The sequence below is a fragment of the Pogona vitticeps genome, chromosome 8, assembly GCF_051106095.1.
Source record: "Pogona vitticeps strain Pit_001003342236 chromosome 8, PviZW2.1, whole genome shotgun sequence".
NCBI lineage: Eukaryota > Metazoa > Chordata > Lepidosauria > Squamata > Agamidae > Pogona > Pogona vitticeps.
Window position 1 is genome coordinate 28,135,654 of NC_135790.1, and position 71,726 is coordinate 28,207,379.

The following is a 71,726-nucleotide window of genomic DNA, read 5'->3' on the forward strand; positions in this document are numbered from 1 at the left end:
AACAGGTGGGAACTTGAATTTGGGCTCTAAGCTGTACTGCAGGATTGAGTGCTCTTCCATACAAGAAGGGCCTTGCACATGGAAAATTAGCATATCAGGGAGATGTCTGGTGTAGCATTCTCTCTGATGTTCTCTCTAGGCCCATGGATTTTGTCCATCCATCCGTCTGTCCATCCGTCTGTCCATCTGTCTGTCTGTCTATCTCTCTCTTTCTCTCTCTACCTCTCTCTCTCCAACAACCAGCGAGGTGAAAAACCACCTGCAGTCTAAAGTGGTGCCGCCCAGACATGGGTTCAGTATTTCACTTTACTGTACCTTGAAACTTGAGAATACTTACCCTGGCCATTGGCAAAAATGTGCTGTTCTGTCACAGCCTTGCTGGCACATGATGTGACATTTGCTAGACTGCAGTCTTAAAACATTTGCTTGCCTTATTCACCAAACAGCATCAGGAATTAAATTTCAGAGAGCCATTTCCACATCAGTTTATTAGCTGGCTGCGTCATATCGGCACAGATCGTACAAAAGCGACTGTGAACTGGGTACAGTTAGCCGTTACAGCGCTGGCAACCATGCTGCCCATTCCGTGAGATGGCGGTGGGTAAATGGCTTCCAGACAGTGAACCACAGAGACCTCTTTGAACATTTGGCAATACGGATTCAAAGTTGCCCATGGGAACAATCAATCGGCAAGGACCTGACTATTGGCCCTGAATCCGTTTCTCTCGACAGCGGACTCTGTCACGGAATCACCTCCAATCCTAACATTTTCGGATTCACTGAAGCATTGACCCTTGATCATTCTTTGAACATCCCCGTGGTTTCAAAGGCTTGGCATGGCCTTGTTCTCTACACCTGCCCATTCTTCTCTCTTTGTCCCTCCCTTTCTAACTGGTTCCCAGATCCATTGGTTTCACTTCTGTAGAATGGGATGTAATCTGAGAAGATGCTGGCATGGTGACAGGGTATGTTGGTGGATGTGACTGGAGATGGCATTTTAATTACAATGCATACCATGCAAGACAGGATTTTGTATATCTTATTTATTTATTATCACTTTTTTTGGCTCGGGCTTCTGCTCAGTTCATTCTATTTATTCTTATATACATTAGTGTCATATGATAGCATTCTCTTCCCCACTCTGCCCTGAGATTCTGTTTTCTTACATTCTCCTCCCTTAGGTTTTGACAATGGGCGGTGACTCCACGGGAAGCCTGGACACAGCCTCCATCGCCAGACCACGGTGGTTTGATAGGGACCCAAGAGAGTCACAGAAGGCAATGCCAATGGACACCATTCCCAAGAGTGCTGGCTTTTGGTTTAAGTGGGTAAGGGAGTCTCCTATTGCAAAGCGGACAAGATGATGGCGTCTTTGGTGAGTAATGTCATCATTAAGAGCAACGCATGAGTAAATCAGTGCATCCCACAGCTAACCCTTGTGATTAATGCACTGTAGGTTGCATTGACCAGAAGCACGTGTGATTGCTGGCGGTCGTCTAAGCTCCTGTTTTATTTTGAGCACAGTGCAAAGGTTGCAACGGAAATTAACTCATTCGTGCCCACCTCTCGGAGTCTAAATGATCTTGAAAACAAGACAGGCTTTGCCTGTGATATCCCAGCTGGAAAAAACAATCTTGGCACGACACACTGTGTGCTTTCAACAGAATACAAGTTCCCCTCGTGACTCCCCAATAAGGCCACACGACGAGTCCTCCTCCTGGTTTCTCAAGATCCTTAGCAGTGAAGGATCTTCATGAAGGCCTTTCGGAACTCAATATTGAAGGTGGTGTAGATAATGGGGTTGACGGCACTGTTGACGTAGCCGAGCCACGTAAAGGCATTGTACATGGCCTGCGGGATGTTACAGTCGCAATGCATGTTCAAAATGTGAGTGATGAAGAACGGAAGCCAGCAGATGATAAAGACACCTGCAGAGGGGGATACATTAAAAGAGACAGGTTGGTCACACAGTGGCTGAAATGACTTCTTCACATAGCACATTGCTTACTTATGGAAAGTTTTGCTACAAGTTGGGGTGCTGCCCCAGTCATGGGCAGCAGCACTCAAAGAAAGTTAGACAGACCCGTGGTGGGTACGTCTTTTGTGCTTGGCTTGTTAGTTAACCGTGTCTCTCTGTTTGGTGTTTCGGCACCAGAATTTCTCCTCCCTCCCTTCTCTAAGCTGTTGCATTGAGCAAACCGGGGGGAAGAGGGGTTCCTGAGCCGGTGGTCCACCTCTGTCTAGGCCACAACTGGGAAGCAGAGCTTAGAAAGTTTTTTTGTTTTTGTTTTATTTAAGAAGGAAGGCTTCGTCCCCTGCTACTGCTCACAATCTTTGGCAAGTAGCCCGTTGCTGTTACTTGTTGTGGTTTTGGAAAAGTACAGCGAGTTGAACTCCTCATTTCTTTTCTCTCATTTTCTGCTTTTCTAAAGCAGCAGTGATTTAAAGAGAAAAGAATGGCATCAAGTTTGAAAAAATTCTAGTCTCCATGCTGTTAAACAATTCGAAAGGAACTTTTGAAAGTAAGTAGAAAATGTTTCTTACACCTATAAAGTAACTTTTGAAAAATAACTTAATTGCACCCTGATTACCCACAGAAGCAACTCATTACAGGTTACGATGTAACTGCTTACTTCAGTCTTACAGGTAACTCATTAAAGGTAGCTAGGTAACTCCTTACATTCTTTGCATGTGAAGAAGTGGACTACGGTCCATGAAAGCTTACACCAAATAAAACCTGTTAGTCTTTAAGGTGCCCAGTGACTCCTTGTAGTTTTTCCTTCCTTCCAAAGTCTGTCTGGAAGCTACCCAGGACTCTTACCAAGCACAATGGCAAGCATCTGTGTGGCTTTCTTCTCCTTTTGCTGCGAAAATTTCCTCCTGCTCATGGTCTTGAGGGAGGTCCTCGTCTTGCCATTGGGCATAGTCTGAATCTCAAATATCTTGGCTGTCTTGGAGTTGTCCACGGTGTGCCCGTTCTTCTCCACTGGCAGAGGGCTGTCCTGGGGAGACCTCAGAGCTGAGCTGGCACCCGGGTGGGAAGGGGCTGCCAGGCTCTGCTCGTTGTTACTTGGCACTGACGGCTTTAGGTGTCTGCTCTTCTCTGGTGGGCTGGTGCTGGTGGCCATCTCCATCTCTTCCATGTGATTCGCCACCTCCTGGAGGAAAATGAAACATACCGACACATTCTTTCTTGTTCTCAGAAAAAGGAGCCAACTACGTGCGGAAGGGAAGAATGGAGTCAACAATGTGTTGGAAAGCAAATACATAAGGAAAGGAGCATGAGAGCTTCACCCTCTCTCTATCATCACTTCTCTTGCTCCTGTGAAGAGTGATGAGTCTGAAGATGACTCTTGGTCACTTTGCATGTGAAGACTGGGAACCTCAAAACAACAACAACAACAACAACAACAACAACAACAACAACAACAACAAACACCAGAGGTCCCACTCAGGTGTAGCCCCTTCCTGTGAAGCTGAGGTTCTCCTTTCCACACCATTGGTCTCTACGTGAGGACAACAGTGAGGAAGAGGCTAGGCTTGTCTTGCCTTCTCCTCATGTGTCCACTTTCAGTCACATTCCTAATGCCTGAATAGGTCTCAAGTATATCAAGGATCTAGTTTGGAGGACTGTCCTTTGGAGAAAGGACTTGTTCAAGAAAGGAGGAACGGTCAAGAGAAGTCCTATAAGCTGACTCTAGCAAGAATCAAAGCCAAGGAATTCTCTCACAAAGAAGGAGTAGGTTTGCACTCAAGCAGCCAAAGAGGAAGGGAAGGGAACAGAAAATTGGCACCAGTATACAAATAATATGAGGTGGGACTTCAAAGGTATGTTGACCATATATTTTGTGAAGCCTAATGAATTTCAAGTTGGTTGAATGTATCTCGGGTGACTCATTCCCAGATGCTCCTTCTCCCTGGTTTTGGAACTATAATTCGAGAATCGAGAGACATAAAGTGGACGAGAAAATCTGCCTGTGTTGGCCTTTGATCAAACCTTCCCCCATGCGAGGATTGCCACGTAGCTTGTCAGGTGTTTGTTCAAAGTTTAAATAACAACAGCCTGAAATCCAGTTAGAATGCATCTACTGAGATTCGTGGAAACCTGTTGAGTTCACACTCATTGTGGCTTCAATGGGTTCCTTTTTGCCTAAGTTCACAGCTGGATTTAGACCCTGATTTTTTTTTTTAAAAAAAAACTACATTATCAGCCAAGTCACGGCTCCAGTATTTGATTCGGCAAGCATCTCTGCCTTACAAAAAGATAAACCTGCACGCTAGGATCAGGGACGGTCCCTTTGATCATTCCTTGTAAACTCCTTGGCTCTTTGCTTGTTGGGCAGATAATTCAAGAGAAATCTGCTCCTGAGCTGGTGCCAGTGTGTGCCAGGCTTTGGGGCTGCATATTTTAGGAGAGAAATGGGCAACCTCAAGGGACTTCTCCAGCTTCCTCTCCCTGCCTTGCACTGGCAAAATCAGAATCTGAAGGAACTCACTTTGCTCCTGATGAGAAGTGGGCATGAATTGCTGGCTCAGCAGTTCAATGCTGTTTGTTTTCCAGCCAAACAGTTGATCTGGAGTTCATCATCCCACCCCCTCTAGCCGGTACCCACTCGGAGGGAGTGCCCGGAGGAGGAGAGGCGTTGTGCTGCTGCCGAATGGGCGCCTGTTGGAGGAGGAGAAATGCCAGACTGAGAATCAGCTGTTCAGCTGGGAAATGAACTGCATCGAACCACCGAACCAGCAGTGCCCATCTGTATTCCTAATGTGTAAAGAAGGTCCCTGGTGCTCAGCACCTCCATGATTTGTAACAGAATGGACTAAGCATGTTTGCATAGCCTCATCCAATGTGCATATTTGCCCCGCTACGACTCTTACTGTTGCTCCCAGCTCTTGTAAGGGAATCTGGGGAAGGGGGGAGTCCAGTTGAAAAGGAAGATGCCCCAAAGCCCCACCCATGCCTGGCATCCAGAATGGCAGCGGCACTCACCACTTTCCGCTTATGAAGTGGGAAGCTCCCGTTGGCCTTCAGGAAGAGCGTACAAAGCCTGACATCTTCGGGATGAGTGCATTTGTCCTGAGGACGGGAAATGAGGGTGAGGGTTGGGGAGGGGAAGCAAGGAGGGACACACAGGTAATGTAAGAGGACAGCAACCTGGAGTGAAGGACCGGGCACGAGAACAGAGGGTGCGAGAAGGGCCGTGGTGCTGTCTCTCAGAGTGAACAGCTGGAGGGCCTAGTTGTCATGCCAGGAGAAAGAGGTGGGTGAAGAAAATCCTTAAGGCACCGAAGCTGGAACCTCTTCGTCGTGTTGCTTTTGGCTGACCCAACCAACATCCTGCTCTCCTAACACGAAACACACCTTATCTGTGCAGTCCCTTTTGCCAGGGGCTGCTAAACTCCCCGCTTTTCAAGCTTTTCTTGAGAAGCAAAGGCAGCCATTTGCTTGCTTGGGTAGAAGTCCCACGTGAGCTGCTACAGGCTTTCTGAGGAAACAGGGAATATGAACAGTCAGGGGGCCTTATTTCTTCATCTGATTGCTTGGTAGTGTCAGCAATGACATCCGCTACAAAGGGCTCCTTTTCTGCACACTGTACATGGCAGGGGGAAGGATAAAGCATTTTCTAAAACTAATATTCACTTGTTTCCCCTTTGTTCTCTCCCCCTTACTGCCCTTTTCCTTCACTCAGTTCTTCATCAGGTTTACTTCCTCAATCTGGACTTTCCGGAGTTGTCGATATAAGATGCTCTTCCTACCTGCTTTCATAACCCTCCTACGTACAGTAGTTCCATCCAAACCTCATGGCTGTTTGCAATTCTGACATGAGAAGCCCAAAGCTAGAGAGAACTGAAACTATGCAACAAACTAGGAAGGAACACCCACTTATTCTAAGGCCAGGGTTTTCCATATCCTAAAACGCTAAGCTGCACAGATTTGGGAAGGAAAAGAGGGGATGGGAAAGTCAAAGTATAAAATAGGACCAGGGAGGGCAGATGATGGAGTTTGCGGAGTGGTTTTGAGAGGGGGGGGGTCTTAGGTGCTGCTTACCTTCAGTGGGGCCTGCGTGTCAGAGTCCGGGCCCACGGGGGTGGCGGCGCGTTTGGTGTTGACCCGCTTCCTGCGTTTCCGCAATACTACGTATATCTGTACGTACACCAGCAGGGTGACAATGAAGGGGACGTAGAAGGAGACGATAGAGGAATACACAACAAAGGCAGGATTGGCAATGATACACTCCTTCTCCTCTGGAAGACACAAGAGATTGCAAGAGCATGGCCCTAACCATTAGGAGCTACAGCCAGCATGACTAAGATGCAGAGGCATTGCTTTGAGGACAGCGTTTCAACACCATTTCTAGTCCTGGACACCCCCAAAATTCCAAAAATAAGGATGTGATCTTCTAGCAGTGATGTCTACCAGTCAAGCATTGATTAACTGCCAAGTAACCTATTCCATGGAAGACAGGAGGGCCTGGCGTGCTTTGGTCCATGGGGTCACAAAGAGTCAGACATGACTATACGACTAAACAACAAAACCTATTCAGCCTTACACCAGGAACACCACTAAGAAGAGGGGAAATTTCTTCTCTTTCAACCCTGATCATTTAGGAGCATGGCCTGTTGTGTCTCTCCATCACCAGCCTTCCTGCCTTACAGTCCTCTAAACTTCTTTGAAAGCACTGGGTTGGATCTAGTCATGCTTTGAGTAGACCCAATGGATTGGACCCAGTTTGATCAATCCTATTGTATGGCCAATGATTGCATGAAGAGTTTGAGATTTTCCCCTCACTTGTGCAAGGAAGTACCAGTAGCTCCTTGCAAGAACAAATGTTTGGCTGTATTTTACACGTGCATAAGCCCAGGAACGCAGTGCCACAACCATGGAGGAACATTCTGCTCTGCTGATACTCTGTAGGATCCGTGCCTTTAACAAACGGGGCTAAAAAATAAGTCACAACTTATGCAGATTTCATTGACCTGATCTAAGCATGGATAAGTCTAGATCTATGGGCTGATTTCGTCAGTTGCCTGAATGGAGGAGAACGATGGCTAGAACTGTGAAATCTCAATAATTTTCTAGCCACTCCAAGTAGTGTGTACTTGCTTCTTTTTCTGCCCTGTGTTTGTGAACACACACGTCTTTATCTTTATTGCAGCTTTCGTTCTGTGTGAACACTGGCAGGAGTGCCAGATAAATAGGTCGCTTCCTGCATCGTATGCTGATTTATGGAAATACTTAGTTGATCATAATGATTTGACGCTCTTTGCAATCCTTCAATCTCACCCTCTGGGTTTGTTATTTTATGAACCAGAGGTTCCGTATGTGCTATGTCTGTGTTTTAATAGCAATAAAAAGTATTTAAAAACAGCCGTAGGAGGTTCTGTTTTCATCTCCATTGCAGAGAAATTGTGCTGGATTCTTTTATGATCAACCCCTCCCCCCCGGATTTTAACCCAGGACTGAATGGATCCCCCGCTGCCCAAGGTGTGTTTTAATGGTGACTCTCACCTGTGTTGTTCAGCCCAAAGAGCAAGGGGCAGGAGATGGCAAATGAGAGGACCCAAACGACAGCGATCATGACCGTTACTCTGCGCCTGGAGCTGTAGCGTGTATTATAAAGCATCGGCAATGCCACCGCTGTGTATCTGTGGGAAGAGACACGAAAGCATGGGCCAGGGCCAGCCTTGATGCTCACCTGTACAGGTGAACAGGCAAAGAAGACAAAAGGCATGCCAGGCAAAATTCATATCTAAAGACAGCAAAGGGTGGTGTCTGCTTCGTTGGGGCGTAGGTGGGCTCTGCTCTTTGGGAGGTGGGTAAGGGTCAGCTGGACAGGAACCACAGAGACAGCCTTTACCTGTCAATGCTGATGGCACAAAGGTTGAGGATGCTGGCAGTGCACATCATGACGTCCAGAGTGACGAAGATGTCGCAGTGGATGCGACTGAATCGCCACTCCCCGACCACCTGCGGAAAGAGGGAAAATCAGCACAACAGTACGGAGGGGGCAGGAACTGGAGCTTCAAAGACACCAGGAACCATCATCCAGAACTGGAGAGGCCTTCCTAGCCCCAAATCTTCAAAATAATGCCTAGAACAAAACAAAATTACATTGGGTTTTTTTTCCCACATACAGTACGCGCACATACACCCAATAACAATGGCAAAATGGTTGCTAATACAATACAATACTGCAGGGGCAAAAATCACTTGTTTCAATTAGTCCACACTAGCTTATGTCACTAGAGATGAGTTCATTCTTGCATGCAATACTTGAAAGTGAAAGAAAAAAGTATCTGACAGGTGCTGGCAAATGGGGATGCCAATTGGAATCATTTGGAACGGTGGATCGTGATGCATTCTGCAAAATGATTGTTTAAACTTTTGATGGAGCATATTATGAGACTTGCTGTTTTTCTATAAAGACATCATTTCAGAAATGCAGTAATCTGAAGCTTTAAATGAGAAAGTGCTTTCACAGCAAGAGTGCTTTGCTTTTGCATCTCCCCCCCCCCCCCCCCGGTTCTGAACATCATGTCCCAACTGCCTACGTCACTGAAACGCCACCTCCAGACACACTGCCCCTTTTTAGAAGAATGCATCACAATGACCGCCTGAGAAAAAGTCAGTTCAACTTGTTCTGGCTTGGAAAAGTAGAACCCACCCCACCCCCCCGAAGTAGATTTTAAAAAGCTACTTTGGGAGCAAAAAAGGGCTGGACTGATTCAATTTAGCCTTTGCATTATGCGTTCAGTAAAAAAATATTTCAGATTCACCCATTTTCTAAGCAAAGCAACTATTGCAGTATTTGACCATGTAGTTGCACTCTTAGAGGGATGTAAATCAGTTGTACGCCAACTTTGAGAAATCTCTGAAGAGCAGAACTATGAGATTTGTGGATATCTTATTAATAATAATGATAACTATGACAATGATGTAATTTTCCAAGCTCAGGGAGGTGCCGAGTTCATATTTCATCCACAAAGATGCCTCTGAGGGTCTACGCTGTTCCTAAACGTCCAAGCCGCAGTGATGAATTTATTTTATATTTTGCTTTAAATATTTATAAACCCCTTTTCTGAGGCTCAAAGCAGTAAACATAAAAGAGGTTTTAAGACTGCCAGAAGGGGGGAAAAAGACAGGCAGCTGTCTTTGAGGAGGCAGAATGGCATGATGGCAGAGACAGGAGGAAGGGAAGGAAGACAAGATCAGATGATATCCCTCCTGTGATGTAGAAGGCTCCGTCTGAGATGTCAAGGCTTTGGAGGCCAACGAACAGAATTCTTGAGCTCAGCGGTGGGTGACTTTGAAAGGAGGTCCATGGCAGGGAGAAAAGGACCAGCCCAAATTCCCCTGCCAACCTCCTTCTTATCCTGCCAAACTGATCAGCTTTAGACCCATAAGTGAACGTGGCCAAATGAGGTGACGATGCAGGGCCCATCAATATGCACAGAACCCTTTAATTTCAAAAGCTATTTGTCAGGAGAGAGAAGAAGAGGCAAAATGTGGAGGCTAGCATTCTGTTCTGTGTGGCTCCCCAACTTTGAACCCTTCCTCTCATACCGCTAATGGATAGCTCAGTGGTTTAGGTCTCTGGTTTTAGAGCCAGAGGTTGGGAGTTCAATTCCCTCCACTGGACCTCCTCAACATGGGCTGGACTTGATGTTCCAGTGAGGATGATGATGATCTAAAACAACTGGTATTCATGGGAATGTATAAAATATTAGAGGATAAGTCTCAACTCAAAGTGGTACACCAAAAGGACAACTATTGAATATGCAAGAAATTGGATATTTGTGTTTTGTAATGACACAAACACACCTACCTCCAGGTAGACCACCCAGGGCATCACCAGAGTGGCCACGAGGAGATCCGCCACAGCAAGGCTCACAATCAGGTAGTTGGTGGTTGTCTGAAGGGCCTTCTCCCTCGAAACGGCCATGCACACCAGCACGTTGCCGAACACGATGACGAAGATGAGGAGGGTGAGGAGCATGGCGTAGTAGTTGTAGTGGTGAGAGTTTTGTTCTAGGCTGGACTGGTTGAGGCTTCGGTTGTCGTAGCCGCTGTCATACCAGGACACGTTTGGGAAATCCATGAAGAAAAGCCCTCCAGGTTCAGGATCTGGCTTGCCACAGAGGGAGAAGAATTGGCAGCTGGGATAACTCATGCGAAGCATAGCATTCCAAACATTTTATGCCCAAATGCTGTGTTAGTCCTACCTGGAATAGACCCATAAAAAGGTGGAAGGGTGTTCAGCCACACTTAAGTCCCATTGGTTTCCATAGACCTACTCTAGGCAAGGCCAACTTTGAGTTTAACAACAAGAACTAGTGTCCATAATGAAGCTGTTGTTGAGTTAGAATTCAGGAGCAAATTCTGCATGTTGTGCAAGTGGGACTCAACCAAAACTAAGAATGACTCCTCTGTTACCAGAGAGATTGAGAGAGAGAGAGAGAGAGAGAGAGAGAGAGAGAGAGAGAGAGAGAGAGAGAGAGAGAGAGAGAGGCAAGACAAGTCTTGCCCAAGCTACGTTCTCCTCCTCCACCACCACATTAAATTTAACCAGATAAAACATCAGTTCATGGGCTGAGTGAAGCTGGAAACCAGGGAAGCTTCTTCTGGCAGAGATTACTATACAACTAAATTCTTGCAAGCCTTCTAGCTTTTCCCCCACTTCTAGAAGCATTATCTGCAGATGGAGAAGGGATGGGTACCTTTTTAAAGGCGGTGTTTTTAAGATGAGCAAGTAAACTGAGGAGAACATAAGCCAAGCCAAGCCACTGCTGTCTGTGAGAACCTCCCACTGAGATTTACTTGCTGGCAAATCTCTCAGCCGCAAAAATATCATTTTTTTTTCATCCCTTTATGCCATCCAGCTGCTGCATCTGGAGATGCTCTGCTTGCCCAGATATCACTCAGACAGGGTTTATTTCTCTCCCTGGAATAAAGATTACCCTAAACTTAGACAACCACCTGGCAGATCTCCTTTGATTTGTATTCTTGCATCGAGCATGGGTTGGACTTGATGGCCTTATAGGTCCCTTCCAACTTCATTATTCTATGATTCTAAAACTATAGGGGTTCCACACTGAACCATGTTTGAACCTTAGCAGGCTGGGCCAGGAAGGCATGCTAGCTGAGATTTGGATCCTGGCCCATGGCAGCGGTAACCACAGATGGTCTTGCCTTCTTCCGTTGATGATTGTAGATGGAAAGTGGAGAAGACTAGAGTTCACTGGAAGGAGAGCGCACACTTTCCATGCAGACAGCCTCATGCAGTTCAATCCCAGAACCCATTTGTGAGAAGATAAAAATGTGGTACAAGTTTTCCCTGGAGGACGTGTATTGTGAACTCTGTGTCCATAAGATGGGAATAATGCTAATGGGCCTTGAAGAGTCATCATGAAATGCCTATTAATTCTGCTTTGCAAGTCCATAATGGTATATCAACATTGCTCCATTAAGACACAGCTGTCAATATTCTAAAGGACAATTTGGCTGAAGCAAAAGGTTATTCCTTACTCTCTGGCTCTAAAAATCCATCTCCGTTATGCAAAGAAAACACGGCCAAAATTCTACCCCTATCACTTTCAAACACTTCCATAACTGCATGACGTCTTTGCAATTTCAGCTTGATCATGCCTTTATCTTAATCGTCTTAAGAAGAGATTAAACACTGATTAGAACACTTCAATAAACAAAATGATATTTGCAAAGGTTTATTCTAATGGGTTTATTCGAATGCCTCGGTGCTTATTGTCGAAGCCTTTACACAATAAGAGAACATAATGGGGGAAAAAAAAAACCAAACAAAATTTCGAAAACACGACAGACCATAAAGATAAGCAATTCAGAGATCACAGTTCTGCTGCTTCAAATGTAGGATTTTCAGAAACACAGTAAGATAAAGGAATATTAATCCTGGCTTTGACTTGGTGTGTGGTGGAGGCAGGGAGACGGGGAAAAAGGGAAAGCCTATGCTAAGAATTATTGGGAGAGTGACAGAAAGCATCTCTATCAGCCATCTAATGCCCTTTAGAAAATTTTGGGTGAGCCACACATGCGTTCTGGACTCCATGACTAGGAAGCGATTTTTATAACATGCCAAAAGGCATCAAGGTGGGCAACCTAAATAGCAGGTCCTCTCTGAGGAAAGGCTGTAGGGTGTGATACTATTTAGTTGAAGGAAAAGGTACAGGAGGACACAGTACATGGCATAGAAGATGGGAAGAAGCAATGGCTATTTCTTCCCCGCTCCACACTACTAGATCTCCAGATCATCTAAGGAGTCTGCCTAGAAACCTATCCAGATGGAGCACTTCTTGTTTTTAAAATTACCTGGATGCACACTGATTTTATTGGTATTTTTCCTGTCATCCACACAATGTATGTCTTGTCTCGCTTAGTTTTGAGACTTTCTGTAACCTTCTCGTTACTCCTTTTAGCATAGTTTCTTTTTAGTCTTCCTTTGTTTTTTGGGGGTGGACGGTGTGATGTTTTGCACTGTGGCCCTTCCCACTGATGGTTCATGTCTGCAATCAGAGCCTTCCAGTCAAAAGCTTGCGGTGAGGGCTTCACTTGGCAGATACGTGTGTGTGTGTGTGTGTGTGTGTGTGTGTGTGTGTGTGAGAGAGAGAGAGAGAGAGAGAGAGAGATTGAGTTTCAGATCTAGAATATTGCTCTAGCAAGTAACAGGATTTCTAAAATATCTTGCAATCGACTTCTAAGATTTCCAAAAGAGAAGCCGTTTTCAGAGAAGCACCTGTTTTGAAGGATGTTTGGGTGTGAATGCTGGCAAAGTCCTCAGCCCCTCATGGCCAGGATGGAGTAAAAGGATAAAAAAAAAACTTTGGCTTTTTCTGGAAGAGCCCAGGGGGCCGCGGCTGCAACGCACGAACATTCATGGCCATCGTGGCTACAAGATGTGTAGAGAGAGCCAACAGACATTCGTTGATTAGACTTGATGTATAGCATGTTTCTCTCCCAAGACTGTGACTCAAAGCTCTTTGTAACCATGATTGGAAAGCAGTTACAAAACAGCCCCCCGGCCTTCATTTCAGTGTTCCAGTGTAGTATTTTGCTACAAAATTGACTCAGATCTATTCCTACAAGGGATTCTACAATGTTGTCACCTGAAGAGTTGTAAACAATGGCTCCACATTTTGGCACTGACCACATAAAGTGTTTTTTAAAAAACTAAAATGCAGCTGGACAGCATTTTTGGCCATAGGGTATCTTTCGATCCCAGCCAATGTGAAGTGGTGAACCCTGATGTTGAGAAACAGAGATGACAACATCTGGTAGACAGAAGATTTTTCTAGAATAATCTGATATGTGAATAGGAAGGTATAAAAGACTATGAGTGCCTGCTGTTGTTTGCTTTGGAGTATTTATGGGTGACAGCTTTGGGAATGCTAGACACAAACCTGATTGATTAGCTATTTCATAGAGTCTGTAACCTTTGTATTGACAAGTATCTTCACAGTGAGATGAGGAAAAACACTGCAAATAAAGAGGTAATGATGGATGTTGGTGGAAGGAAGTTGGAGCTGGAGAGGAAAAATGTTAACTCGTGCCTATCTTCTGGTTCAATCACCAAGTTTGGTATTGTTAGCATGGGAACACCTTTTTGTCTTTTGCTCCCAAAGAATGGTTTTAACTAGACTTAGATCTAGGTCATTTCACAGATGACCATGTACCTGGCATTCGGGTGTGTCCTCTGGAATAGTACCAACAGGCCCATCCCCTATCCCCAGTTTCTTCCTCGTCATTATTATTTGGGGTCAACATATATCAATGAGGGTGATGCAAAATAAGTTTGCTATTGATGAAAATTGCCCTTGATCTCAAAGAAAACAATCTCTCAGTCATGGAGGTGTATGATATCATGTAGCTGCTATTGATTTTGAGGTCTATACATTTCAGTTCTTTATTAAGTTTTCTTACAATACTTCATTGAGAACTTTTCTGAGAAGTGCGATCTCGTGTCCAACTTCAGTGCTGTTAATACAGCAAAGGCAAATCATGAAGTGGAAATACATGCATGTGGCAACCTGACCCATAGGTAAAGGTAAAGGTTCTCTAGGTAAAGTGCTTTGTTCCAGCACCATGGACAGCATTTCTGTTTGTCTGTGATCTGTAGGACAGGCTATGTAGAGGGAAGTTGATTTCTTCTGTATACTGTATGTCTATGTCCTTGATATCTAGACTATTGGGGTATCTGAAACCAGAACAACTAAATACCGAGGAGAGAGAGAGGAAGAAGAAGAAGAAGTATTCAATATGTCTTTGCATAAAATTAGAGGCATTTAGAAACATGATCTTCTTACAAATGATGTATTATCTCATCGGATCATCGTTATGGTGAAAAGGTTGAGATGACTAAGAGACTCCTACCCCTGCCTGTCCTTTTTGAATACTAAAATATTCTTTTTCTAAAGGCAGCATTCTAGGAAATATAGTTGGGTATCTTCTACTTCATGGGATGGTAGGCTATCGAAGGAGAAACAAGTCCGCATTTTTGTGAGATCTGCTCGCTAGTGGATAGAACGACACCAAATTTATCAGGACATACCCTCAAAGTGTCTCCATACCAATCTTATTTTCCTAGCCAGCAATCATCCTCTGCTAACTTCTGGATGTTTATCTCCACTGTTCAACAAGGTTATGTTTCATAGACAGGCCTCGCCTCCACCCATGCTTGTTGAATGAGGAACTTGTCAGCAATTCCAAGGGATGCAACTTTAGCAATAAGGCAAAAGAAAGTCCAAGAGAAAAGTACACCTCTTTGTTCCTCCACGAGTGCTAATGATACTATTTTCCAGCCTTTTTTGTAAGGAAGGCCCAATTAAGAAAGATGTGTGTTGCATTCTGTTATGACATGCTGCACTGAGCATGTATGATGGATTGATTGGGAGGGACTCAAATTGTAAAGGTTTCAAGGCATCTCAAAATCCACATCTGACAGCTGGCACTTGACGCTTCCCTGCTGAACAAGTTTCGGCTCAGGGAGAAGAAAGCATAAAACATCTTTGCGACAAACCAAGGAAGAAGGACCATAAATGACAAACTGTGGGAACCAAGAGGGACCCAGAAGCTCAGGCGGAAAGGTTTGTTTGTCAAAACACTTCAGCCAAAGTTGTTCTAAATGACAAATTTGTTTCAAGACAGAGGAAAGATTTGAAGCGAAATGTGGAAATGGCCAAATTGGGCTTTTCCTCCTAGCAGGAGGAAGCTTTCACTTTTAAAATTTCCCCCCAAAATGTATAGTGCATCACTGCTGCTCTACCTAGGCTTAAAAAAAAAAAACAAGAATTATCTAACAATGGCCTTCGCTTGCTGCATCTCCCCCTCCAGAGAGGAGCAGAGGAATCTTTCAAATTCCCAATCTCATTTCCCATTTCCCAATATTGTTCAGTGGCTTAAGATGTCTATCGAGAAACTGAAAGCAAGCCATCTGCTTTGGTTTTATCCCAGTGATAAGACGTGCTGAAACCAAACTAAAATGGAATCCTTCTAACAGGGAGCCAAAGAGGGGCAGGTAGGAATTGTCTGGAGAACAGGTGAGTTCGTATTGTTGCTTGAGTGACGTGGTTGCTGGAAAAGGCAGTGAACCATCCCATCCCCAGAATAGACTAAACAGTGGGGCAATATTTATTTATTTATTTATTTATTTATTTATTTATTTATTTATTTATTTATTTCCAGCTATGATTTCTTTCTTTCTTTCTTTCTTTCTTTCTTTCTTTCTTTGATAACTATTCCATTCTTTATACAGCATTTATTTACACCATTTGCAAAAAACCCCCCACAAAAAACAAAAACGCCAAGGTTGAACTCCGCCACCACCCCTGCAAACGGCCTGCAGGTGAAATTCACACAACGTTGGATAAGCGAATAAATGTAAATAAATTAACACATTGCTCACACGTTGCTGGAATGTACATCCATGACCCATTTCGTTAATAGAATAAAGCAGTTCCTTCAAACTAAGCTGGCTAGAGCCCCACAGAAATCAGAATATGAGTTTCATGATGTTGGTGCAAAAATATTTTTTTATCATGCACTGTGAAGTCAATTATGACTTATGACGACCTTTCCCAGGCTTCTCCAGCTAGGGAATACTCAGAAGTGCATTACCATCCTCTTCCTCTGGGGCCACCCTGGGGCTACTGCACAGCTGGCCCAAGGCCACCCAGGCTGGCTCTTCTCCCAAAGAAACCCAGTGCAGGAATCGAACTCCCAACGTCTGGCTCCGCAGCCAGAGACCTAAAATACTGAGATCTAGAAACCACACTAATTCTTCCGTTGGGACTAACAAACCATCATGATGTTGGGGTTCAGGTGGCTGAAATTAAATTAGGGAGATGGAAGGTCATGCCTCCATTTAGCTGTGGGCTCACTGCATCATGTTTGGTCACATTCTGCTTAACCTACCTCACAGGGTTGTAGGGAAGATACCGTGGCTGGAAGCAAATCATAGGCAAAAGCACAAACTTATCGGAGAAAGACTAAATAAATATGTAAACGCAACCTGCCCTGTCCTCAAAATTCTCTCTGAGGTTTTCCTAAGGCCTGGGTTTAGATGAAAACTCCATATGCTGTTGCATTTTCTCCTTCAAAGAAGATGGCAAGTGAAACTACCTACAAAAGAGGCTTGGAAGGATCCCTTCAAAATCCTCATCAAAAACAGTTTGAAAGATGTTTGGGTTAGGGTTAAGCTGTGCCATTGACTTTTCAAACTATTGCATAAATAATAAATCAAGACAGGCCACCAGCTCCTTCACCAGCACCCTCGTTATCCAACTCTTGACAAAATACATTTCCAGAAACACTCTTCACTTCTCCTCAGCAATCCAATCATAACCGTTTCCTCAGCTGCCCTGTCATGGGATGAGCTTCACAGCATGGTTTTGGGGAAAGAAAAGAAGGATAGGCAGACAGACAAACATCAGGCAAGGATGTCCGAAAAACACAAGACACGCTACAGAAGCATGAGACCATGGAGTAAAGATACGTCCTGAGAACATGTGTAGCAAAATGGATTTTTTAAAATACTTTGACAAGATGCTTCAATTTTTAGGAACAGACGGAGAAGGCAGAAGCTGAGTCTTGCCATAACATTTTTAAAAACCTTGTTAGCATTTTCCAAGATAGGGAGAGAGGGATGTGCGTTCTGTGCCATTCGGATCAACTTATAGTGATCCTGATAAGACTTAAATATCTCAAAATGAGATAGTTAAAGAGTGTTTTTTTTACCAGTTCCACTGCCCCCAATAAGTTTCCATGGCCAAGTGGAGATTTGAGTCCCAATCCATTATTCTGCCCAGTATACCACAGTGGGAACCCCTGGATAGATACAAAATCATCCTGTTTGAACAGATGCCAAGGCAAGGTATAAGCCTATTAATGGATGCTAAACAGTTCAAAACACTTTGAAACCATCTAACAACTGGAACAAAACAAAACCAGCAACCTTAAGGATTGGAAGCCATATTTCTTTAGACACCTGCACGCAGACTAACAGGAAGCTGTGCTGGCCGGGGTTTCTTGGAACCGTAGTCCAAGAACATCTGGGGACCCAAGGTTGGGAACCACTGGTTCTAGAACCTTGAGTAACCCAGATGTTCTTGGACTACAACTTCCAGAAGTCTTCAGCACTAGCTGTGTTGGCCAGGATTTCTGGGAGTTGTAGTCCAAGAATACCTGGGTTACCCAAGGTTGGGAACCACTGGTTCTAGAACCTTGAGTAACCCAGATGTTCTTGGACTACAACTTCCAGAAGTCTTCAGCACTAGCTGTGTTGGCCAGGATTTCTGGGAGTTGTAGTCCAAGAATACCTGGGTTACCCAAGGTTGGGAACCACTGCTATAGAGTGTAACCATGTTCCCAAGTGCCTGGACACTGGAATTCTCTTTTGACTTGAAAGCTGACCTCCCCCTGGTGTCTTTGGGGATCAAATCAACCAAGTTATTCTTTCTGGTGGTGGTGGTGGTGGTTGTCAACGTTTGTAATGCCTTGGCTTGTAATACTGCTGCCTTGTAGCAGTTGGTTGCTCTGTGAAAGAAGTGCCACGTGCCAAAGAATTCTGCTTTGGCTTTCAACCAAACCCAAACAGGTGCTCTTGAGATCTCCCTTGTGCCCTGAACCTTCAGCAGCTCTCCAAGTGTCTAGGGGTTTTCCCCCTGTGCCATTCAGCTTTATACAGCTTTGCCATCCCCATGCCAGTTGCAGTAGCGTGAGAGCCAAATAAGATGTATCAGAAGGCAGCTCTACAACCTTATTGAATTGATAGCTTCAACAGTTGTACAGGTTTGCGGCCAACCCCCAACCAGCCCTGATTAAAAGAGCAGCAAATTACCTGGCCTGTGCCATACTGCAGTATGGGCCAAGTGTTACTCTCTGTGTCAGAAGCCAGACATTACTGTGTTGCAATGAACAGGGCTTCTCATTGCACAGAGAGGGGCTGGGGGGCTTTCTAGGCAACCTCCCACCCCCAAAAAACCCAACGTACACAGAGAGGGTAAAGAGGATTCCAGCTAAACTCTGTCCATCATCTCGGACAAGGCAGATTCAAAAGGAAATGTTGCAATTTGAGAAACAGCCAGCGAGGGAGGTACTTCAAAGGAAATGATGTGAGAAGAAAATTTGAAAGGAATACCCGTTTTTATTACGGCCCTTTGGGTAAAAGTCCATTAAAGCCATCTCATGCATTCTGGAGCTTTGGATTCCACTCTGACACTTTAGGGCCTCTAAGTATTGATTTCCCTGAGGGCAGAAAACGCTTTCCTGATACTTCACCTCTTAATACGTGTCCTGACCAATTTATAAGAAAAAGTCTCCAAACCTAAATGGAAGAGCTTAACTCTTGTAGCAAGAGTTTCAAGGACCCAGCCTGCCTACAGTACGAGTATATAATGGATACAGGTTTCCGCGAGGCCCACTCTTATCTCCTACCTTGGGCAAGTAGACTGGGCCCCGGGCCCCCAGAGATCCTGGTTTAGCTCCTCTAAGTAAACCACTCAGAGTAATGCTTTGGCACTAATGGGGGGTGGTATGCAAATTTAAGTAACAAATAAATCAATAATGAATAAATTTAAGTAGGCTGGCTCTCCATAGAACACCAAAGAAAAGTGGCTGCTTCAGTATCCATGCTATACTGAATCACCACAGTGTGACGTTGCCTTATTGTGGGGGTATTACCAATCCTGGGAGCTAGAAAGGTGGGGGGGGGAGAGCAAAATGGTTGGAAATACGGCACATGAAAGGGCTCTCTGCATTGCTCTTTTAAACATCAAAGAGAAACTACCAGTAGCAACTGGATGCGAGGCTAATATTTCTTCAGTCCAGGACTAGGATATTTGGCATTTGACAGTTGATTTGGTGGTCTTTGATAGCTGACCTGTGGTGGCCGTTTAGCATTTGCTCACACGCAATGTGATTCGGCATCAACCGTTTTAAAGAGTTCACACTTGTTCGATAACTGCCCAAAATGAACACTAGTTAAGAGGAGGTGAGAAGTCTCAACCGCTTGCTGAGCAGAACAAAGTAAACTTTCCTCATGCTAATGAGCAAAATTCTAAAAGATTTCGAAATAGTTGGTATACAGTGGCGAACATATGCATCCTCTCCTCTCACCTTAAAAACATCAGCCTCCTTGTATGAAGATTTTGGGTGTGCTTTACTTATCTCCCTCTTAGGTTCTGACTGTACGTTAGAAGTACCCAAACCCATTATTATCAGGTGGCATCAAGCAGCTGGATGCCACCACCCACCATTTTGGAATGATCCCCCTCTTGCTGTGGTTGGTTTAATGACCCACAAAGACCGTCAGCATTCTCCCTGAAAAACCAACAGCAGCCTCTTCTCCAGGGTTTTAAAACCCAGCGATACCACCCAGGGAAATAGAACTTATTGTGATCATTGAGGGAGAAATAGCTACAGAGAACTTTTGTCAAAGGTAGCTGAATAATTTAGTAGTAGCTGCTTTCCTCAGCAGTTTCTCCCGTTTACACCTAATGAAGGTTTTTATTACAAAAGAAGCAAGTTCTGGCAGCTTCCTCTGTTTCTTTCGACAGAAGATGAGAAAAACTCAGCTTCTAGCCAGAGATGTATGTAAAACTGGTAAAAACTGGAATTTGGGGGGGGGGGGGACAATTGGGAAGACACTGAGATGTAAAAAACAAATAACTGTAAGCAGATCATGTAACACGATGCTTGACAAGCACACATTAAATGTAGATAGAGTGAAAAACTAATAAAATGTATTAAAAAAATAAAAACTGGGCAGATGTGCCAACGTGGGGGCTAAAACATTTTGCGTGCCTCTGGACCTCCACTGTGCAAGAAAACAAATTGGTGGGCACTGTTGTGCATGTATCCGGGTGGTAGGTTCAGGGCCCTCCATAAAAGAAGGTGGAGGTCCATTTCTGAGAGAAGCTCAGGGCCTTTGCTGTATGTAGTGCCTACAGCAAATCATAAGCCTGGAGAGGTGAAGGAATCCCCACCTGGTCCAACTTTCTGTCAATGCCAAAAAAAAAAAAAAAAAAAAATCCAGAGATAAAGCAACTTTGTCTGGTGGCCACCAGCTCTGCTTTAAAAACTTCAGTAAAGGTTTTCCAGGCAGCTTTTTCATCTGACAAAGTCATGAATTCTCTCCTGACTTTTACTGGGAGTATCCTTCCTTGTAATTTGAATCCTCCTGTTTGGCTCCTATCCTCCAGAGCCACAGGAAAAAGGCCTGCTCCATCTTCTCCAACATGACAGCCTTCCAGATACTAGGTGATGGCTGATATATCTCCTCTCAGTCACCACTTCCCCTGGTTTAAATGCACGAGCATCCTTCAAGCCTTTCTCACAGAGGTTTGGTTTCTAGACCTTTTGCCCTCTTAGTTGCCTTCCTCTGAGTAGGTGCCAGCTTGTTGACCTCCTTGCTAGATGGTGTGATGCCAGGGACTGGGTGTGGCACTCCAGATGAGGCCTGACCAAAGGAGAGCGATTTATTCCTTTGATCTGGACATGATACTTCCGTGAAAACGGTCTAAATAAACCTGTAACCTTCACTACCAACTTCTGCAGCAGTCGTCCCCCAAACCTATGAATCAAGTCGCTGCTGTGACTTAAGTCAGACCCAACTGTGATTTGCAAGGCTCCGTCCCTGCAAATAGCCGGGTAGACCACGGAAGTGACACCCATCTTTTTCCAACTCCTTGTTCTCACCTCTGAGGATGACAAAACCAAGGATTTATGTTCTCAGTGTGAGCCGGGAGGGGGGGCAGGGGAAACACCACCACCAACAACAACAAAAAACTGATCAGGCACCAGGCGGAATGCCCCAGCCCCAGCCCCTGGCAACTGCAGAAGGAAAAAGGAGATCACTTTCTCATTATGAAAAACAAAGTGAACAATGAGGCTAAGACGTACGTTTGCATTTTGGAAATGGGAAGTGGAGTTATTAAGATAGTAAAACATTTCCAAATAGCAGGCTCTCTTGTTAATCAGGAGAGACTATGAGATTGCTTTGTGTGCTTTTTTAAAACAAATTGTCAGAGAACAAACTGCATAGTACATTTTGGAAATATGTGGCAAATGAGTTTAATAGCCGATGCCTCCCCAAGGGCCTGCCTGACAGCATTATCAAGGCAGCTTGACACAACTGCTAATGTCTCTTTGCTAAACTGTCAAAGTGTCACAAATTAATTAAATGTTAGCTTTGATGATTCAGTGCACAGAGGGCGGAAAGGGGGAGAGGAGAGAGAGGGGTGGTGTGTTCAGCAACACTGCCGCTGCTGTTCCCTTGTTGCCTTTGGAGAAAGCGCATGGAAAGGGGCCACACGACACTCAGTTCTGACCCCTACCCCACTTTGGAGGTTGTACAGATGAAGGGGGGTATTGGATCTCTGGGCCACTCAGATCCTGTGCTCGCTTTCAAACCAGGGGTAGGGCTGCAGAACAAACGAGAGGGCAATGGCAAAAGGAATGCTTTGCATGCAGGTCGTAGCTTCCATCGATGGCTTTGCTAGCTTTTTCAGAAGATGGAGGGCACTTAGAACTGTTCTGGACAGTTGCCCAACAAGGAATAACAGATCTGTTTTTGTTTTGGAGCTGGGAGGGGGGGGGATGAGAGATTAGGGAAGGCATGGCTTCCTAAAATCTCTTTGTGTAAGTTTCTTCAAGACTGTGGAATTTTCAGTCTTCTTTCTGAAGTGGGAACAACCTATCAGCAACCCGCCATTCTTTTTAATCCTTTAAACTTGTACAGTGCTTTGTATAATTTAGCATTGTAAGCTGCTGTGCACACATATAATTTAATGCCAGTTTTAGTTCCACCCATTCATTTTTTTTTCTGTTCCTTGCCTTCTGTATTATTACTGCACATGTACAAATTGACCAAACACTACTTTGAAATACTGAACAGAATGTACATATCAAGGTTTTTGGGGGGTTTTGTGTTTTTTTGATAGCTAAAGTGGTGTATATCTAGTGCTTGGGTGCGCATGCACACAGCTGTCAACATAATCCAGCCAGAATCTGGATGGAGTTATGGATATGGGACATTCAAGCCACTTCTCTCTGTGTCTCTCTGCACATTTTTTTCATGCACAAGAGACGAATTAACCAAAAGCTACAGCAAACCACAGGGTTGCCATTTCTGAAATGAGTTCTATCATTCTTAGGAGTTGGACTTCAGTTGAGGATCTGGGGAATGGGAAAGGCCAGTGGGAAGACAATGGACATATATCGGATTCCCCAGAAATGCGAAAAACCAAGTGTATATTGCATTAGAAAAAAGGGGGAATGTTACTGTGCTCTCGGACAGGAAATTGCCTTTTAAAAAATACATAAAAGTGAAAGAGTGTAGTAAATCCACTCATGTGGTAGAACCCGGCTGTTGCCGAAAAGAGCATGCTGACAGTCAGAACAAGCTGGTACCTGGGCAAAACAAGATAAGCATCAAAGAGTCTTCACATTACATGGGAACATGCCATGTTGCAACAACATGTCCCACTAGGGGAAATGATTATTACAGTAGGACCCTCTGTCTGTGGCTAATGGTTCAGCAGAAATCCTTCCTGGCCAAAACTAGAGAAGGAAGTCATCACTTGCCTTTTCATCACAAGTGAATGAGAAAATGAAATATGTTATTGCAAAGTCAACAAGAGAAAAAAAGAAACCAAGAAGGATTTTGCAGGGGAAGGGTGCAAATTAAGCAAAATTGCGCTTCGATGCAAATAGTGCTTTAAGCAAAGAACAGAAATGGGCAAATGACAAAGTCTGTTGATTTGTTGAAGGCTTTTATAGACTAGAAGCATGAGAGGAGATATTCATGTCTCTTATAACAGTCACCCATTGTTCTTTCTCTCTGTGTGTGTTTATGGGTGGTGTGTGTGATACTTATTAAAGGCCATGCATCGTCACAGAGACCTCAATGAGAAAACCCTTGGCTGCCTCTCGCCTGGGGAAGAGGATGCTCAGAGGAGCTGGCAAAGTCCTTATCACGAATCTTATCAAACCCAGACAAGACAAAGGAAAAAAAACAGAGAATTTAGGAAGTAATCTTTTATATCCGTAGATCACTCTGTCTCTCAGAAGAAAAATGTTGATGTAAAGATAAAATAGTTCAAAAACCCTCATCTTTCAGATTTTTTAAAGAGCTACACGGAGGTGGCTGAAGCTTTGCTTCCTCTGTTATGTATCTCTTTAATGAACTATATATATGTTATTTTTTTCATATTAATGTTAAGCACCAGTTTACAAACTAAAAAGAGCAACAAAACATATATATAATGATATAGTACAAAAAAAAAAAAAAGCTGAGCAGTGATTTTAAAAAAGCAGGGGGAAGAAACTGCCCAGCCACAGAAGTTAGACAAAGGGCAGAAAATAAAGCAATTTTTTTTACAAAGTCCCATTTTAATCAGAGTTTCCCCACTCTCCCGGTCCCCATTTCTGGAAAAATTCCCAAGGCCAAGTTAATGAGGAGGTTATACTGATCTCTCATAGCAGAGAAGTCCACAGCCGGGAGGCCACTTTGGAGAAAGCTCTGCCAATTTCAGTCTCTGTGCCTTCTATGAGTCCAAACACCAAACAAGACATGTTGCACATCCTATATCTGGAAGAAACTCTGATATTATTTTTTCAGCCCCTGTTCACTAACTATAATCCAGAAGAGTGCTTGGTAGAGGTCCAAGTAATTCTCCCCATAACTTATTTGACAGGGACGAGCTGTGATAAATCTCAATGGGGCATTTCCTGTCTGGTGCCTTACGTGGCATAGTTCGCCTTCGAGGTATCAAAACTACAATATGAAATGGCCTTTGAATTGATCTTTGGAGATGGTTGCGCCAGCTGACAGAGGTGAAATGCGGTGGGTTTCAGATTTTTGCTAAGCAGGAGAAGATTTGCTCTGCTCTTTCTTCTTTTCCTTCCTCTCCTTTGCTCTGTCCTGCTTTGCCCTGCTCCTGAATTCTGATTTTCAGAATTGTAATCTCTCTCTCTCTCTCTCTGCCAGTGTATCGATGTGTACCTCCAAATGGCTGCTCTCATCCCTTTCCCCTAGACAATATTGATCTGGTTATACACATACTCATGGAGGTTGTTGACTTACTGAGTCTTTATCTGTTGCAATATTGGGTCAATACACATCTTTGCACAGATGAAGCACAAATTCCGGAGGGTTTTGGTGCAACAAAATGGCTTTCTTGTCTCCTTCTGCAAATTCCATTATTTGGTTCAAAGCCTTATTTGCCTCAAGGAATGATTGGGGTAAATTACTTAATTTGCACACAGATGCTCTGGTTCCCTTCCCTTATGGAGAGCATGACAAGACACCTCACCCTCTTCCGAGGCAACAAGATGAATCCCCTTGCCTACAAGAAGGAGGCAAGTGAGGATATAAGTCAGAGGGAGGGAGATTGATCCAGGGTCTTCTAGGTAGAAAGTACTCTGAAGTGGTTGACCATTCCCTTCTTCTGGGGAAACCCTGGGTGTGTGCAGCTTGTCCAAGACCACATAAGCTGGCTGTACTCACAGCGAAGTGGGGAATCAAACTCCCAACTAGATATCTAAACCATGGAGCTCTCCAGCCAAGATAGTTGGCCAACGAGTAGCAGAAGGTGCATCATGGATACATATAAACCTGTATTTTCTACATAGACTGATGACAAAGGTTATGAAAAGTACCTTTTTAAGATAAGCCATGGGAACCAAAGCCCCTTTTATTAGATCAAACGAGAAACAGTCTGTAGCTAGACCTGACATTTATACATCGTTGGAGCTTAAATATTAAAACATGGCCATTAAATACCAGCTGGGCGTTTGCTTTCTCGCTCGATACATCCCTCCTTTGCTTGCAAAGGATGTTTCAGTATTTTGCAGTATCGTCAGACAAGCTGGTTCTCAAGGTGTGGAGAGGTCCTTTGGGAAAGAGGAGCCGATCAAGCAAAAAGAAGGCTCCCAGAGTAAATACAGTCAGCCTCCTGTTTGCGAGCAGCGCTGCACCGCTTCCAAGCGGAGGACTGATCCAGTGAGTCTTCCTTGGCAACATTTCAGTAGATTCTGGAGTACCCTTCTCTAATCAGAGAAGCATAAAATTCTGCAGTTGGGAAGGAAGCCAAAAGTTGACTACTTCAGCCCCTGGCCACAGAGGAATCCACAGTTGAAACATCCCTGGCAAACGGTCATCCAGCTTCTTTTTAAACCCCTACAACAGGGGCTCCCAACCTTGATTCCCCTGATGTTCTTGGACTACAATTTCCAAAAATCCTGGCCATCACAGTTAGTGAGGAAGGTTTCCGGGAGTTTTAGTCCAAGAACATCTGGGGACCCAAGGTTGGGAACCACAGCTCTACAATAAAGGAAGGTCCACCATATTCCAATATAATCTGTTCCACTGCTGAATTCTATTCTCCCACTTATGTTTTTGGATTCACCATTCTTTCAAATCCATTGATTTAGGTCCTGGAGTAGCAGAAAACTAGCTCGCTCTAGTTATTTCTTCTTGTTGTTAAACATGCCCATCTCCACTAACCATTCTCCTAGGGTTTGAGTTTTAGACCATCTTGGTCGCTCTTTCTTGGAGCAAGACACCTCAACCGATCTAGACCAACTCACAGAATCCCTAGCCTGTATTGCCAGTGGCAAAGTACTGTGGGGGTTTTATTCCAAAACATCCAAAGCGCCTAAGATTCATCACCCTGCTCTAGACAACTCTTGAGTTGCTTTGTATCCTAACCCTATGACAACATGCATAATTTGCCTGGATATTCTACATCAAACTGATTTTAGAAGCTGCACCCTATTATTTGTATATTTATTTAATGTAGTATATACCTCCCGATGAGTAAATTCACACTGCTCTGGCTGGTGTACAAGCAAGCAATATAGAGTCCATTTCTATTGCCTTTTGATTGATCTGTTCTTCTTTCACCAGGTATATTATGTGGAGGGAAGGGGGCTACTTCTGGTGCACAGCTCATTTTGGACAGTTCTGTGCCTCCAGCCCCTTAAGTGCACAAAAATGCTTGTAGTGTGCGAGGCTCCAAAGAGGGAGGAAAACCTTTTTACAACTCCACGTGCAGATGCCATAATATTTAATCAACCCTAGCAGCTCGTTTCTTGATAATTGCACCCTCTGAAAGTGCTCGGCTCTTGTTCCATAACATGAGTCAGATCCCTTGAACTCAAGCGCTAAAAAGGTGGCTCCCTTAAAACAATAGTAATAAAAAAGACAAGAAATGTTGCGTTTCCCATTTTCTTTGGGTCCATGTGCACAAGGGTTTATCTGCATCACCGGTTTGACACAGATAAACCCCTGTGTGGTATACTGAAGCATGATTCAAAAGAGTTCCCTTAGAGCAGTGCTTCCCAGTCTTGGGTTCCCAGATGTTCTTGGACTACAACTCCCAGAAGCCTTCACCAATTGTTGTGCCAGCTAGGATTTCTGGGAGTTTTAGTCCAAGGACATCTGGATGACCCCAGGTTGGGAACCGCTGCTCTATACTATGGGAAAGTAGAGAAGATGCTGAAGAAACAATCAGCTCCAACCCAGCGCAAGATTGTAGGGTATGTGTGTATCAGTTGTGTTTGCTGACATTTATAGAATATGAATTCCATGACTCCAAAGTGGGGAAAAATATTTCACCCATTCTTTTTGGCAATATTATCCTCAAAATGACCTCCCTGGAATTATAGCAACACATCATGTTGTTTCCTGTCTTATTCTTAAATAATCACTCTTTTATTCATTCTTTCTGGTCTCTAAAGTGATTGTTCTCATGTCTCTAATGGACTAGTCTATTTCTGATCTGTTTCTTTATGAAAGTCATAGATCTATAGCTGTATCTGTCTTTATATCTCAAATATATGAAATTAAGCTTGAAGGCCCAGAAGGTCAGCCATTCTCAATGAGTACCATTGAGGAGGGGCCACAGACTGGAAACAATTCTTCACACACCACCTTAGAAAGTTTGTTATGCATCTTATACAATCCTGATTTGACCTATATTTCTTTTATATTGTCTTTATGGCCTTGGCCAAAAACAAAACAAAAAAAAAAGGTTGAGAATTGTCACATAGGTCAGCTGGAAAAGGTCCCTTGAGTAATATAACAGGTTTTGTTAAAAGTGTTTGGAATAGCCCTAGATAGTTTGAAACTTATCCTGATTTCAAACAAAGTAGGATTTAAAAAAAGCAGCAGTCTTCCTTTTATTCCATTCAAGTAGCATTTTTCTTTCTATTGTATTCAGATTTTTGCAAAATGGCCGGGTATTTCTATAGTCATTCTTGGAATAGGTACCATCACCTGTCAAGCTTCTTCTAAAGAACTGTCTATAAAATCAGAGCGATGACTTAACAGAGCGGGAGTGGGAGGGAGCGAGATATTGATGGCTTTTCAAGTCAGATTCTCCCAAACATAAAGAAGATTTGGGGGGAGGAAACCCCGAAGAATGTGCTTGTTCCTAATCTGTCCTGTGATCTGGGGAGATGTTCTGGACTGCAAGCTTAAAAAATTGTTTGTGCTTTCATCAACCACTTCCTGGGGGGTAGAGAGAGGTGTCAGGTGGGAGACGAAATTTAAGATGATACCTTTGATCTTGAAACTGGGGTGAAAGGGGGGGAGCCTTGGCAACTATGAAAGCTGATCTGCAGGCAAACGTGCAAGATCATGAAGGCAGATCAAGACTTTGGAGTTCTGCTCTTGAGGTTGCAATCCTCAAGAGGGCCTGAGCATCAAAAGGTGTGTGTTGAGCATGTTTGCAGGAGGTTGTGATGTCAGACAAGCCTCTCCTGTCCTTTTCATTCTGTGTCGCAGCTCCTCTCTTTGCTAAAAACTGAAGGAAACAGTGTCTCTCTATTATGTCATTGGCTCACACTTAGTTTGTGGCCTTCTTGATCTTTTTCACACATGCTCTGACCAATCAGGGATCTCCAACCCTGTGTTTGTGTGCATCTGATTTTTTTCCCCCCTGCCTAAATGTAGAACCTGTTGAAAGGCATTTTCATGTTAGTCTGGTTTGGCAATCCATTAAGGTCACGTGAAAAGAGACAAGAGTGCCCCCGGTCTGCAAATCCAAATTTCCTAACACAAAACATGATTTCCTGAAGCAGTAAGTTCTGCCGGAAAGTAATCTTTTGGCTGGACATTGATTTTCTGTTGTCTCTACTACCAGTTTGTATTCCCTTGTTATTCTACAGGTGTTGAGTCATCTTAAGAGGACTTCTAAAAGCCAATCTGTGGGTTATACTGGAAATTGCAAAAGATTTCTAAAATATTGTTGTTGTCAAAGTCTGTTTTAGCCATCTGATCACATCTTTACAGGACACAAACTGGCAGGGGTGACCATATGAGACCTCCTGATTCCACTCAAGATAGGAGCTCCCATCTGGTGCCTTATGAAGCGCTTTGGTTATTCTGTTGCTCTCCTGTTGTTTCCAATAGTCAAGAGGAGGTTTCTTCTTTAACTTGGGACTAATAGTGTTCCTTCAAGCAAGACCCATCCAAAGAGTTCTGTTACTATATAAGCCTCAATGTTCTGCAGCTTGCAGAAATGGCAACCTATTGTGTTAAACAAGGGGTCTGTGTTCTGCATAACGAGGCCCCCAGCCCTGCCATAGCTCAAACTGATCTGGAAAAAAGGGCCCAGGCACCAACCCATTAAAAGGTGCAGGAAAACAGACACTTTTTTCTCCATTGGCTCATAGCTTGATGGCAGGAGGTGGGAGGAGGAGATGAGAGAACGATGCTCCAGTTGGTGAGCATCTGGTTGGCCAAGACTGGAAACAGGATGCTATGCCAGCAAGATTCCTTTTATGTTCCCAGAAACCTTTAAAAGATAGACAAAATAGGGATGACATCTCCCCTTCCCTGGCATCAGAGAATGCTCAGAAGTTGCCATTTACAGAGACAATGGTCCCACTGAGTTCAAAGCAGTGGGATTTGAGTTTCTCAAAGGAGTTCTCATTCTTGGGCAGCATAATTAAAGGCAGTTAAGAATTTTTTTTCCTTGCCTGTGAGTCACTGAGGTCTTTTCTGGCATCCTCAACTAGAGTTTGTGCATTTGTCAGCTTTATGGGAATCGTGTGATGGGGCAGTTATACACAAGTTGCACTGCTAACTCGCAGCATGGATATTTTTCAATAGGTAGAAGTCTAGAATGGGTTGCTTGCATCTTTTTTGATCTGCCACATGGTCCTCCAGTGTTTCTTGAGTACCGATGTTTTGCTTTGCACAGGAAACATGCACTAGGTTTATGTAGAGGCATTTTGTACAAAGAGTGGAAGCCTTGAGGCAGGAAAACGAAAGGCACTGGTCTCGTTCTCCTGGTAGAGGTGAGAACTCCCACTAATGTTAGCAACATCTTGACAGCCTGTCTCAACATGTTGAAACAGAATGTCTCAACTGAGAATGAGAAATTTAACAAAAAAATGTTCACATCCCTAATTGAGGATCTTTCATCTTGTCTTGCAGTCTCTCTCCCCTTCTCTTTCTTTCTCTCTCTCTCTCTGACACACACGCCATGCCACATCACACCAGATGGATTTGTAGCAGGTCAAAACTGATTAAGACTTAAATCCCATGCACTCTTAGCTGGAATCCTTGTTGAACAATAGGACTAACTCCTGAGTAAGCATGCACTAGATTCTACCACCCGCAACCTCCATTGGGGTCAGCCCCATAACCCCAGTGTCTGTCTTTCAGTCTAGAGTTGCCAGCTGTCCAAAAACATGCACTGGCACAACAAACCTGCCTGGTTTACTCTTGTGCCAGGGTGAGGAAGAGAAAAGGCTGCCAATTGACCACCAAATTACACACACGATTGCCTGTTAAATGACGCCCACGGACCACAAAGCCGTGAAGGTCCTCCTAGAGAGGCCAGGACAGATATCGCCAACTCTAGATGAACAAGTGATTCCGGTTTGTCTGTAAATACTAAACAACCAAGGGATAGAAAAAAATTATTTACAGATATAGTCAATTATCTCCCCTAAACGCAACATTCTCATGGAATTATTTGCATATAACCTCAAACCTTCAATGCCAGGTAAGGCTTAAGAAGCAAAACAGTGGGGTCTTCCTCATTATCTCAAGGATCCATCTTCTCTTTTTGCCTCAGACAGAAGATGGGGTTCGTTGCCCTCCCTGGTGTACCCAGTTCAATGTGTGAACAATACCAGGATTTGGGTGTGAGCCAAAGGAACTGTAGACACGGCTTCAGCCTTTGTCTTCATTCAGCTCATTAAGACCAGGAGGTGTAATTAAGATCTGTGGGCTGCCTGTATCCTAACGGCCACGTTCCTGGGCTTCCAACGTCCTGGCTTCGTTAACCCACCAAAGGGGCCTTGAGTGCAAGAGAAGCAATTTTTTGCCCTTTCATGGCGATCGTTTCAAAGGCCTGCTTCAAAGAGGGCAGGTCCCTCAGGCGACAGGGAATCTGTTCAAGGTACAGAGCTAAGGCAGATGTACTTTCGGCTCCTGCACAAAATAAATTCAGTGGATTAAGGTTTTTCTTTATCGGCTCCCCTGGAAGATGACTTTGTGTCGTGGAGTCGTCCAACAGGAACAGTTCTGGAGTTGCGCGTAACGGGAAGGTTGTATTTGTTTTAAGTCTCTGTGGCCCTTAGCAGAGAATAGGACACTAGGGCAAAGAAGGAGGTCATATGTGAAATCAAATTGTTTGCTCCTATAAGCCCAGTATTGTCTACCTGACTTCTTGTGAACAAAGGCAGAAAGAAAAGGTTCTAACCTCTCTCATTCTTAACCTGGAGATGGAAGGGCTTCAGCCTGGTGGCTTCTGCATGCAACGTGCTTTCTCCATCCAGCTGTGGATGATGCTGTTTCAGGACCCTGACTACCCTTGGAATCTTAAACTCTTACCACCAGAACAGAAGTTGTCTTGGTTTTCCCCAGGAAATTCACGACCCTTTATCCTGTGTAAATTCTACTCAGGATCCACCCCATGGAACTGATATTTTGTTAGCTTTTCTGCTGTCTAGAGAATTAGCTGAGAAACACTTGTGATGGATGACAATGATTTCCAAGGGCCCATACATTCAACAGGAGTTAGGACTGGCAAGTGAACTGAGCCCATTGTATCCATCGCAGCAGGCTGCCTTTCAAGAAAACCTAGCCCATAATCATTATTTTAGGCCAGAATCCTATGTGGGAGGGAGGAGCATTCATGCAATGGTAACAGAGGTAACATTTCCCCCATTGCTACAGATTTATATAACCCCCCCCCCCCCCGCAGTTACTCCTGCTTCAGAGATTTAACTTCTAAAACTCTAGAGGAGTGTCTTAATAAATACACATTGACAAATGTTTTAAATGGCCAAATAGGAAATGCTACAAGTCAATAGCAAGCACTGCAGGCTAATAGGAACAGTTGGTCTGGGGGGATGATTCAATGTTGTCTTGCGTGCTGCATTATACAGACTCGAGCATTTCCGGATCCCAAATAACCTTTTTTAGAAACAAATACTTGCAAACAGTTTTGTTTGCAGTGTCCATTCATTCCCTGGAGCTACAGACTTGACAGGGCAGGGCAGGGTTATAATAACAGCCACTTACATAGCTTATTCTTGCTAAGTCGGTACTTCTGCAGGCTGGATATTAATATATCACAAGCAGCAAAACAATGGAACTGGATTTCTCTCCCCCCCCCCCCCGCTCTTGTCCTGCCTCCTTCACTGGAAATTTAATATTCACTCGTGTCGGCTCCAGTTAATTCCAAAAAGTCATTAGCAGGGCTCCATATATTCATGAAAAACCTTCCCTCCCAGAGTTGGGGAGTGGATACTCTTTCCGAGATGGACGTCAGATGGGAACAGTAATGTTTTTCATTATGGGAAGTCAAGATGCGACTCCCAGGAAGAGCTAGCAGGGTTAAGACAACCCAGTGGAGCAAACATTCCAACTTCATTATGGGACAGGGTATTCCTCTGCACAGCAAAGATCTCAGGTAAGAGGGAAGCAAAAGCAGCGTATTAGGAAAACGAGAACAGCATTCCTAACCAACATAGAATAGACACCGTACAGCATCTCGATGTTAAATTCCACAGCCGTCTGGAATTTAAAAGCTTTCTGCAGTTTGTGGTTATTGATTATTATTTTTATCCTTGGGTGGTATTGTGAAAAGAGCAAAAGAAGCTTACAGAGATTAATCATTGGGATATTAAAAAAAAAAAAAAAAAAGAACAAGCAAAGACCCAGAAAGCAAAGTCTTTTCAAACAGCAGAATATGAAAAACACCTTTTGTGACGTGGGCTGCTTTTTAAAATCGGCGGAAGGTGAATGCTTGGCTTTTTAAAGGGGGCTTCCTTCACCTTTCAGAGTCTCGCTGCTCAGCCTCCTTTCTGCCTTGAGCATCGGTTGTGAAAGCAGAAAGGTGGGGTATAAATGTTCAAAGGGGACACATTTTTTTAAAAAAATCATCCGGAAGTGATGCCATGCAGGCAATCACCCCAGTTTGCTGCTTGTGGAATTCTGGGGCTGCTTATTTTCTCACAATCTGTTTGGGCCACCAGTTTGGCGCTTCTCCCTCAGGGAATTCATTTTAGCCCCATCCATGGGACAAGAAAGCCAGTGAAGGAACAAATGAAAAAAATTGTCCCAAGAGCATTGATTTGGAAGAAAGCTGACTTCCTTTTTTAAAAAAAAACAATTTCCTCCAATTAAACAATTCCAGGGCAGTTTGCTGTAGCTCATAAAGCCCAGTAAAAAGAACACGAATCAATAATAGCAATAGCTGACAGCAGTTTAAAAAGTGCTAAGAAACAGGCTCTTTGCTGAAGTTAAGATCTAAAGAAAAGGGAAAAGGGAAAAAAAGATACGATAAGAAAGACCAGTCCTTTTTTAAACCAAACATGGCTGGTGTGTCCTCCATGTTGGACAGTTCTTTCTGAGATTTTTGTGAAAGGCAATAATCCAGAATCCGAGCCACGTCTGCATGAGGCATGCAGAACGAATCATGAGCTAAATGATATGCCAAGGTTGGGCACTCAGGCTGTGCCCGAAATGTGCTCTGACACCCTCTCAGTTGGTTGCAATTATTTAAAAAAGCCTCACACCAGTTTTTTGATGGTGTTGAAAATTTTAAAAAATTAATAAACGGCGTTTTTATCCCCGTTCCAGTTTCTCTCAGGTTTGGTTGTTAACGAGAGTTGATTTGTCTCAAAGAAACTTTCCAGTGAAAATTCCAGAAGGAAGCGTTTTTTGTTTCTGCTGTTGACCCCAGAATTCTACTCCTATCCACACCAGCCCAACAGATGCAACAGTTCCAAATCTGCACAAGGCAGGCACTTGAAGGGGGAAACCGGAAGGAGAGGGTTGAGCCTCAAAGGAGGTCGTCGTCTAGAAGGGAGGCTGGCACTTCCTATGATGCTCTGCGGTGGGAGAAGCAGGCCTCTGTCCAGGGACGCGTCTCCTTGGGGCTGCCGACAGGCCAGGCATTGGCGACTGGAGAGGGGACTGGCTGGTAAATATATATCAGAGCTGCTTCGGGTTATGGCATGCAGGGACTATTCAACAAAAGGTATGGCACAGAAAGGATCTCCAATGAACTCTGGATAATTAATGCTAAGATTAGCAAGGTAACTCTGTCTTTGCAGATTTAACCCCCAAATCAGCATCATCTTAAAATACAGAGCTGGAAGGGACCCTCTAGGTCATCGAGGCCCAGTGGAAAATCGAACTCCTGACCTCCCGCTCCACTGCCAGAGACCTCAACCATTGAGTTCTCCAGCGGTTCTGTATCCAATACAGCCGCCTACCCAGATGAGACAAGATGCACACTGAAGACTCCTTAGATGTGCATCCTACTTTACATGTGTTCTACCTGATTGTTTAGCTGTCTCCACTTTTCTAAGTGCCAAGAAGCTCCAGGGACAGGGTGACCCAGATATGTTTTTCTTACAATGGCAGCCTTTTTGTACGATGACATTTTATGGAAATCTTATGCTGCTTCTGTAATATCGGCTTGACGGGGGGGGGGGGGATACGCAAGCAGAGCAGAAGTGGAGGCAAACGTACGCCAGCAATGTAACAGGGCATCTGGTTTTGGTGCCCTACATCAAGGAAAGGTCGAGGATGGCCACTCAACACAGGACCAAAACAGAGGACATGTATCCCTCCCTTCCCACCAAAGAGACAGTGCCAATGTGTGTAAAATTGCATTTGTTAATTGGGGTTCAAAATGAGGGACTTTCCCCGTCTAATTTAAAGAGGATTCCAATGCATCTCTCAAGGGGAGAAGGCAGCGAAGAGGTGGTCTTTCTGCCTGATTCAGAGATGGGTGTCCAGGCATTGCAAATTAAAAGTCCTTGATTTCCTTCCTTCTTATAGTTCCTTACCCCTGCATCAGACTTGGGGCAGAAGTTCCCTTGAAAAGGGGGAGACCTTGGCATGGCCTATCCTCTGATACCCATATCTAGAAAAAAATACTCTGCATTTAATGAAGGCCAGAAGCCCTCCTAGGAAGGGCGTCCACCTCTAGGCAGCTTCCATCTTGCCACTGCCCCACTTCCCGAAGTTCACAACATGCTGTTTCTTCGGTTGTCTGCATCACAGCCCTTCACCTCCCGTGAGATGCAATAACTTTTTCCTTGGAGGACAGAGAGCTCTCAACATATCCCCTAATTGTTGATGCGTATGAAGCATGCTGCTTATATACTAATGCAACCATCTCATTGTCAACCACAACAAAAACATGAGAGCAAATGAAACATTTAAAGATACTTCATAACAGGCCTTTTACCTGCCAAATGATTCTCTTCCTGATTTGTGGAACTCTGTCTTCACTGTCTGTCTTTCTGCTCTTTTATTTGTGTGTGTGTGTGTGTGTGTGTGTGTGTGTGTGTGTGTGTGTGTGTGTGTGTGTCTGTGTTTATGTGTCTAAAAGCACTGTGTGTACAATTATTCCCACTAACCCATAACCCGTTCAAAAGAAAGATTTCTAAAATGCTTTCAAAAGAGAAACAAGCTCGAGACATTAGTAGATAATGTTGTGTGTAGCCAGCTTATTTTGCAAATGTATTTCAAAGTCTCTTCTTCAGACGAAATCTTGGCAAGGGCAAAAACACAGGTGATTTCAACAACGTGAGGGTGCTTCTGTACGAATGCCCTCCCTTCCTTCACCTTAAGGCAATTAAAATTGTCTCTCTCCCTTCCACTCATGAGGACATGTGAGGTGGGCAGTGGAGTAGACTTCAGAGGCTGACCGTTCTTCCTGCGACATCAAAACAGCAGCTTGGAAGGTACCGCCTAAAACAGCTGGACTTTGTTAGAGTTTGCTTGGGCTGTAAATCCTTGGCTTCGCTGTCATTTGCATTTTCCCTCATTTGCATAGGAAAGGCAATGTAGACTTTGAGTCCCTCATTTGAGAACAAAACTAATTGGGGGGAAAACAGGAAAAAAGATTTAATTGTTTTACAAGTGATGTGGAGTTCAGGAAGGAAAGTGTGTGTGTGTGTGGGGGAAGGATCAAGCAGCCAATTTGAGTTAATTGTGGCTTAAAATGCTCCAGTCCAACTGTAAAAGCATTTTATGAGGCCCTAGGGAGAGAGGAAATTGATTGTCTGCTTTTTTGCATGATGGGATACTGAGGAACAGTTCTGTGATTCCTGGATCTGGTGCAATTTGGGGACAGGAGTAAAAACTGTTACCAAACTGAGGGCTAGCATAAAGGTCTTTATCCTCATTGGTGCTGGCTGCCAAAGTCGGTCTCTCCATAATCTGCAGTGATCCTGTTTCATGTGGAGCTGGTTTGCAAAGCAATTGGCTGCCGGTGGCATCAAACCCCTTTCCTGACGGGTTTGTCATAGTTCATCTCACTTGTGCTTTTAATGATTTTAACCACCCCTCCTTCATGCAATTGCTTCCTTTGCAACATGGCCTGAATACTGGATGTGCCCCCATGGATCATTAATTCCTTTTGTGAGCTAATGTGAGCAGCAGGGGGAAAAAAGCAGGATAAAAAGGTTTACTGGTGTCACTGCTATTGCCACAATATGTGGCCCTCGCAGATGTGAATCTCTGTTACAGCAGTACCAAAAGCTTGGTAAAAGTTCCATTTTTAAGCATTCCAGCAATTGCAGTCCAAAAAAGGAACTTTTCTCAGTCCCTGGTAGCAATATACAAATCTTTTCCATTGGAATAATTTCTCAGGGAACTCGCTTCACACATGCAGAAAGACTGCTGAATGAGATCCAGAGCTTCCCACTTGCCAAACAGGTGCCTGCAAGGAGCTGAAGAGCAGAGCACAAAGGGAGATATATACACACACACATGACACCCGGTTACTCCATATCCACAGAGAGACTTCTTCTAAATAAGAAGGATTCCTCTAACTTCCTCCAGGAAAGCCTCACCTTCCCATTTACCACCAACTAACTTAGTGCACTCTTGCCAACCTAGCAATTCAAAAGCATGTAAATGCAAGTAGATAAATAGGTACCACCACGGTGGGAAGGTCACGGTGTTCCGTGTCTAGTCGCGCTGGCCACGTGACCACGGAAACTGTCTATGGACAAAACACTGGCTCTACAGCTTGGAGACGGGGATGAGCACCGCACCCTAGAGTCAGACACAACTGGACTAAATGTCAAGGGGAACCTTTACCTAACCTAGTGGACATCAGAGCTTGCAAAATTTACTTCTTCAGCTAGCGTTCTCTAACCAGCATGGTCCGTATTACTAAATGGTCTTTCTCAATGTCTGCTTGGCCTGAATGTCTCTCCATATCTGTGCCTTTTCTGCTTTCTCCATATCGTGCATCGTTTTAGCTAGTCCTGCCCCTGTTGGTTCAACACAAGGTCTCATTTGACCTAACATCTAGATACATCTATAACATCCTTTCGGCTTCAAAGAGAAACCAGTATGGAAGTTAGGAACACATCAGACATCGCTACTAAATCTTATCCAGAGTCCAAGAACTCCCTTACTGTGCCGGAAACTGCATTTGGACCAGACCTTCAGCAATCAAAGCCATCTCCTGCTGCTGGAACCATGAAGCACAAACACAAGACAACCAGCTTTTGCAACCTCATTCATGAAGCAAAGTACTGTATTCCAACAACCAGACCATGAACAGTTTCGAGATCCATGTAGGAATGTGCAATTACAATTAACAAAGGCAAAAAAGAAAAAGATTCTGCTCCTCATATTTTCTTTTTAAAAGCATCTCACTTGATGAAGACCTTGGATATTTTGTGCAATCACGGTTGATCTAAAGAAAAATGTGGCCCACCTTGAGATCTGGACATGCATTTCATTCCTGTGGATCAACACAGCGTCATTCTTTCCCAGAACTGCTTCAGAAAATATCACTGAGCTTCTTCAGGGCAACCCACTGTGATGGCACCCTTGTTTTCTTATGGCTTTCCATCTTGTCAAGCTTTCTCTCTCCCATCACTCCCGGATACGCCACACAGCACCGAAGATGAAAGCAACTGCATTTACATTTTCTGAATGGGCTAATCACAAACATGGGTTTTCCATGTGCCTGCCTCCCCCAGATATTTAGGTGGAAGGGAAAGGGTGAGCCGGCTAGAAAATGAGAGGAGGGGGAGGAGAGAATGAGGAAGAGATAAGCAACAGTGAGTACAGTTGTGTCTTTCCTGGGGCAGGGAACTCGCAAATAAGATGGGGGAACGAGTGAAAGAAATAAGAAGAGGACCAGTGTTTTAAGGATGAATTCATGAAAAGAGACAATACTATTTCTGCTTCTGCTACTGCTCATCACAACATCAATTATCCAGATATTTCTTCATTCTTATTACTACTACGTCTGGTGTGTTATGTTAAAGGTGTTCTATTCGTTTGGATCTGGAAATCCCACAAGATCTTGACTTCCTCATTTTCTGACACCTTCTCTACCTGATGTTTCCATGGGTTTTGGAGGTTGGCAAGTCATTTTTTTTTTTTGCCTCATGACCAGTGCACAAATTTTGCCACTCTATCATGTCTAACTTTGTCATCTGTTTGTGCAGTCTTACCACTTACAGATGAGGCACAACACCGTTTCTCCTTCTCCTTCTCCTTCTCCTTCTCCTTCTCCTTCTCCTTCTCCTTCTCCTTCTCCTTCTCCTACTCCTTCTTCTTCTTCTTCTCCTTCTCCTTCTCCTTCTCCTTCTCCTTCTTCTTCTAGGGGGAACATTTCTATGGCATGTCATATTTTCTCTGCAACCTATGTTTGAGCTTATGGGTGGGTTTGAACATGATTAGGAGTAATCTGGTGAGAAAGGCCAGATGACTCCTAAACATGTTTTTAACTTGCTTACAGGTTCAAATGTAGGTTGTAGAGAAAATGTGAAATGTGGTTGCAATCCTGCCCCTTGGAAATGCAGAGCTGGGAGGGACCCTATGGATCATCGGGTCCGGCTCCTCCCAAGGAGGCCCAGTGGGGAATCGAACTCTCAACCTCTGGCTCTGTAGCCAGATGCATAAACCACTGAGCTATTTAGCAGTTCAGAGCCTTTGTAATAACTTAGGGCACATCCAGAAAGGCATATAGCTTTCCTTCTGTTTGTCAATTCTTAGTGTTAATAATGAATTCTCATAATGCGCCAAATGCCCTTTCTCTCCTCTGGCAATGTTCGGTGTATATGCTAATGGCTCCTGCAGACTAAATGCGACCGAGAGATCTGTCTGATCACATCACAGGAAATGAATGACAAAGCTCTGCCAATCCAGTGAGTTGGCCCACCAGTTCACAACGGACAGGGCAGTTCAGTGTATGGCGATCAAAAGGCCTCCTTACATGCAGTGGTGATAGGGGGCTCACAGCTGCACATGATCCCTGATTTGCACACCAGACAAGGTCTTGCATGATGAGAGTTCAATAGACCAAAGGTGGAGGAGTCTGTGCTTTATATTGTGTGGGTCCTGGGTTCAATGTTCCAAGACATTCAGAGCACGTTGCCATAGTCTCTCGAGACTGAAGGATGCCTACCTTCAGTCTCGAGAAGGTAGAAATCACCTGCTCTTGACAGGTGATGGCAAAGCTCCTTTTCTGCTTGTGCTCTTGGTGTACTACTGTCAGCAGTCAGAACAGACAAAATCAGGCAAAATGGGCATTGACATATATTAAAAAGGCAGCGGGAAAAGACCTGCTTGTGCGCATGATACTCTATTTCTGTTTTGGTCTCTTGTCAGGGGTATGGTGGTCCCATGGGCCATGTACACATTCAACATGCCACTTGATGTTGCCACCATCAAGTAGTGTTCTTGTCCCTCTGAACCTGCCTTTCTCCAAAGGTGACCCGTTTCCTCATGCCAAGGACTCTCTTTGAAATGTCTCCAGAGAAAGCAGTTAAGAATGGGATTGTTGCCTTCTGTATCGAAACTTTTCTTGTTCCCACCTCCTCCCATCAGCCCATACACCAGAAGCTTTAAGGTTCTCTTCCATGAAGCTGAGGACCTGGGTTATAACCCATGAACAATCACGCTAGAACAAAGCTCAAGAGTCCGTTTTCTCTTAGTTGGAAAAGCAACACGCAGAAGCACAGAAAGGACCTCTCTTCTTGTCTTTCTTGTTTTGGTACATGGTGAATGAGACTAACGCAGTGAAAAACTTCACCAGATGCTAACAGGGCCCCTTTGCTTTGACTGACCCTCATTTGGCTGCCCTGAGAACTTAATGACAACAATATTTACAGTTATTAGAAGATGTAATTAGTAGGCAAATGGAGAACATTCTAATAATGTGTGAAGTCTTGAACTAGCTGCTGTTGCCTGAAGAAGATTTGCTGTGTAAGGCAGCCCTGCGTGTCCTCATTTAATTAGTTACCTATTAGGATTATTGTGCTGCAAGAGACAGGTTATAGGAATCGTTGTTATCATAAATGGAAGGTTTGCTGAAGTTCAACAAGAGTCTGAGGTTTGGCTAAAGGGGGTGTTCAGCACCCTGTGGCTCAAATAGGGGTGGAAGTCAGAGAGTTGACTCCCCAGCCCATCTGAAGGCTTCTTGAAATATGTCAAGAGGTGTGGGGAGGTCAGCCTGGCCGGGCAAAGTCCTCACAGGACGTTTTGCAATTAAAAGGGAGTGCAGAGGGAATTGGCAGCAAGCAATACAAGGTTTTGGGAACCTTGCAATTCTTTAAGCCTAGTTATTAAGGAATCAGTTGGAAAGGTCATTGGTAGCTCACAATATCTGATAGCCATCATTGCCATAAGCATGCAGTCAGTGGTGGACTTCAGTGGCTTGTGGCAACTAAGAGCACTAGACTCCGCTTATTTTAATTACTTATTTAAAACATTTCTGCCCCACTTTTTTCCTGAAGAAGGTCCCAAGGTAACTTACATCATTAAAAGACAATATTTATATCTAAAAATGATAAATATACAAACACTAAAAAGGCTCAGACAAATATCAAAGTAAATGATGATAAACAAAAGCAATACTAAAAACAGATTCAAAGTAGTAAGGCACAATCATCCATTTAAAAACCTCACTCAGGCAGCCGTTCACTGAGGGAAAGCTTGCCTGAAGAGAAAGGTCTTTTTGCCTACTTGCGGAAGGACAGCTAAGATGGGGCCAGGCTGGCTTCCTGTGGGAGGGAGTTCCAGAGTCTGGGAGCAGCAACAGAGAAGGGCCTCTTCTGTGTCCCCACCAGGAGGGGGGATCAAAAGATCATCTCCAGATGATTTTAACACCTGAGCAGGCTCATAAAGGGAGAGGTGGGCCTTGAGATACCTTGGACCCAAACTGTTTAGGACTTGATAGCTTAGAACCAGCACTTTGAATTGTGCCCAGAAATGGATCGGCAGCCAATGGAGCTGCTGTACTGGGGTGGGTGGGTTATGTGATCCCTCTAACCAGCTCCATTTAGAAATCTTGCTGCCATGTTTTGGATCTGCTGAAGTTTCTGGACACTTCCCAGAGGAAGCCCCATGTAGAGCATGTTACGGTAATCCTCCATATATTGTATGTCTTCGTATAATCCTTTCAACCTTCATGGTAACAATGGATCTTATCAGTTATCTATCCTCTAAAACATTCCCCCTTCCCCTGTTTTGGTCTTAAGCTGCCTGACCACAGCTTTCTGTGGGTGGCCCCCACTGTTGGTATTTTGAGAGGCTGAATAATTTTTTCTCTCCTCACTCCCTCACACCGTTTATCAACACATCCTTGCTCAGCTGCCTCTTTTCTTGAGATAAAATGCTTAATTTATACCTGTCAGCCCAAGCTAAGAGAACTGTGTGCAGATACACGAGGGGAATGTTAATTCAGAGAAGCAAAATCTGGCTATTTATTTATTCGATTCCAGATGTGTATGTGTGTGTGGGACACCAGTTCCCATAAGCCCTGATCATTGGTCATAATGGCTTGAGAGGCTACTTTTTTTTATAGCAACAGACAAGAGTTTTCCACAACCTGTCTTCATTCATTAGGTCAAGCCTAAAAGATCTAGAGAGAATCTCTGAGGTGTACCACCTCCTTCCATTAATGTGTTATCAGAGTTTCCCTTTGAAATGTCTGTGTTTCATAGTCCGTTCATCACCTTGCTTCTGGTGGCCACCAAGTGCTCCTATGCTTCAACGTACTGGTCCATTTCTGATCTTCAGCACCCAAAATGAAGCAACAACCAAACCAGCCTCACATGTCCTTTCAGAAAATTTGTCGCGGACACAAAACATTACATGAATTTCACTGTGCTTGTGTGAAAAAACAACAACACTGAAAAGAGAAGCCTGAGAAGCTCTCTTTCTGTAGGCGGGTGTGTAGAGAAAACCCACATTCCTTCTGGGAAATAAATGAAGCAGACTCTGTTGAGTATATAACCATTATGGACAGAGAAAAAGAGCAACCATCTCCTCCTGGGTTGCTAGTAGCAACCTATAGAGAGTTGGGTTTTTTAGGGGGGAAACATACGTAAATAGGAAATTACATATCACAAAGGCCTTGGCGTAATTAATGATATTTATACGAAACAAATGAGCAATGTTCTTGAAATGTACCAAAATCTTTCCAGAGTGAGGGACGCAGCTGTTGTAAGAAGAGGGAGATAGTAGTTTAATTTATCTGTTTTTTAAATTAGCCACTTAGCTTGCCCTCTTCTGGGCTAACCAACTTTCTCAGTAATTTTAGCCATTTGCTCATAAGGACAACGGAACCTGAGAAATCCTGACAGATATAAGTTTATAAGATATAAGATTATTCACCCAGAGCAATCCCAGGAGTGGCTGTGTCACAGGACACAGAAGGTTGAACCCATGCAAACGGGCCCTAGAAGATGGTGGAGGTGGCTAGTGTGGGAAAAGAAATGAAAAATTCCTTATGGGAAGAAACATCTCAAAGGGAAGACAGCCTTAAGGCCATTCAAGATCCATGACCCAGGGGATGAAGAAAATGAAAAGGCATCCCAGGGATTTCCCAAGAGGATAAGTGAGCTATGCAACAGAGCAACAGGGTTCAGGCGCCCGCTGGTCATAAAACTCAAGTTTTCTGTCTGCAAAACAGGAACAGAGACAATCAATCTCCTAGTGTAGTGGGAGCAAGTGGGATAAGAAACAATTGCCATATATACATGTTTGACAATGCTATGCAAGTGATTAATAGCAATAAAGATGAATCAGTGATGAAGCTCTTTGCACTGCAACAGTCCCTCTATATTCATCTGCCAGGGATCAAAACTTAATCAATGGTTCTGCCTCACCTACCCTCTTAACTTTGCCTCTAATCCTGGAAAGACGCAAAAGGTCCTTCTAATGATTCTCATTCCTCTCTCTCTCTCTCTCTCTCTCACTTCATTCTCACCTCATCATGCACTTCTTGCACTCAGGACGTGCCCATTGAAACACAATCTTTCTTTTTTGTATGTTACCGAAAGAGATTCATTATGGCAGATTCCAAAACCACCTATCCACCTGTCCATCTGTCCCAAAAGGAATTAATTCCCTGCAATTGTACAAAAGAAGGGATCGTTTTCTATTGGAAGAGAACCTGCAAGAATGAAAATCCCTCAAGATGTTTCCATTGGAAAAAAAATCAACAAGAGAGCATCTCTGCAGATTTTAAAATCTGGAGGTCTTCCACAGATGAGTTCCTCCACCTCTTCTTTCTTGAGAAGATTTCTAAGTATCAGGGCTGCATTCTGAATGCCTACAACCTCATCTGATTTTGAAAGCCAAGCAGGAATCTCTAGGTAGAGGCTAAGAAGGAATCTTGCCTCAAACTGAAGAGCCAATGTTGCTGCCGGCCAGAACTTGCACTGTAAGACTGGATGGACCTAAAAGGAAGAACATGACCCCATAGAAAGCAGCTTTCTCTTTTTTCCAAGTAAAATGTATTCACTTCTTCTCTCTGGGGATATTATTGTCCAACATACAGCTTTTTCTCTTTGAATGGGTCAATTCACACTCCTTCTGCCTTTGTGCATTCCCTCACTTAAAAAAAAACTTTATCCCTCCTATCTAACATGGTGCATTTTATACTTTCAATGCAGAATTGCTACTTTGAACAGAGCAGGTAAAATATGAAGAATATGTTTTTTACCTTCAAGCCATAAGAGAAGAGTATCACCCACAAGGACCGTGATGTTTTCTCCTGCTCTGTTGTATATCCACCACTTTCCACGGTTGGGGTCCAGACTGCCTCTCTGCCTCTCAGTCTTCCAAAGCGGCGAGAGGGCTTCCCATGTCCACCAACTCCCGGATCGCCAACCAGAAAGCCAACTTCATCTCTTGGATCAACTCAAGCAAGAAGAGGTCATGACAGGAACACTTCTGGGACCTTCTGCTCGCCCCCGGCCAAGAAGCAGAGGCTCCAACGTCAAGCAGAAACTCCCCAAATAAGGCAGGTGACGGGGTGTGAATGCCAACCTTGTAGGTTTTCCCTTTACCTCTTTCCTGGAGAGAGTAAAAAAGAGCTTCAACTCTTTCAAAGAGCGGCATGCATTGGGCAAAGCTTCACGTTGGTGCCTCAAGAGCGAGAGGCGGGTTCTTGAACTTCCCCAGTGGACTGGCTTGAGGGTCTCAGCAAGCAAACGAGGTTCAACTCCATTTTGGGGGCGGTAGGGATAAAGTGGGGGGGGTAAAAGATAAGAAGGGAGAGAAAGGGGTTTTTCTCAGCTGATGAGCCAGCCCTTTGGACACCGGTCCTGAAGGGCTTCGGAAGCAGCGGGAGCCTCGGAGGAGATCCACCTCCCCGTCAAGAGGCGGAGGGCTGGGCGGAGAAGGCAGCTCGGCGGGCGGCGCGCCTCTCTTCAGCACCACGGCGGCGGCGGCGGCGGTCGGGAAGCGGTTTCAGCACCAGCGGAGCGGACAGCTCCTGGCCAGAAGGAACGAGGAGGAGGAGGAGGGAAGGAGACGCGGCGAGACTCCGGAGGGGCAGGAGAGAGAGAGAGAGAGAGAGAAGGGTGGAGTCTCTGTCTGTCTGTCTGTCTGTCTGTCTGTCTGTCTCTAGATGTGTCGTGTTGCATGTTCAGAAGGAAAAGCTGACCTGCCTGACACTGGCACCTCTTCTGGGAAGCCAGTGGTGCATAACTCTCTTCAAGGAATTGGCTCAGCTGCCTCCCTCTTCTTTCAACATCCCTGGGATGAGAGAATAGGGGGGGGGGGGAGGAAGTAAGTAAGTAAGTTTGAGATCAAGGCAAATTACAGAGAAGGAAAAGGTGTTGGATAAAGAAAGGATTTACTATCAGAACTCCAAGGGCTATGGAAATTAAATAATATTGATTAGAACAGAGATAAGTATAAATAAATAAATAAATAAATAAATAAATAAATAAATAAATAAATAAATAAATAAATAAATAAATAGTCAGTGTAAGTATATACATAGTATACCCATTCAACAAAATTCACACAGACACCCAAGGACCAGACCCACATGCACACACATAAAAAATCCCCAGACACTCCCCACCCACTGAAAATCCCCCACTAAGAATACAAACATCTACACCACAGGCTAAGTAACACTGTCCAACTATTCACTACTGGTGGTCTTTAAGGTCATTATTAATTGCAATTATAGCTCTGGGATAAAAACTATTCAGAAAACGTGTGGACAGAGTCTTAATTGTTCTATATCTTCTGCCAGATGGCAACAGTTTAAAAAAGTTGTAAGCAGGATGGGCAGAGTCTCTCAGGATGTTGTGTGACTTCCTCAGACAGCGGGATGTGAAGATGTCATCCAGGGTTGATAGCTGGAGCCCGATGATATTCTGGGCAATTTTAATGGTTCTGTGTTGAGCTTTTTTGTTCGCTACAGAGCTACTCCCAAACCATGCCAGAATGCCTTAAGTTAGAACATTCTCAATGTATCTGCTAAGAGTTAATAAAGAATTGTATGTATGCACGTTGAAGAGTTTATATTCTGATGAGTGCATCAATCTCATTTTACTTTGGTAGCTTGATTGTGAGTTGATCAGGTTTACCAAGACCACAACCTGGAGCTGCCTGTGCAGTCTGGAACTGTGGCTACACCTCAGCCACAACTGCCGTTTTTACTTAGTCCTCCAACTGCTGATGCTGCATTTCCTGTTTATGGAGCCAGTATGCAGCTTCCAACAGGGGACTAGTTGTGAAGCGCTACTGGTCAGGTATGTAAGGAAAGGCTTTTGCCCAGGTCACTCCCAAGTGCTGGAACGCACCCTCTTTGGTGTTTCTCTTTGTCCTCATGCTCTCTGTGTTCATAAAGACACATCTTCTAAAATCTGGCATTTTGAACCAGTTTTTAAAAAATAGTTTGCAGATTGTTACGTTTTTATGTAGTTGTGATTATCAGTGACCAGTGGCCAGAGTGAACTTCAGGCATGAGGCATCCTCCTTATTTGGTCCATCCGCCATCCCTAACCGTTGTTTATTTTTAAAATGCATGTCCACTGTCTGCTAGGTTTTAAAAGAAAGCAGATAAAAGCTTAAGTAAGGTGCTACAGATCATGCCACCCCAATCACCACTTAGTGGTAACCTGGGCAGTGTGGTGGATACAGTGCTAAAAGATGACTCAGGAGACCTGGGTTCGAATCCCTGCCCAGCCACAGAAACTCACTAGGGAGGGTTGGCAATGAGAAACCACTCCTCAAACATCTTGACAACCCTACTGGAGTGATAGTGGCAGCGATTTCAAGCCTCTGTTCAAGGGTCTTTTTTGCAAATAAAGAAAATCTCCAGTCCTTCTGTGATTTTCTTCCTTTGCCGGGGGGGGGGATGCTTCCACCCCTCACTTTTGACTGGTACAACAGTCCTCTTGCGCTATCCTTGGTCGTGCACAATCTATGATATTACACCAGCAGAAACGCTCTAGGGTCAGAACCTTTCTGTGTTGGGTTTCTCATCAGACCGAATGTTTGCCTGCCTTCTCCACTTTAGAGCGTCTTCATCTTTAGCCAATTCCACTCCTGGCGAGCGGGGATCTGTATTGGTCCATTTGCCCAGGGCTTCATTTAACCTTGGCCTGAGTTAGCTGAGCAGGAATTTCTCTTATTGCCCTTTCCATCTGTTGGAGATAATCTGCCTTCTGCCCAAACAGCATCCCTTCTGGGTCAATGCTTATTATATTTTTATCCCTGGTCTTAATATCCCTTTTTCTGCTTCGTTGTAAAGAAAGGTATTAATTTTGCCATGAGTAACAGGCAGCATGAAGCCCACCTATTACTGTCATTTCTTTCAGCAGCTCAGAAACTCAGAAAAACATGCCATGCGTTTAGACCTGTGTGTCTCATTTGTTGCAGTCCTATGCATTCTCTTTTGTTACATGGCATGTCTGCATGGGCACAGGTAGGGGAGACTGGCCTAGGAATGCAGCCATGCTATCATTCTGGAGAAAAAGGAAGTTCCAAGTGCTATAAGAAAGCTCAGGAAGAGGTGACACCATATTTTAGGATTGTAAAAATCACTTTGCTTTGCATTCTATTGATTTCTCCCTCATGTGTGGAAATCGATATGGTCATTTTGATTTACTAGTTCAGTAATGCAGTGGCGGCATTGAGCAGTTGCCCCTAATGGCCTTATTTCTATAGGTTGTCATGCCTTTTTCCATATCTCATTAACAAGAGTTGCTTTTACTCTTCATGGTGGAATGCTGTAGAACCAAGCAGAAAGTCTCACTAGACTGGATCAACACCCAAAGCTGAATGTGAAGGCAGTGACATTCTCTGGTTCATTTTGTAACTGATGTTTAGAAATACGCTGGCACTGAGCATGGAGATTTCACGCAGCTGTCCTACACATTCAACCAGCAAACACTCTCTCTTGTTATGGATTTACAAGTAGCAAAAAAAAAAAAAACCACACATGAGAGAGGTAGCTTCAAGAAATCCTGAAACAGGTAAAAGAGAAAGCTAAACTAATATCGACGAGAGAAGTCCAAAGGCCGTCAAGAGGAGAGGAAGAATGTGTATTATGCCTAGGATTATGGAATCCTAGGAATGAGTTCAACGGTGGCCTAGCCCAACCCATGCAAGAAATTCACAGGAAAACATCTGTCGGAGAAGGCTACCCAAACTCTGCTTTGAAAGCCATCCATGCAGAATAATGCATTGTGGCCCAAGACCGTCCATTCCACTCTTAAGTAGCTCTTAACCCCAAGGAATTTCTTCCTAATTTTTAGCTGGAATGAATCCTCTTTCTTAGAATTCAGATCCATTGGTCTGGATCCCACTTGTCCTGAACTGCAGCAGCAAACAAAGCTTGATCAACTTTTGTTTTCTTTAGCTATCCAAAGACAACCATCATATCATCACAACTCAGAAGGTTCAGCTGTTACTCCTGGACCTCTGTTGTCCACAAGAAGGGAATCACCAAAGTGGTGGACAACTGTAGCTGGTCTTGACAACCATTTTTCTGAAGACTTTTTAGCAAAATTGGAAGGGAATAGGACATCATTCCTTTTTTTAATTAAGGATTTTTTTTAAAATGGGGGCAGAAACAAGGTTCGAGGTTGTGTAAGAGAACCACACTCTCTAGTGGCTTCTGGGGGAAAGACTCTTCATTCTAATGGCAGTGGGAAGGTCCAGTTACATGATACTTACAACTCTGAGATTTATTATAATTCATTATCCCTTGTTGGCACCTCCAGATTTCCTGCAGACTCTCTTTTCATAGTCTCAGCTGACAAACTTTGCAAATTTAAACAGAAATCATGGTTGCTTTTTTTTAAAAAAAATCATTTTCTTTGCAGTTTCAAGACAAAGCAATAAAGGGAGATAAACAGCGACAGATAGATGAATAAAAATAAGTATATGTCCTTCCTATACCTCCTGAACTGTGGGCCACAACTCTTTTTATCAAATGGATTGTCTGACTGGAAACTGAGGGTCTATATTTGGCAATAAAAATTGCGGGGGAGGGGAATTAATTTCCTTTTCAAGGATAAAGCCTCATCACCAGTGCTTGTTAACAAGGTCCGTAGATAACAGTGTGGCTTTTTTTTATCCTTTTGCCATTATACCTCTGGGTGATGGATGTTCGTCAGGCTGTGTACCGTATTTCCTCGCAGAGATAAGATGTGAGTCTACAGTCCTAGCAGTAATGAAGATAGCCAGATAGCCAGAAGGGAGCCATTATTCTGGATAAACGTAAGGCCTGATGCAAGAGGTGCATCCTCGGGAACAGGAAGATGTTTTCTTGACACGAGATAGCCTTCCCCCACTTGGAAGTTGTAGTATCTGATGCCACATCCACGACAATAACTGAGCCCAGGAATCACATTGTGTTTATATGCACAGTGTGTGCCAGTGGATGGTTAGCTTTTTGAGCTGTTATATTCATCTTGTTTAGTGAAGAAAAAGATGTAGAGGGAAAACGCTAAAGAACTAGGGATCAAACCAGACATAAAGAAAACTGTGTGTTCCCTACCATTAACACATTTCAGTCTTTTGGTAAAAGAAAGCTTTGTTGCCCAGAATGCCTCTCTTGCATCAAGCCTTGAGCAGCCAATCAGAAAGCAACGCACACTAAATGGAAGATACGGTGGTGAGGAAAAGCACCTGCTCGGACAAGCAGTGTCTTCCACACACACACACACACACACACACACACACACACACACACACACACGTGCTACTGCTGGTACTAAATGCATGCTAATCTGGATTAAGAGAGCATACAGCCACTATTGGAATTTCAGAAATCTTTGTATGCTGTCTTTAAGAGTTGTTTGTTTGTTTGTTTGTTTGTTTTCCTGGGAGGGGTCTTTCTTGGCTGGGATGACTGTTGGTCAATCCAGCAGCAACCAAATGCTCCTTCTCTGTCTCTGATTTTGAAAAGAGCCACACATCTCTACTTGAGTGTTCCTCCCCACTCTCTGGAAGAAACATGGATTTTTATCCATTTTGCTCACTGTAGCCATGAAACAAGAGATTGGTGTTTGTTCCAGACCACCTGAAGTTGAACATCAAGAGTACAGCTGTGTGAATAGTGGTGCTTCCAGTTGTCTGGGAACTGAGAAACACTAGGATCATTTTTCAGAATTCTGACATCGGTGATTGCACAAGGAGGCCAATGGGTAAGGGGTCCTGCCTGAAATCCAGTTTCTGGTGTGACCTCTAATGGCTTGATTTCCCATGTTGACCTTGAGCCAGCCACTCACCTTCAGGACCAAGGTACAGAAGACGCCAGCTTTTCAGTTAGAAGGTGGTAGAAAATTATACCGCCAGGGACTAATATCTTCAATATTGCCATGCCTGATTAACCAGACATGCAAGCTGTGTTTACATCCCAGTAGCCAATCACAAAACAAAAGTGAGCTAATCTGCATCTTGAGGAGCTGCAGAAACCTTGTGTTGAGATAAATAAGCATCTTCTACCCATTCACGTTAGATAATGGTGTGCAAGCTATGTCCTGTTGTCTAAACCCTAGCTTAACCCAAATTGGCTATGGTTTCTCCCCATAACGTTGCTGTGAAGAGAAACACTTTTAAGGATACACACTGTCCTATTGTGTTGCGAACTGCCCAGAGTGGCCTTGGTAGCCAGAGGGGCAGAATAAAAATCAAATTGAATGAATGAATGAATGAATGAATGAATGAATGAATGAATGAATGAATGAATGAATGAATGAATGAATGAATGAATATGGAGAGGTGTGTGCTCTGTCTATAGCATTGACAGAAAGGCAACATAGCACTGGAACTAGTTCTAATTATCTCTCCATAGTAATAAAAACAGTCTGCATAATTTTAATAGAGAAATGGAAATTTCCACACATTCCCCAAGATCTGGGCCAGAGACTGCCCTCAGATTCGTCTCTTCAGATGGTCCATCTGGACTTCTCTCTGTAACAAGGTAAATAATGGTTACAGGCCTGAAATTTTGCTTAGAAGTGTGACAGGTTTTATTACCATTTGGGGCTAAATTAACTCTCAGCATGACAGCTGGTAGAAATCCAATCTATTAGCAGCCACAGAAGAGTTATAAACAATGCAGGTCTGATGGGGAGTGTTCAGTGTAATATCATCATCACACATTCTTGCGTTGACTATAAACATTCCAACTAGCATCAGATGTTTTCTGTAAATGTTCAGCATATGCTAGGATCAGAGATATTTTCTTTCTCCTAATTAATTACCACCACTCCTGAAATACCACTGAGCTTCCAGCAAAAAAAGCCAATAATTTATTCCTCATGGGAAGATCATTTTAAAAACTGTTTGTCTATCCAAGCATTTCCTGCAGCTCTGTCTAATTCATTACAAGCAGAAAGTAACCACGTTTGATTAGATTTTTGGGGACATGCTGGGAATTTCATTCCCAAGATCATGGGTTGCGGTCGGCATGTCTCATCTTGCTTCCTTCTGTCCTTTGGCATGGCCAAGATGCACATAAGGAACCGTTCCAGGGTTGTTCAAGTAATGAAGCCTCAGAAATGAGCAGCCAAGAAAGGGAGCCCTTCTTCAATTATAGGGAAGATGGCACAGCCCTCGCCGTGAAGTCGGAAGGCATGGGTGACGAAAACTCAGTGTAAAAAGCTGACGGATCCATCGCTGAGCATATGGCAGACAAGTCGTGAAAGCCAGGGCTGCTAATGGGATGTGCTGTCTGCACTGTGAAAAATAGTAATAGGACATGTCAGGCTGAAGTTTTGCCAGCTCCCAAAGGACTAAAACCCTCCTCTTTGGGGCAGGGAAGCAAAGGTTTCAACCCCCTCCACACACACACCAGAGGACGAGGCGGCGACAATGTTATCACTTGCCACTTCTGTTATTATCAGGTTTTTGGCAGTAGGTTTTATGGTCCATTCTCTTTGCTTTGGACCCAACATCTCAGAGGACTGGATGCTCCCAACCCTTCAGGACTAGATTTTGGGCTTCTTTCTCATATCTTCAAAGCCTGCAATTTAAGACATGCTCAGAAGCACTCTTGTCTCTTCGATATGCTGCCCCATGTTTCACAGCTCCTGGAATTCACACCTAAATCTTTAAAGCCAAACGTATGTTGACATTGGTTGCCAAAAAGTTACATCTGTGATTTTGAAGTGGCCATGTAAGCATCAGCTATGTAGCCACAAGAGGACTGGCCTCGTAGGCTCAGTCTTTGCCTTGAAATCACAGAGAAGGAGAAGAGATTCCAAAAATGTTCTCCTCACTCCATAGGAGAATGAGATTTTTTTTTCTTGTACTACAAACTCAACTTTTTAATGCAGATTGCACATTTCGAGCAAAATTATGCATCTTCTGCAGATTATGTCATTTGTGTGATTTGCTTTGCTTCATGACAGAAACGGATGCTAAAGATACATAGATTGCCATGCAAACTCAAGTATTCCTCACCATTCTGTTCCCTTGGAAGGAAGATCTACAACCTTAGGAGCATCCACCCAAAAGCCCCTGTTTCATTTTCTTTAAGAAAAACATCCCTGGAAGACACTAGGGTCTAAAAACCTTCTTTAAAACCTGGTGGCTCATAAGGGGAAAGGCAGTCCTTCTGAGAGATTTATATCACCTTCTCATATCCAAATCGGATTTTATGCCATTTCCAAAAATGATGATCATGCCAACCAGAACCTGCCCTAACGTTAGGCAACATCAAATGACTGGCAAAGGTCTGTAAAGGAGCATCAACGACAGCTCTCAGTTGTGACCCTTGGACTCCACAGCTGCTCCCAGCACCACCACACAATGTCCTCCTGATGGCTCAGTTGTCCCCGAGGCATGCTGCTGGCAAGAGTGACACAAGATTGACCTGGTGGAAGAGCTGGCATCCATGTGCCCAAAAGAGGCACAAAATGTCTTGATCAGCCCTGGTGGCGATGACTATCCAAGCACTGCCCCTTCATTTTCGCCACCTTCCCCCGGTCTTGCTATGGATTATTCTTGCTACAGAGGTTTCTCTCCGTTGATAGCTTTCACCAATCTCACACTCTCCTGATTTTTCACAGTCCGGCAACCTTGGTGCTAGCTTTTCGATAACCTGTGTTGGTGTTCTTCCAGACTGGCAAATCTCCTGAGCATTTATTTGTCCAGAGAGTAGTTTCTGGAAACAAATCGGTGTTACAGGCCTTGTTGTCTGGAGACTGCTGCAGAAATAAGTAAGACAGTCAGCTCAAATTAACATGGTGAACAAGATTGAAACACCTAGCACGTTTTAATACGCTTGAGTTAACATTCATTATAACCCTTGAATAAGAATCAGCAAAATTCCCTCAGCTGTCTCCAAGTTTTTAATGGGTTTCCCACCAGTGAAACATTGTGTGTGTGTTTTTTATGTCCTTGATTGTCTAGCTATTCGTGTAGCCAAAGGGAATTATTCTTGTCTCCCCTTTCTTATGCAGGATGCCTATAGAGCAGGATTAAACACACACATCCCCTCAAAGGAGTACCTCAAACTGCTGTAATGATCAGAAAGCCTTAGCCACAGTGGCCTTGGGGCTCCGGAAGTTTTCAGCCAGGTAGTCACATTCCTCTCTTGCAGCAGTGATGAAAACAGAAACCAGCCTACAGCACCATTTAAGAATGGTGAAAAACATACATGCTGACACTAGTTTTTGCTACGTCAGTTATCTCTCAAGTGAGACTGTTGTGGTTGGAGGCTCAGGGAGATATCAACCTCTTCATCAGGGTCTTATACCTTTGATTGTTTGGGATGCAATGGAATTTTGAACAGGTGGAGGTTGTTGCTAAAATTGGGTCAGGTTTTAAACACTTGGATGCCCAATGTCCAGATGTTCAAAGGTCCATTTGATATTTTTATTAGGAAAAAAACACAAGACAGACTACTAGAATCTGGAGATGTAGATGAGGTCCTTCTCTCCAAAGGATGCTCTGCTCTCACCACCTGAGAACAGAGAAGCTGGCATCCTCATACACAAACCTGCCCAGATGGGTGTCCTCCCGATACTTAAACCAACTCCTGGATGCTCCTAGCCAGCTGTTTTTTTATTTTTAGGAAGGGTCAAAGAAGGTAGAAAACTTTTCTTGAAGCTTTGCCTCTGAATAGCAACCCATTTCTTTGGGGAAATGGGAAAACATCCATCTTTCTGGTTATTAGTCCTTCTTTCTCTGATACAAAACTCCCTTGAGCAAGGACCGACAGCAAAGGAGATAAATCCTAAACACAACATAATTTGCTACTCTGTATAATGACAGTTTTGGCTGCTTTCATAAAACAGGCTTGTTATATTACAGGATTTTTCTTGTTGTGGTGGATTTTTTTTTAAGGGAAAGGAATAGCTCAGCAACAGAACTTGTTATCTTGTTCAAAATTAGTTAAGGTCAGTAAAGTAATGCAGATTGGGACCCAATTTTTTTTTTAAAAAAAATTGTGATGATTACTGAAATGAGGAATGCTAAGTTTGAAGGAGGGGATCCCATGGCCTATGCTACTAAAATTTCATTTAAAATGAATTTTATTGAGAGCTTGCCAATGAGATTTCAACCAGACAGAAAATGGGACCCATCCAGAGCTGGAGAGCAGCTGGCGTGATTGGAAACAAGAGAGCTGATATTTTTCGTGTCTTTTTCTAGAAAACTCTTGATTGCCCAAATTTGTTTCAAAATTCCCCAAACCAGCACCACAGCAATGAAGAGTTCAACTTGTACCTTCCTTGCTCCCCCACACACAACCAGTTTGGGTTTTAGGCCCTCAACGCTGTTGCTGAATGATTCCTGAGCAACAGTGAGTAACTGCACGAGAAACAAGAAGATGACGATGGATGAGACACTCTGAAGAATAACTTGTCTCCAGCAATTGCAGCAGAATAAGTTACTTTTCAACAGCAATTGGTTCCTGTTACTCATTGCACTGTTTTTGTAAGGCTAACGGCTACATATTCCCATTTTACAAGTTAGCCCGCTGTCCCAGGAAATGAGTGTTGCATTCTTTCCCCTTTTAACAGAGCTTAACATATGGTAAAGTGGAAGTGAACGAATCTGGCTAAAAAGCAGCACTTAAAATAGTCTATTTGTAACTTGCGATAACATATTCTCATGGCTATTAATATTCACTGCTGAGAACAGGGGAAGAAACGAAGCCTTAGGATCAAAAAAGTGAGAGGTGAAGCATGCACTGCAGAAAAAGTGTAGCTTAGTTTTTTGGCACACTTGACTCCAGAAAAGCTGGTGGAATTATATATTTCTAGATTCAAGACCTCCCTTGGTAGTTAATGACTTCATGGCTTCCTCAGCGCTGGCCAAATATGACTGGGGTATTTTGGAACACTATGCCTGAGGGAAGGGCTGTGTGACTTTGATAGCTTTTACACCTTTCCCCTGATTTTCTTCCTTTTTGGTTGGCCCACAGGTAGAGTCACCCTACTATGGTGGTTGAATGTGGGTGTTTGTTTTAAATAGACCAATCTAACCACCTAGAGAGTAGACACAAGAAAGAGGATCCAGCAACCCCTTAAAGAATTTAGATTTTATTTGGCCTTTTCGGGCCACAAGATCATGCGCCAAATAAGACTTGTTAGCCTTCATATTGTTGCGAGATGTTTTTCTTGCAACACAAGTTAGACGGCTTCTCCTCTAGAAATGTGCTGAGACTGGTCTGAGTCTTTGGCCCCCACGTGGAATGCATTTAGTCACAAACTCGGAAAGCTTTACACCAAACACCAGCAGTTTCTGACGGGGAAGTAACTCACGTCTGGCAATTGAACTTTATATTCTTGCATGGAAATAATTATTTTCCCTTTGCTCTCCAGCAGAGGCTTTGTTTGAACCAAAGTCTACGCCGGTCTCCCTTCTCCGATGCACACCATGGAAGCCAGATCCCTTTATGCAGTTAGATGAGAACATGTGGATAAGCATCAGCTTTATCTAGCCTAATAAATTCCCAGCTTGACTGCAATACAATGCAAATTATTATTATTAGGGAAGGAATGTACTAGGCTGCCACCGTACGGGGAAGAAAGGCGCAGTCCAGTCTTGCAAAGGAGAAAGCAATCAGCCGCTAAAACCTTCTTGCATATATTTATCATCTTAAATTAGGAACCTGCTGAAAATTGCTACTGCTGTGCACCTGGGTTTTAGAGGTCCAGGCAAATTTTTTCCCTGTAGTTTGTTCAGTAGGATGGTTGGATGCAAATATATTTCTCACAGCTATGTAGAAAATAACATTTTAGTAGGATGACTTTGTCAAAATCTCACTCCTCTTGCCGTGCTGCTTTGAAAAATGCAGGCCCTCTTGACAGGGCTCAGAACCTTACTCATAAAAAAGCAATTAATTGCTGTTTTAGTCCCAAGGTCCCCCAAAATAGTTCATTACCATCATTGCACTTTTGCTGTTTGCATTAATCTTGAAGGTTAATCCACTCGGTGCCTCCTTCAATTGGATTCAAAAACAGTTGAGTGGAATATGCACATCAAGTGGGTATGACAGCATCTAACCTTCCCAGGGATTATTAATGGATTCAGAAGCAAAGCAAAGCAAATTTAATCCATTTCCCTGCCTTAGGGAAACAACTAGAGTGGTCTTGACCTGACCAGATAGGTGGGAAATAAATAAAATAAATAAAAGTAAATAATAAAAAATAAACTACAACTGTGACCTTGATCTTGATCTGTGACCTTGATCTCTTCCCTTGGGTCATGGTGCATGGAATATGAAACCAAAGTCAAATCACCACCCTAAGGATCTCATAATCCCTCCTTCCCTCCCTCTCTCCCTCCCTCCCTTCCTTCCAGAAGTTTCCAGAAACAAAGCAGATTATAGCTGGAGGGTGACATTAGGCAAGATCCATTTAATGTCCCAGCTAGAGAATGGAAGAGCTTCTCTCTATACCCTGGGAGTATGCAGAGTCCACATTTGACAGCTGGATTCTTGAAAATTAGCTAACGATTAATGGGAATGGACCCACTAACTCCCAAAAGCCTTCGCCACTAGCTGTGCTGTCAAGGGCTTCTGGGAGGTGCAGTCCAAGAATGTATGGGTTCTCAAGATTGGAAACCACTGCTCTATACCCTTACAGTGACAGGATAATAGATACTGTAGTGTCACAGAGATACATTCCCACTTCCTATTAATCAATAGATTGAGATCTGGTGACATTTTCAGCATTTGCGCACAAGATATATACACCGCAGCTGTGTCAGGATACTTAACTGGTTATCTGGCCATTTTTCACTGACGCTGATGCTTAGATGCACGGAGTGGAATGCTTTAAGGCAGAATGCTTCTTTCTTTTTTCCTTTCTTTCTTATTTAGTCTTGTTTCAGTTTTCTCCTTTCTCCTTATGTGATTTATGCACGAGGAAACAAACGTAAGGGATGCATCTGTGCTGTCTAAAAATATAACCCTTTCATAGCTATTGCAGGATGTGAAACAGACTTCATGACTAGTGTATTCACTTGTCGGTTTTGGGTGCCCATCTGACTAGTATACTAAGACCACGTTCATGTTTCTCAAAAAAAAAAAAAGCATTTCAATTATGGGATAATCCTCCTCCATTATTTAATGAGGCCACACCCCTGTAACTATTACAGCAATTAAAAGGTTACAGTTCTTGTACAAGAACTGTAGGGTTACAATTAGAGGTGGGCACGAATTGCCTTTATGGCAGTTTATGGCAGTTTGTTTTTCGGTCAAACGGATGTTTGGTACTTCCCATCCCCATCTTCTCCCCAGGTATCCACTCAGGGGTGGCGCCCAGAGGAGGCAGGGCAGAAGAGCCAGGGCACTGCCTTTCAGTGGGTATCTGCCAGAGGAGGTAGGGCTGGGAAGCACCAAACTTCTGTTTGGCCGAAAAATGAACCAGTGCCTATCTCTAGTTACAATTGTAATAGAGTGTGGTCATATATTGTCTTATGGAGAAAAAAAAAAGAATTTATTGCAGGTGACTCACTATTTCTAATAGGCTACTTCGAAGCTCTGCATGTATGAAGTATCATCATATTTCAAGGAAGGGAATAACCTATCATTCTTAGAGCTGGTGAAAAAAACATGAGCTTAACCTGCAGCATTTCTTTCTCACATTCCTTCCCAATTCAATATGAACCATGAATAAATGTGAGAAAATTAAAACGGGATAACCATGTTGTTGCTTTCATGTCTGTTTCATGCATATACTCAGAGCCTGAATCTCAGTAACAAAACAGCTACAGGACAGTTTGCCAAGGACTAAAAAAAAATAAGTCAACAAGAATACCGGAACAATGAACACATCAATGGATAACAACAAAGTTTGATCTTGCCAAAAATAGTGTATGTTGTGAAAGCAAAAGACACCAACTCAGAAGATGGGTAAACAATCATGGATGTGCAAACAGAGAGAAGTTACTGCCAGTTGTTCAGTACATCAGTTTTGAAAACTGAAGAGTTTTCGAAAGACCGCACAAGAATCTCCTCTTCCAATTTCAACAGCAGCTTGCTAATCCCCCATAGAGCAGGCATAAAGCTCTTTGGACCCACAGGACCCTGAGCGATACATCCTAAGTGAGCCTGAGGGAAGCTGTGGCCCCAAAAGTGGAAAGACTAAGATTTACCATTGACGCAAGAGCTGATGAGGAAACCAGTAATTCCGGGACTCTTTTCTTACACATCAGGTGATTCATTGTTCACTTTTCTCCAGGTATGACTTTTACAGGAAGTAGCCACAGAACACTCTGCTTCCCTGTCCATCTTTTTCCAGGAGCATCTGGAACCCTAGAATTCAAAGAATGGCTTTCCTGAGTCATCCAAAGCTCTAAAGCATGTCCTGTTCCAGTGTGGAGGCTAAATTTAAGGTACGTTTAGGTGCAGTCAATGACCAAAACCACAGTCTTTGAAAGTATCAATGGGAAGATTCTCACTCTTCCTTGCGGATGGAATTACCAGTTAACTTCAAGAGCCGTTTCATTTAAAGCTTTGAAGATTTTGTCCCGAATGGACTCCTATTCCTGGACTTTTATGGCATTTGACGGGGGTGGGATTTTGGGATTTTCTGGACCACAAATCCCATAATTCTCCATTCTAGGAATTTGATCCGACAGACAGAGAACTAAATGTGGCTCGCCTTGGAGGAAAGCCTAAACTGAAAGGCTCCGAAACCTTAGCTTCCTGTTCCTGCCCCAGGGAGAGCTGGGAATGCTTTCTCTGAACAGGAAGCTTGGGCAGAGCTAGGCCTAGTTATGCCTTGAAGTTTTCTAACTGAAGCCTTTCTTCCAGATTCAACACACAGACATATAAAATGACCAAGAAATGCAAAATAGAATTTTGGCCTAAAGGAGCTCAGAATTTTTTTTAAGCAATTATATTTTAAACGAGGTAACTTCGAAGGGCATGCCGTCATGGACAAATGCCTAATCAGAAGAGGCAGGAGCGAGTTTGCTGACTTTTTCAGCCTATTGGAGGGGAATTTTCAGTTGTGGCCGACCACACTGTAAAGTCAATTTACAGTTTTAATACTGAACAGGGATTCTATTGGCCCTGTTCAGAAGGTTATAAACGGTTGTCTGTAAAATACCTCATGACACATTTCTCCTGCAATGAATATATATACAGGAACTCATTAGCTTTGGACCTACAGTAAATGTTTTAGGACAGTCTGCTGGTTATATTAGGAGTCCCAGGCATAGTTGCCTGGAAATGTTTTTACACAGTGACTCTTATACCTCCAGAAATGGTTATATTAATACTGGTTGAATACATGTTTGTAAGGTTTTTAATCTGCAGAATAAATTGGCAGCCAAAAAATCCTCCAGTGAAAACTTTCATCTGGAAAAGATAAGCCCCTGCTGCTTTTTCCCACTTCTGCTTTTGTTACCAGCCTTTGGTCATATTCCTTTGGTATATGAGGAGTTGCTGCTTTCATTTGTTCCAGGCTTCTTTGCGGTAGAACCAAAGAACTTGATTCTCAGCCCAGAGGTTTTCTGACAATATATGCATGTGTCGGTCAAATGCTTGTGGGTTTAAAACAAAACAAAACAAAACAAAATGACATCTGCTCCTTACAGGATTGAGTTTCCCAAGAGCAGAGCCTGGAAAATTATATTTTAAAAGTAGTTTGTCCCTATTAGTTGCTGCAATGTTTGAAAAATAACCCAACGTATTACTGTTTACAATGCTGAAAATAATGGGCTGATTTGCATTTTTCACTGTTCATTGCTTTCTATTACTTTTTTTAAAAAAGGAAGTAGGATTCATAAGAGAATGAGATAAAATTGGGGGGGGGGAATCCCCATCAGAAATATTGTCTATTTTAAAGCATGTCTATTTTTTTTTTTTTAAATCATCTGCCAAGCTGTGTTGGGTGCTGCAAAGAAAAAAAAGTTGGATGATATGTTGGATAAATGAAGAAGCAAAATTAAAGAAACATCCTCTTCAAAACTGAGTTTTGAAAGTAACTGGGAAATTTTGTGCCAAATAGTAATTTGCCCAAAGTAACTAATTACAGGTAACTGTAATGGAGAATGGAAGGAGGTGAATCCTGGCCCCATTCTTCTTTTTTTGATTTGCAGAGCAGGTGACAATCTGAGAAGAAAAGGGGATCTGAGGCTGTTCTGGAAGGTCTTGTCCTCACATGTCACTTTTCCAAGCTGTGGCTCTACTCATAACAATTGGACGCCATGAGCTGGAGTAGGCAACACATCTGGATGGCATCTACAGCCCGATTACATTTGCACATTTATGAGTGTTGCAGCTGCCCGCCCGTCTCACGGGGTTGCAAAGGTGTGACTCAGGAGAGCACCCAGCTGGATGCAAAAGCATTAAACAATAATGACATTATTGCTTAGAAGGATAATTTCAATATCTGGAATCAGGGGATTGTGTTAAACAAGAGGTCTGTCCTTTTCTAATCCATAAACAAAATCTTCCTTGGTTTTTTCCCCCTGCCTGGGGCGTTTTGAGCTCATTTCCCTAATGCAAGTGTTGAACAAAATCTTGCTCTCTGTCTTCCTGCTTGCATGGAAAATAGCTTTATGCATTTATTTGCAAAATGAGAGTGACAAACATCTGTCCACCTGCTTGCATGTAAAATAGCTTTATGCATTTATTTGCAAAATGAGAGAATCAAACGTCTATCCACCTGCTACTTGCATGCCACGACTACATGAGGATTCAATTAAGATGCTCCAGGGAGACCAGCAGTAGCCTTTCGTTTCTGACAGCAGAGGTGCTCTGAGGGTCCCTCCCAGCTTTGTGCTTCCAAGAAGATGATAATGATGATTTCCGAAGACAACAGCATAAGCGGGCCTGTGAGCCATACTTCAAGGCAGTGGTTTCAAACACTCCAGGGGAAAAGTTATTTCAGGTTATGGAAATTAATCAAACCACCTGCTGATCTACGTGTCCAAGTTTCATAAATGTTGCTAAGCTGAAGGATCCAATTTTTAAAAAGCTGGGTAACTCAAATAAATGTTTGTGGCAAGGGATTATCCGTGCCATCCTTCATATTGCAAAACGGAGCAACTCTACTTAATAAAAACATTAATCCATCTGAAAGCTTTAGATCACAGTAAAGGTATATACCGATCAGAATTCTGATGTGGAATATTGAGTTGGGAGGTAAGGATTAAGACCTTGCAAGAACATTGCTTTAATTATAATAATCTTAGAACGGAAGGGCTGGAAGGGACCCTATGGATCATTGTGTCCAACCCCTGTCAAGGAGGCCCAGTGGGGAATCGAACTCCCAACCTTCAGCTCCACAGCCAGAGACTTAACCCACTGAGCTATCTGGCAGTCCAATTCAAAAGTGTATTTTCTTCATTCATTCTCACCTGTAGGTTTTGGTCTTTCCTAAGCTGTTCATTCTAGATAATCAGATCCTGAGAGACAAGAGTACTTCTGAACATGGATGGTCTCTTTAATTGCGATGGTTTCCTACTGTTGGTAGGGCACTGTTGATATCCTTAACTTTTTGTTTGTTTGTTTTTAAGGAAGACTCTTGGGGCACCATTAAAACCAGCAGATTTGTTACAGGGCAGTGTTTTCTGGATTACTATTGACTTCCTGGAATGAATACAGCCAGAGCTATACTCCGTACATCCAGGAAAGGCACTTGGAGTCTACAAAACCTGGTTTAAAATGAATTGGTTAAGTTTCAAAGAGGCACTTTTCTCTTTTTGTCCTGCTGACACAGCTGAACATGGCTTCGTTAAAAAAACAAAACCGAACCACCCAGTCATCTAAGCCACTTCAAATTACAGGCATTAAGAGTCTTTAACCTAGACTGATGGAAGAACATGGGTTGGTACACCTTGTTGGTGGAGAAAACCAGCACAGATGAATGATGCTCTCCCTTAGAAATAGCAATGGCAGACCAGGGAATGGAATGGTTCATATGCATGTTTACTACAGAGCAAGAACGGAGGTTACCTGCAGAAAAGACAGAAAGGGAACCAGAAGCTAATTAATTCATCCGGTTACAAAATGAGGAGGATCTCAATCTTCTTCCAGAAAAGAAGAGAGAAAAACGAGTCCTTCAAGGTGAGTTTCTAACGGAGTTAAAGGAACGTGTTAGAACAGGAAGACGACGACACAGGAAGCATCCTTGTTAGAAAGGCAGTAATCCGGTCTCCCTCAGGACTTCATTTTAAAAATGGGACCTCCTTTATTAAACATGCAGGGAATGGGTTAATGAGTCATTAATAGTCAGCTTAATGGTTAGGAGACCACTGGGATTCTCTCTTATCTATTTTTTATCAGTTATTAGCTGTACTCTTGACAGATTTCCTCTGATGAGCTCAAAGCAGTGAGCGGAGTACCCTTTCTCTTCATATTAGCCTGATGACAATCCTAAGAGGAAGGTCATGTTGAGAGATCACAACAAGTAGCCCAAGATCACCTGCTAGGTTTTAAGAGTCGGGGGTGGGGGGAAGAGGAATCAGGACTGCCCAAGTCCTCATTCAATGATCCTCTTCTCTTTGAGAATTGGGGGTGGAGGACAATGAGACTCAAATGAGGACTGGGCTCCGGCACCTTCCTGATGAGGAAAGGCTACAGTGTTTGGGGCTCTTGAGTCTAGAGAAAAGGCGCCTGAGGGGGGACATGATGGAGACATACAAAATCATGCAGGGGATGGATAAAGTGGATAGAGGGGAGCTCTTTCCCCTCTCACACAACACCAGAACCAGGGGACATCCACTCCAATGAAGTGTTCCGAGAGTGAGAAGAGACCAAAGAAAATATTCCTTTACCCAGTGTGTTGTCAGTCTGTGGAACTCCTTGCCGCAGGATGTGGCGATGGCATTTGTCCTAGAAGCCTTTAAAAAGGGGATTGGACAGATTTCTGGAGGCAAAGTCCATTGCAGGTGACAAGCCATGATGGGGATGTATAATCTCCAGGCTTCGAAGGAAGGTACCTCAAAATGCCAGATTCAGGGTTTGGGGATCAGGAGATAGTTATATCTCGTGGTCTCGTGTGCTCCCAGAGGCATCTGGTGGGGCCACGGTGAGATGCACAGGGAGCTGGACGAGAGGGGCCCTTGGCCTGATCCAGCAGGGCTCTTCTTAGGTTCTTATGAGGACTTGTCTAGCATGTCGTGAATTTGCGGGGTGAGGTTTTAGAACTGGAACGCTCGGCTTCACAGCTCTTAGACATAATCTCTGGTTCTGCACTGCAGAATCAGACATGGCATCAGTTCTTTGTCAAAGATAGAAATTTATAGAAAAAGCTGATCACCTTCTCCAATGGGGTATTAAAAGAAAAGGAGAACCTGGGCTTTGGGAAGTTTTCATCCAACAAGACACTAGTCCTCAAGGGGCTTGGATTATATTTGTGAAGAGGCACTATGACACTTCTGTCATAGATACAGATAGATACAGATAATGAGAAAAGAATGGGAATAAGGCAGTATGGGGAGAGGGTGGGGCCAAACCAGCTATAATATGGAAAAGAAACACGCTATTAAACTAAGCACTCTGTCTTCAATGTGCTAGGCTAATCTTGGCAAGAAGCCAAGACCTGTACTGTCCATCATGGTTTTAATTAGCCTTTGGATTTGCTGGTCCAAACGATATACATCGTGTGCAGGCCACCGTTCGTGTTTTCCCTTCTCACCTTTTCCATGAGCAAAGAGCTTTAAGGAAACAGGTTAGCTAATTAGTAAGGGTTGTCGGTGCACTTAATTACCATTTATACGAAGCAGGGTGAACAGAAGGCAAGTGGGGGGGGGGAAGCTCTCACTGCAGTGTTTGAGTGAACTGATATTCCAAGGCTGGAAATAATTATATTTACAGTTCACAGACATCACTGTTGGGCTTTTAGCTAGAATGTCAAGTGAACATGAGGATTCGGTCAATATACCAAGCACGAGACCCTCTCCTTCCTTCCTTCCTTCCTTCCTTCCTTCCTTCCTTCCTTCCTTCCTTCCTTCCTTCCTTCCTTCCTTCCTTCCTTCCTTCCAAGTAAACAGCACTGAGCCCCAGCTGGCTCTTTTTCTCATCTCTGGGAGGTCAATCACCATGACCCTGTGGCTTTGCATTAAGAGCTGAGCTCCCTTAAGTATGAAAAGACATCCGTTTGTAACAATAGTAGTTTTCTCCCCTCCCTATCCCGCAAATTAGTTTGCCTTGTTTTGCAATTGGTCATCAGGAGGCCAAGATGGACATGCGGCTGTGAGGAAATAATATCACCAAAAAATAACCTGTTATCGTAATCTAAAAGAGAAGTCGACATCTTGTTTCGTTTGACTCTATGATTGCTTTACTGATATTGTACTCCATTTGTGAGTTTCATAGACGTACCACCTTTCCTTCACTCAGCTGAGGGCTCTGGCCATACTGCCTAGAGGATTCTGGGAGTTGAAGTCCAAAACAGAAGCCTTTTCCGTCTCAGAATTGTCATAATGGAGTTAAAGCATTAGAATAATAACATTAATTCGATTCTTGTGATGCTGGTTAAGCTTCTAAATCACTGATTCCCAACCAGATGTTCTTGGACATAAACTCCCAGAAGCCTTCACCACCAGCTGCGCTGGCCAGGATTTCTGGGGGTTGTAGTTGAAGAACACCTGGGTACCCAAGGTTGGCAACCACTGCTCTTAATGATCTGTGAATCGGCCCTCTACTATTCTCTCCTCTCTGTTTCTGAAATGATTGCTTCTCCTCTGATGATTTTCTCTGTTCATGCCCCGCATGTCTGTCAAACGATCACTAAGTAGTGGGAGCAGAAGGGTCTCTGTTACAATATACATTCCATGCTCAGATGAGTGTGCAATTATTAAAAGACAGGAGAGAGGAGAAAAATGATGAGAGATAATTTGGAGCAGAAGGAGAACCTATTTTGCATAACAAAGCACATATCCCAAATCGAATCCCAACATTTGGTTTTATCGTGTATCTCTTTAGAGTATCGTTTGCAACATGTCTTAGTTAAGGGTGAGATCTTGTGGTGCTTTGTCATGTGCTAGGTATTACTTCAGGGCTTCCTCTTGATAAGATTGGATCAAAAGAGAGGTGCAAAATAATAATAATAATAGAATTTAAAAAGCCGTTTCAGGAGATTGAGAAGAAATGGGCCATGAGAAAGAAAGGGTCCCTCCAAAAAGAGATAATGAAGGAAATCATTGTTAGCAAATACTCTGAATTTCAAAATGCAACATGGATGATTAGTCTTTTGAAGAGGCATCACAATTAAGCTAAGTTTAGTAATTGTAATATACCCATTTTTTTTCATTGAAAATTTCTCCATTTTGGTGACTGCTTATAAAATTTGTTTCAAAGGGTATCAGTGGATTCCACCCTGACCTACATTTCTGTGTTGGGCAAATGTTCTTTTTTACCCCAGTTCTTCACAGAAAAGGGGAGCAGTCCAGGGCGTTGGAGTCGATAGCTTTATAGACCCCTTCCAATTCCATTATTCTAGGATTCTATCACTTAGTGGACTTCCGTATTTTGCTGCCTAGACATATTAAAATATATATTTAAATATGTATTCTGAAAGAACCTAGATATGGAAATATGTCTTAACACACTACCTTTCCCCCTTTCTCTTTCCCTCCTGCAAAGCTCATTGTTATGAATTTATCCTAGCACTGAGTTTTGCATTGGTTTGTTAATATCCTAATTAAATATACTTAATTTAAGTTTTTTTTTTAAAAACCACATCATATTTTCCCTTTAATTTGAAATTAAAAGGCAGCAGCCAAATCCTTCCACAGGTTTTCTGTTGTTGTTGTTGTTGTTAAGAAGATCTTGCAGCACAGTGAAACCCATTTTTTACAGCTGTGTTTCTTTACACACACACACACACACACACACACACACACACACACACACACACACACACACACACACACACACACACACACACACACACACACACACACACACACACGCGTATGCTCCTTGTGAATTCTGTTGTGGCCGTCTATAATGTCTCTAATAAGAAAGTAATAATAGAGGAAGTTGGAACTCACTTGGAACTGATTGGAAAGGACCTCTCGGGTGTACCAGTGTCAATTTAGCTGGAATGCTAGAGGCAGGAACTGCTACTATCCTAGCAAGCAACTCATCAGGCTTTCATCATCCCCAACTGGAGGTTCTCCCTGTCTCCCCTTTTTTCCCCTTTCAGAGTATGTTAATGAAAGAAAACGACTCCCCATCGACCGCCATTTGCACTGGCAGATTTGATTAGAGTTTCGCCTGCCTTTTTGCCATTTCTAATTAGGGGGTGGCTTGGTATTGTTTTAAAGAATTCTCTCCCTGCGATGGTCCCTCCAGGAACAAAAGAAGAAGAAATCTCATTAGCGCTTGGAAGAAACTCTTGGCTAAAAGTTCAGTTTTGTTAATTCTGCTGGATTTTATTGTTTTTCTTTGGTTTCTTGATTGATAATGATGCTGGCACTTTGCTTTTCACTCCCTCTTCTTTTCCCCTTGCATTCTGGAAAGCTAATTTCCCAGATTAATGAAATGCAGTGATAATGAAGCCCTATCTACAGAAGACTGGGTTATGAATGCTTGTCTTGGGGGTGATGATCAGTTTCATCATATTTGTTGCAGGAAGTGAGAAGCAACCTCCTCCAGCCACTCACGCCAACCCCAAACCACTTTCCAGCTCTTCTATGTGGGTTACCTTACATATGCCTGCACCCCAAGAGGGCCACCTATTCCAACATTGTTCAGCAGTTGTTAAAGTCCCTTTCAGAGCAGGCTTCCTCTAAAAGGAGAGAAAATGTGTTACTTCTAGTCTTGCTCTTAATGGACCACCTCCTGCCACCCACCACCCCAAACTTTGTGCATAGAACCCAAAAGGCAAAACAGGGCACCCATGCAGACAAGCCTGTTACGTTCCTGGGTGGCCATTTTAGAACTTCAAGCATTATTTGCAAATTTATTCTATACAACCTACAAGAATTCTACCAAAGAACAGCCAACCTTGCAGTTCAGTTTGCCGTGTTTGCAGAAGCCTACCTGAAGTGCAGTAGATAAGTCCTACCTCAGGAAAATCACCTCCATGATCATGGTCTCTCCCCTACTGGGTAAAAAGATGAGATTCTTACCTGAACCAGCTAGGTCGGAACAGATACCCCTGAGCAGGTGAGGAGTGATGCTTCTGAACTATCATCCCTGAGCTGAATGCCTCTGTTTCTACAACTTCATGAGCACACCTTGACCCTGCTACAACACTAGAAGACAATGCCTTCCTTCAGGACTGCTACGATCCTTGCAGGTGGTACATTAGTTCCCAGGGTACATCCTAAAGGGGCTTCTAGAGAAGCCATCAGTGCCAGCTATGAGCCAGGGAGCTGCCCCTTCAAATCTTCCTCCTCAATGAGAAGGGGGTAGATCATGGAGGGAGCAACCCAAGACAAGCAACCTACGATGACACTGTAAACCACTGAGCCACTGCTGAAGCCAAGTTTGCCTGGGGAGCTGTCCTTGGTACTGAAACTTCTGGATGTCCTGTTAGCTCCTGGGACACTAGCCCTAACAGGGCAGATAGGTAATAAAGGTCTGCTTCCCACCACCATCACCCTGAATATTTCATGTAAACCTGGAAGACATCTGCAGGAGATTAGTGTGGCCAGTTGTTCCTACTGAGTTAGTCATGTTTTCAAAATCCTTTTACATCTTAACTGCAGTTCTCTTTTAATTTTAATTTCATTGTTAACCACCTTGAGGGCCATCTGTGTTGGAGTTTTGTGTTTTGGATACCAGCCTACAAGCATGCATTCATTATCTCTGCCTTCTGCTTTCACATTGGCTGTGTTGTAATTTCTTTTGCCTCAAGGCTTTTCCTACCAAGGGAAAGTGAGAGAGCTGCTTTGTCGGTCATTCCCGGCAAAGATATGGAGGGCCCTTGACAAGTTGGTCAAGGTTTGGACTGTAGTGTCATTCAGCTTTATTTTGCTGGGAGTCAACACAGAATTGAAACAGATGAATTTGTCTCCACTCAGGAAACTTTGGCTCAAGTTTGCTTGTTATATTGTGGCTTGCAACCATGCTGCAAGGAGTTTCATACGGTCCATGAGCTGTTTCCTGGAGAGTTCTGGGTTTGGTTATACAATTACAGGAATGCTAAAAGCTAGAAACAATATGAGCTTCAGAATTTTTCAGACCTTCTCATTGCAAAAGGATGGTGCAACACTTGGAGTTAAAACATATTGTCCAGAAATTGTGACGATGTGATGTCGGCGGTTCATGAAACCAGACCGCCAAGGAAGCAAAAATGTCATTTTGGATTCCATGCAAGGCGGAAGCAGACCGTGGCTTCCTGAACCATGGGCATCATATGGACCCAAAATCTGGACTCTTTGGATTAACCCTAATTTTTATACTGTGATTGCCTGCTGAAGACTTCTGAAGAAGCTGAAAATCACCCTGTTTGTGAATGAATAGGCTTTTCACCCATATGAAGTGAAAAGTTTTCTACAGGAAGACTTGAAACATGATGAGGATCAGACAATATCACCTGGTTCTTTGGACCAGATGGCTGAGTCCCAACATTTTTATCACCACAGCCTACCTGGCAAGAAAAGAGCAGAAACGTGTGCCAACTTCCTTATTATTTTTCATATTTCCCGACAGTTTAACTGTTCTGTTATCAGCCTCTTTCACCTTATCGTTCCTTTCCACTGGGCACCACGGAAACCAGAGGTGGCTCCTGCAAATCATAGTGGTAGATATGAGTTCTGTCATTCTTTTAAGGATTATTATTCAGACTGCTCTGCCTCCTTTGTCTGTGGGAACCATTTCTTCAGCTTCTCTTCCCCCGTCTTGCTTTGAACTCCATTGGGCCTTCCGTCTGAAGCCAAGATTAATTATGTTTTGGATACGTACCGAGAGATACCTGCTTCCTGCAGATAGCCATATCCAGCTGGAGTAATTAATGAAAGCTACCCACAGCGAACAGGACCGTTGGGGTGGTCCAGCCTTTAGTGGATTGAAAGCACCTCGCTGTGCAAAGAACAGCAGCTTCCGACAATCGTGGAGACAACTGGAACTGACAAGCTGAACAGATGATTGTTCCAGTCTTTTTAAACCTCTCCACTTTTCCATGCAAAGACAATTGTTCTGTATCTGAGGAGAGGAGCAGCAAAGTACAAAGGAAGCTTGCAAAAGATTTCAGCGCAATCTTTGAGTCTCCACAGACTTTGGCAGCGTGATAATATGTTAGCATCAATACATGTTTCTCTCTGCATCTACTGAGACATATACCCTGCCTGGCCTACTGCTCCATCCAGCCCACTTTTTCGCCTACTGCAGAATAAATCATTGTTAACCACAGCTAAACAAGGAAACAAATGACCTTGGAGAAGTGAGTAAGGAAGACTCATGTTGTGCCACTGATGACTGTGTTGAACATCTGCTGTGGGGACTCTTCAAGCGTTGGGTTTCTTGCATTGAGCAGGAGGTTGGAGAAGACTGTGGCTGGCAAGGTCCAGGATGGTCCCAGAGGCTATTTTTCAAGTTACAGAAGGTGGCCTTCCAGTCACTGAATACATTTTTAACCAACACATACACATATATATACACACACAAAAGGCACAGACCATTTTTTTGCAATTGTGGCTAAAATAAGGCACAGAGAACTTTGATTCTCTTTGAGGCGGAGGGGTGTAAACTTTTTTTGGGTTGTGGAAGGGAAGGAGGAAGAGTCCGTCTACCATGGAGGGTTCTGGGAGCTTATAAGGTGAGCGTAGATAGGCCTCTGGAAGCCTAGGGGCTGCTGAATCCTACCCATAAGCTGTGTTGACTTCAAGGTCTTCATGACCTTGGAACAGACATCTGTGCCATCCAGTACAGTTTTGCTCCTGTTATGCAGTCAGGGAAGATAGCCCGAAACAGGATTTTTCCCCTTGAGCTCTGAAGCTCAGCAAGGGAGGTGGCTATAGAAACAGAACGCTACCCTCCCAGACCCTCCCACTATCTTCTTATGTCTCATTGGGAAAACCCAGTTTGGGTCCTGAGAAACAATCACAGAATGAAAAAAACGCCACACAAGTTTAGGCTGGAATCTTTAACTGGCTCTTCATCTGCCTTTAAACTAACTAATCTTAGAAAGCCGGGATGTTAACAATAGCAGCGGCGCTAAAATTTTAATTGCTTTTTCCTTTGTGAATTATGTACCAACAATGTAGTACAACATCTAATTTCCTCATTAAAGCGTGAAGACACTTTGTCTTTCAAGAGATGGAATGACCTTTCATATCCCATATCCTTCGAAATAGTGTTATCTGGGAACAGGCCTGCATTTTTAATATACAGTAATTTTTTAATGCTGGGAACAAAAGAGCCACATTAGACTTCTGCTGCCCTCAAATTGGATATGAAAGAGACACTCTGCAAATATTCTTACAACATTTCAGAGACTCTGGAGTTGTTCCCCTGACCTGCCGAGACACATCCTCAGTGTCTGAGGAAAGAAACAATTATTTTCATTTGACTCAAGTGCATTTGTGTAATCAGCTTTGATTAAGAATCCAATAAAGAATGGATGAGTTATGAATGCCCAATGTTGATAACTTCCTGGTTCCATTATTCTCCCTTCTCTGTTTTCCTTCCATGAGTTCCTGCTCTGTTTTATTGATCCAGCCTTTGAACTTAGAAGAACACGGAAGGTGAACTCGGTGGCCATTCCTATGAAATCCAGTGCTGGGAAGCTCTATGGGCCTCTCAATGTGTTTTAACTGTGTCATCGTGTTTGAGTGTATTCAGAGTGGCTCAGAGCGATTCCTTTTGAGGGGCTGGGACATTATTTGTAATAGCTCACAAAATATTATTTGATAGCACTTTTCAAATACTTGAAAGGCTTTCATTCAGAGGAATGAAATCCCAGGGTGCAAGGCACTTAAGAATGGGCTCAAGCTAGCTCAATTAGATGTGTGTGCTGGATCCAAACCAATTTGCAGATTGGCTTTATTTTGCCCCAAAACTAAAGTTGGCCTTTCCTCCTGGATGTGGACCTCACACCACCCAGTCTGAATCAAGCTGATTTGGTAAGTAATGCAGGCTTTGTAGATACCTGGCATTCAGCACTGCTACAAATCAGGTGTGAGTCAAGAGCAGCCCGCCTAACTTTGCTCCAATCCCAGCACCGCCTGCCATTGGCTAGGGCTCCCTAAGGCTCATGGGATTTGCAGTCTGACATCTGGAAAGCCAATCTTTGCTCACGCCTATCAAAACACACTCCAGCTGTGCACAATATTGATCCACGGGCCGTTTCTTGGGGGTCAAAGCAATAGTGCCCCAATTTTCCAGGTTAAATATGACAGAAGAATGAAACTGGACAGGACTCCAAGCCTCTTGTGCAATCTGTAGCAGTTTGCCAATAAGTAACTTCCAACAGTTACGGCTTGTAGCTCACTGGCAGATGCGGGCAACTGCGGTCCAAATGTCATCAGCTGACCTTCTGGACAGCAGTCAAGAATTTGTTGACCTCATGAAGCGGAAACGTTCCTTCTTATTTTCTTGAGATGGAGGAA

General features: G+C 43.5%; 1 protein-coding gene across 3 annotated transcripts; it reads right to left on the bottom strand.

Annotated features, from left to right (window-relative positions):
- Nucleotides 1–469: 469 nt before the first annotated feature.
- On the bottom strand, nt 470–46,135 carry DRD2 (dopamine receptor D2). 3 transcript variants are annotated; one of them, XM_020793335.3, is made up of 8 exons: nt 43,996–46,135; nt 9,828–10,126; nt 7,860–7,969; nt 7,511–7,647; nt 6,050–6,246; nt 4,991–5,077; nt 2,822–3,158; nt 470–1,928 (listed from the first exon to the last, which is right to left on the bottom strand). In XM_020793335.3, exons 2-8 carry the CDS (start codon nt 10,098–10,100, stop codon nt 1,735–1,737), a joined length of 1,335 nt encoding a protein of 444 aa, XP_020648994.1. In that variant the 5' UTR covers nt 10,101–10,126; nt 43,996–46,135; the 3' UTR covers nt 470–1,734. The 3 variants fall into 3 exon arrangements, with proteins under 3 accessions (XP_020648994.1, XP_072835433.1, XP_072835434.1); XM_072979332.2 differs by lacking the exon at nt 43,996–46,135 and adding an exon at nt 37,747–37,927; XM_072979333.2 differs by lacking the exons at nt 4,991–5,077; nt 43,996–46,135 and adding an exon at nt 37,747–37,926.
- Between the last annotated feature and the right edge of the window lie 25,591 nt (nt 46,136–71,726).

Coding starts and splice junctions, on each gene's coding strand:
- DRD2 (XM_072979332.2), bottom strand. CDS start 37,771: ATGAAATGCATGTCCAGATCTCAAG. Junction 7,648..7,859: donor TGTGCCATCAGCATTGACAG/GTAAAGGCTGTC, acceptor CTCTTCCCACAG/ATACACAGCGGTGGCATTGC. Junction 6,247..7,510: donor CTTTGGGCTGAACAACACAG/GTGAGAGTCACC, acceptor TGTGTCTTCCAG/AGGAGAAGGAGTGTATCATT.